The 72089-nt window shown below is 38.4% G+C and overlaps 1 protein-coding gene across 1 annotated transcript; it reads right to left on the bottom strand.

The window, feature by feature from the left end:
- Positions 1-29332: 29332 nt before the first annotated feature.
- Positions 29333-54332, bottom strand: EPYC (epiphycan). Its single transcript, XM_005242656.3, has 7 exons — positions 54209-54332; positions 52206-52386; positions 37590-37743; positions 34723-34881; positions 33159-33361; positions 31498-31593; positions 29333-29826 (listed from the first exon to the last, which is right to left on the bottom strand). Exons 2-7 carry the CDS (start codon positions 52371-52373, stop codon positions 29656-29658), a joined length of 951 nt encoding a protein of 316 aa, XP_005242713.2. The 5' UTR covers positions 52374-52386; positions 54209-54332; the 3' UTR covers positions 29333-29655.
- Positions 54333-72089: the final 17757 nt, after the last annotated feature.

The following is a 72089-nucleotide window of genomic DNA, read 5'->3' as shown; positions in this document are numbered from 1 at the left end:
CAAACCGTCAAGTCTTTATGTGGGATATACCTCTTCTATAGCATTGATTTCTTTTATGGCAGCATTATAGAATTTCTCTCTTTAAATAAGCTCATTTGAACCTTACTGCAGAAAAAGAGCTATTTAGATGGATGCTTTTACAGTCATTTCATTGTTCATTGTGTCTTCTTAGCAGACACATGCTTTATTTGATATTTTGCCAGAATTTGAAAGCATCTTGCCAAAAAAACCCTGGGTATTTTTCTGTCATAATATATGTACAGTCCAAGTCACAGTCCTTGCTGTTGTTTTGGTTGATGTTTCAAGCTGCACTGGGTCAAGTTCCAGTGGTTGTTGATATTTTATTCTTTAATGTAGGCAGGTGCAGTAAGAAAAAACTATGGCACAGTATCACATCAATTATCTGTAAAGATACAGATGTCTTTGAAGACATAGCAGAACTAATGAGCAACTAATATTCACTGTTTTTCTAAGGCATGTGTTTAAAGCCATATCTATCTCATGGATCAATACTTTAGAGAAACAAGAAAAAAGAGGAAAGTATTTTAATTATGAGACCAAAAATCAATTTTTTTTTCTGTCAGGCTTGATCTGTATCAGGAAGATCGATTGAGATGCTCCAAAATGTTGACAGAATATCTTTGGATATTGAATTTGGGTATGAATCAAAGCCACAATAAAACACTGAAGTAACTATTTTGAAATGGGAAGATGACAAAGTTGTTACTGATTGCCATATTGAGGAAGGACCTCTGTGCTTAGCTTTGTTTATATTTGAGATTTCATTCATAGATACATGTTTCAGTGGGTGCTCAGTAAATAAAAATGGTTATATCTCCATACTATCAAAGGAACAAACCCCCTAAATTAGTTGTAGAATACAGTTTGGATTTGTAGTGATATAGGAAGAGATGAGATCCAATTTGTAGACTGTCACCTAATGAAGAATCTTTAGGTAGACTTTCAGGCCTACATTGAGCAGGGTGTGTAGGCTGTCATTGCTCTGGAGACATCTATATTATGCTGAGAGCTTAGACAGCAGTGTGTGAGCACAAAAGTTAGGTGTCATTTCAGCTAGTTACTAGCCATGCCGGTTTACTTAGGTTATTAACCTTGAAGCTGAAAACTGATTGTTTGAGACATTCATGCAAAACACTTCTGGTTCATTTAAGGAGGTGTAAATAAAAGGTTGCATAAAATCCTTGTGTTGATCTGTGTGAGCCTGAACTTAATAATTTTTGGCTATCATGATCTACCTACTTCAGGAGGCTTTTGTGACCAAAAAAAGAGAAAAGCAATTGACAAAGGGCTTGAATATTGATGGAAAGACTGGCTTTCAGGCTATGTATCAGGCTTTCAGCCTTCAGCTGATTGAAATATGCAGACATTAGTATCCATCTATATTAAAAAGTTGTATGGAGAATGATCCCAAATACGTTCTACTAAATTCTTTTACCTTGTAAGCAGCTTATCCTTGTAACTGCCTAATGAGAACTGTAGTCAGCCCATGCTAACCTCTGACTAGCACCCAGGAGGTGTTTGGGGCAGTGCTAGTTGACTTGGGCCAAATCGCCACAGGACTTATTATAACATTTTAGCTTTATAAACTGGTTGCTTCAGGGCCTGGGAATATCTCTTTGTACTCTTTAGTTTATTACTATTTATTTTATTTATTCCATTTTATTCAGGTGCTGGTTGACAGCTGGCTGAACACGAGCCAGCAGTGTGCCCAGTTGGCCAAGAAAGCCAACATCATCCTGGCTTGTATCCAAAACAGTGTGGCCAGCAGGACAGGGGAAGTGATTGTCCCCCTGTACTTGGCACTGGTGAGGCTGCGCCTTGATCATGGTGTTCAGTTTTGGGCCCCTTACTACAAGAGGGACGTAGAGGTGCTGGAGGCTGTCCAGAGATAGGCAATGAAACTGGTGAAGGGTCTGGAGCACAAGTGTTATGAGAGGCTGAGGGAAGTCGGGTTGTTTAGTCTGGAGAAGAGGAGGTTCAGGGGGGACCTTACTGCTCCCTACAACTACCTGAAAGGAGGTTGTAGTGAGGTGGAGGTACATCTCCTCTCAGGTAAGTGACAGGACAAGAGGAAACTGCCTCAAGCTATGCCAGGGGATGTTTAGATTGGATATCAAGAAAAAAATCTTCACTGAAAGGGTTGCCAGCCATTGGAACAGGCTGCCCAGGGAGGCAGTGGAATTGCCATCCCTGGAGGTGTTTAAAAAGCACATAGATGTGCTTAGGAACATGGCTCAGTGGTGGACTTGGCAGTCCTGGATTAACAGTTGGACTTGACGATCTCAAAGTTTTTTTCCAACGCAAATGATTCTGAGATTCTACTATAGATAAAGCATATATGTTCCTCTAGCAACATATTTATAGTAATGCGTAAAATCCTGAGTGTTCCTATGCTATGGTTGAAGATATGTATTTGGATACAACAAAACAAGCACACGAATAAATCTTTCAGATACTCTTTAAAGAAAAAAGCAAGATTGAGAACCACCCTAGATGTACAAGATTACTGTAGAAGAATGCTGTAGCTGAGGATCAAAGCTATAGAGAAACCAGTACAGTCAAGAGAGTAGCAGGAAAAGTAGTGATCAGAGTTTTGAAGGAAAGATCTTGGAAAATACCCAATGTCCAGTTACTTCAGCAAAGTCAGGATCCAGTTTTCTCCACAGTCCTAAAATGATAACAAATAGAAGATGCCTAAGATGTGGGTAACTTTGAACTGATTTTTCCTTTTAAAATACCTAGTAATTTCAATAATTTAGTTTGTAATACTTTATTTTCCAAGCTGCAATTAGTTGGAAGGACAAAATACTTATCAATGCCTATTTCTGTTTTCCTGAACTAAAGTAACTAAAACTTGCTGCACCTTCAGTTTGTATGTGTTGAGTAGATATCTGTCAACATTACCTACCTGGATTTTATTTCCCTCTCCTGCGTACTTCAAGTGTGTTTATTTCTCTTATTTGACCTCTGCAGGAATTTAGCAAGGTCTGAATGCTAAGGGGAAGGAATGTCTTTCACAGAATCAGGGTAACAGAATGGTTGAGGTGGAAAGGGACCTCTAGATGTCATTCGTCTATGCCCCTTGCTCAAGCAAGGCTACCTAAAGCCAGTTGCCCAGGACCATGTCTATATTGCTTTTAAATACCTCCAAGGTGGGAGACACTACAATCTCATTGAGCAATCTGTGCCAGTGCTCTGTCACCTTCACAGTAAAAAAAGTGTTTCCTGATGTTCAGAGGGAGCCTGCCTCTGGTCCTGTCACTGGGCACCACTGAAAAGAGCCTGGCTGCATCCTCTTTGCACCTGCCCTTCAGTTTTTTATATACATTGAAAAGATTCCCCTCTGAGCCTTCTCTTCTCCAGGCTGAACAGTCAGTTTTTTATATACATTGAAAAGATTCCCCTCTGAGCCTTCTCTTCTCCAGGCTGAACAGTCAGTTTTTTATATACATTGAAAAGATTCCCCCCTGAGCCTTCTCTTCTCCAGGCTGAACAATCTCAGCTCTCTCAGCCTTTCATCATATGTCGGGTACTCCAGTCTCTTCATCATACTGATGGACCTTATTGAACTCTCTCCAGTATGCCCATGTCTGCCTTGTACTGAGGCTCCCAGAACTGGACACAGTACTCCAGGGATGACCTCACAGCACTGAATAAAGTGGAAAGATCCCCTCCCTTGACCTGCTGGCAATACTTTGTCTAACACAGCTGGGGACACCATTTGCCGCCTTTGCCAGAAGGGCAGACTGCTGGCTCATGTTCAATTTAGTGTTGACCAGGACCAGGAGCTTTTCTACCAAGCTGCTTTCCTGCTGCGTGGCCCCTGGCACATATCGGTGCATGGGGTGGTTCTTCCCTCGGTGCAGAGCTTTGCACTTCCCTTCGTTGAACATCATGATGTTGCTGGCAACCCATTTCTCTGACGTTTCGAGGTCCCTCTGGATGGCAGCACAACCTTTTAGTGTATCAGGCACTCCTCTCAATTTGGTGCTGTCTGCAAACTTGCTGAGAGTATCCTCTGCCCCATCATCCAGTTCATTAATGAAGATGTTAAACAGGACTGGATCCAGTACTGATCCTTGGGATATACTACCAGTCATTGTCCCCCAACTAGATTTTTCACTACTGTTCAAAAACATCTAGGGCCAGCCATTCAGCCAGTTTTCAATCCATTTCACTGTCTTCTCCTCCATCCATGACTTCCCGTTGGTGAAGCCCTACTGACTACTTCTGATTATTTTCTTATTTTTAATGTGCCTGGAAACAGTTCCTAGAATTACCTTCCCAGGGATCAAGGTGATGCTGACCAGTCTTTAGTTCCCTGAGTCCTACTTCTTGCCCTTCTTGAAAATGGGGGTGATACTTGTTTTTCTCCGGTCTTCAGCTATTTCTCTTGAAACAGAGCAAGGTCTTAAAGGATTAGTCAGGACGGGTTTGGTAACATGCTCTGGGTGATGCTCTGTTTATGTTGAGATATAACAGAGATGGCACAGCCTGTTCTGTTCCACTGACAGTACAAAAGTCAGAGATAGGAGGAATGTACTCTGAGCAATCTATCAGTCATAATAAAGATAAGGTGGGTATTTGAAGGAGATGAGAAGGCCATGAGTCAGGAGGTTTTGCAAGCTCTGGAAACAAGTTCAAGCAAGGAAGAAGATTAATGGAACGACCACCCCAAAAGTCTCCCCAAAGACGATTCTAGAAGATTCCACCTCAAGCTCCACCTAAACCCCACCTACTATGAACATGATGATTAGATGTCAAAATTGCATTAATATGTATGTAAAGATGTTGTAACCTCTCACGAAAACTGTAAAAATTACCTGACTTTCCACTGAAAACTTTGGAGCTAGTTTCTCTGGCACGAACCAGCTAGCCTCCCCAACGTTGCACAAAATAAATACCTTTGCTGCTTAAAGACAAAATTCGTCTCTGAGCAGCTACTCTGTGCTGTTTTGGCATCACTCTCAGCCAACATGATCAATAAAAACTATTGACAGTAGCCTCACAGTCATCAGCCACCTGCCTCAGTACTTGTGGGTGCATCCCACAGACTCATGTATTCCCAGTTTACTTAAATATTCCCTGACCTGATGTTTTTTTCTACCATGGTTACAGCTTTCTTGCTCTAACGTTTTCCACCTGGTCTTTGGAACCTGGGATTCCTGAAGGCCAGTCATGCTAGTAAAGACAGAGGCAAAGGCAGCATTCAGTACTTCCATCTTTTCCATGTCCTGAGTCCTCTGTAACCAGGCCCTCACCTCATTGAGCAATGAGCCTACATTTCTCCTAGTCCTCCTTTTCCCTCCTATGAGTTCTGGGTTTCTTAATTCTGAATGCCAAATGCTCCATTTATAGGGTCATGTGTGCTATCATAACTTTCATCTTAGGAAAGGGTTAGTGAGAATGTAGCTGGAGATAGTGCTGTTGACAGCCGCCTCTGAATACAAAGCCTCAACAGGTAGCAAAATGCCAGCTATAGCACAACCCTGGAGTCTTTTCTCTTGCTTTGTGACTGAAAGTACCAGATCCTGCTACATCGGGGTTATGATATCCTGTATAAGGAGAGATTGTGGTGCTGCAGATGGTTACATGTCTTGTTGTCTGAGTGCCAGAGCAACCTGACAGATCTGTGGAAGCTGTGGGAGTTCTTCAGGCAGTGGTAAATGGTCTCACTTCAACATGCATAGGTCCCAGTCTGACCCTCCTTATACTGCTCTAATGTGAGACTCGGGACCATCATGGGTAGTGGCAGGCTTAGTGGATGACCAGACCAGCAGGCTTGCTGGGCAGGTCCATAGGTGGTGGGTGGCAGGTCCTGGACGTCTGTCACAGAGATGCTTCCTTGCCTACCCTAGCTTAAGGAAGGCTGTGGCTGGGGTCAGACAAGACATGTAGTTGGGAGGGATTGCCCACAGCCTATTGCCTGTCCTCAGTATCTCCTGTATTATAAATACAGTGGTCGATGAGCAGTGCAGGCTTGAAAAGAACAGCAGGAGAGGAGCAGAAAACGGCATGTTTCAAAGCGTTTTGATTTGGCAAGCCCAGCATGCCCTGAGGCTGGTGATGTCAGTACATGGATTCCCATCAACTTGTATTTGACAAGAATGTATTTTATTTATGTTCATGACAAAAAAGCAGACAAAAAAAAGACATCATGATTGTGGTAGTTCTGGTCAGTGCTAGTTTTCATGTTTGGTTGGTTTTTTTTCAGTGAGCTTGGTTTGGTAGTTAAAGAAATAGCAGTCTGTTAAAACTCTAGTAGCTAATCAGTGTATTTGGTGTGACACTGGTTAATAATAACTTGAAAGCAGAAACCTCTGTGAAATCCAGGTTCTCAGATGAAATAAATAGTTCTGGTGACACTGACTTGATTTGATATGACAGTTTGTATTAGCTAAGGATATCCCTGACACACGTATTGGTAGTGTATATGGCACCTCTTACAAAAATAATTCGCTATGGCAAGGTGTTATTTTTCATATAATGTATAACACAGTTTTCTTGTTAAAGTAATGAAAAAGTAAATTAAACTCCATGGAGTGGAATGGAATACAGGCTTTAAATTAGCAAGAAAATAATTCTTAATAGCTTTGTCAATTCAAACAGTAGTTCCAGTTCACAAAATCTCTATCATGTTAATGCTACCCATTAATTTGACTAAGGCTTAAAAGGCAAACAAAAGTTGACATATGGCCCCATATGTTCTTTATTTTTGTCTTCATATAAAACCAAAAATTAATACGTTTAACCATATGTTCCAACTTTTACAAGTAATGGTATTTATTAGAAGGCAATTGCCTGCTTCATTTTGAAGACCTTGAGTATCATTAAGATAGGGATGATGCAGACACATTCAGGAACTACTATTTTTGTTTCTTGTAAAATATATTATTTATTAATTATGTCATCTTAAAATTTATAGTCAGATAATTTTATGACTTTTTATTTTCTGACACTATTTATTGAAAAGCAAGTTAGAAGTAAAAAATAAGTGTCAGATTGCTTCCTTACAGATGTATAGAAGGCATCTTGTTTGTTTGTTTGTTTTGAATATTTCCCAAAGAAAACAGAAAAAGTGGCTAGGAATTTTCTTTAGTGCTTTTCACTGTTTCTTACCACTTGTCTCCAGAGGCTGATTTAAGAAAAAAAAGTATTACTTGGTTCAGCTACCATCTCTGGAAAAAAATACTGATTTTTCATGAAATTTTGTTTTTAGTGGTGGAACTTGAAAAAAAATCCTGTTTTTAGGAGTATTGTGTACTCAGACATTCATTAGAGTGTGAGAACATGTTTCAGGAGTTTCGTATCAAAAAATGATTTAATATTCCACCTCCAAATCCTCCTGCTCTTAGTTCCTTAGGATTATAGAGTTTATATCCTCTTCTGCTTGTAAAGCAGTAGTGAAAAAATATTGTAAAAAGAGTTGGAACGACTGCAAAAAACTGTTAAATTATGTGTCTCTAAAAACTGAACTTGAAGTTAATGCTATTTGTAAGTTTAAAGAGTTTTATGAACTGATTTTTAAAAGTAAAGTTATTAGTATTAAAATTAACTACTGACTTGCAGGTCATGCTAACTGGATTGTCTGAGAACTATATTTGTTTTCCTTGAAGGAAGAGTATATAATGTGACGACGAAAATGCCTAAAACTTACCATTGCCCCTAAATTAAGCTTAATTTCTCCTTATTTCCATGATGCAGTCCTCAGCCTTTCTGCCATAACACCCCAAAATTTACATTCTGTTATCATGTCCTGCTCTGATGCAATGTCGTCTCAATGGAAAAAGGATGAACAAAACTGATTTTGGAAAAAAAAGTACCTCGTAAGACAAGCAGATAGAAATCCCTACTTCTACGAAGTTTTGCTCTTTAAAACTTGACTGAACAAAATGGGCTTTATTTCTTTTTCTGTATTTTTTCTTTTTTTTTTTTTCTTTTTTTTTTTATCCCCCGAAATAGTAATTGTTTAAATGTTACACACAAGGTGAAGATTTCTTTCAGGTTTCAAAAAAACAAAGCCAAGTTTGACCATTAGGATCTCTGCCTGAAATCTCTGGGGTAGTAACTTAGATTTCTCAACAGAAAATCCTTCTTTTCCACATTAATTATATCTTACCAGTTTTGTGAACAAAGGACAAGTTACATGCTAAGTTTTATCCACCATTGCAGAGAAATGTACACAACAAGGAAATTTTTCTAGAGTTTTTGTTAGTGTTTGTTTGCTTGGTTTCTTTTCTAACAAAGAAACATTCTCGTTAAGACTAAAAGCACCTTTTGAGAACACCTAATACTTTGGCACAGTTTCAACATTTGCCTCTCATGCAGAATGGTTTGTGAGGCATACTTTAGAAATACAGAGGTGTGGGTACAAAAATACCTGGCACATCTACACAGCAGTCTCAGCTTTACTACACGAAAGGCAGCACATTTACAAGGACCATACGGCTGGGCCCCAGCATATATTGGCCAGACCTCTAATCATCTGCCCTCAGAGTGATATCGCCAGATTTGTGCCCAACAAGAAGTTTGCAGGGCTGAAATCAGGTGGTGTATGCCTTAGGCTCTTTTCAAAGGACAATTAGGATGTTGGAACTTCCTAACTTCAACAGCAAAGAACAATGACATCAGTATGGATGTGAGGGGCTATGTTTGGGAGTGTACCGGGTTTTGGTCTGCCTCTAGCTCACCTAAGGACATTATTGATATTGCCTTAATTTCTGGTAGCCCGGCACATCTTTGAGTTTTAGCTTGAAGGCAAATGCTGTTTTCAGAACTTTTTTTAGAGGTAGGAGTACAGACGACAAACTTGCCATATGTAGATTTGTGTTTACTTCACAAAAACCTTGGTCTGCAGAAAATGCTATATATCTCTATAGTAAATACTCTTAGACTCGCAACAAATATTTTGATTTTTATTTTAAATGCACATTTGAATCATGGCCTGCTGCCTTAACATATTAAGAACAAAATTTTTGTGTCATAGCACTCCACTAACCTGTCTCTGAAACATAATGTGCTGATTTTCACGTTCTCCACAAAAATCTGTCAAAACAGAAATTTCAGCAGTGTTCCAGAAAGTCATCTTTCATCCTAGAACAAGCACATATAAACACCTGCTCTTCCATGTTGGAAAAGTCTCAGAGGCAAGAAAAGAGGCTCTCATGTGAATCCAAGGATTACTCAGCAATGCCTGCTGCTGTCTTGAGCAAACACATTAGTCTGTTGCTTAAAACAGATGCAGGTCACGTTCTCTGGGCCAACAAGCACAGACAAGACTGTTGAATTGCCATCTGTGCTTAATCTGTCACTAAAGAGCAAACAAGGGTGTTCCTGCCTTTCAAAGGAAATGCTGACTGGTAGGAACATGTGCCGCATTAGAAGGGCCTCCATTCACGGGGCTTTCTTCAGTCTGCCTTCTGTTTGATTGCTTTCTTAATTAATTATTTGGCCACGATAGCTATCTTAATCAGTACAGGCATTTATTTAAAAGATTAAATGCTAAAAACAGAAAAAAAAGTTCCCCTTGAAGGCTTTGGGTTATTTTTTTCCCCAGTATATTACAGCAGCTATGTAAGTTCTAGACAAGTCTGTTCTAATTAGTCATCTTCTTCTTCAAGAAGTTTTTTAAAGCAAAATTTAACAAAGTACATGCTTAGGAATGTAAAAATGTACAAGAAGTACTTTCAAGCTACTTTATTTTAATATATTATCTGAGGGTTTCTTTACAGACAATTCACACGGGAGTGCGTTTTCAGGAGAAATGTTCTGCCAAAACCACGAGTTTGCCAGTGGGGTTTTTAGTCCTGTTTTCTACACTAGAGATACTTCTGCGGATTAAAAGTAGACTTCACCAAACTCCTTCTCTTCTCTGAATCTCTCCTACATATACAGCAATTCATGCAGCTCCCTCTATCTTATTGCCCATCACCAAAGGAAGGATGTAATTTCGCAAACCATGTATTATGACTCAGCTACTGTAGCAACTAGAAAAACTTATTAAATTGCTTTCTCTCTAGAGGCAAGGCATCCCTTTGATAATTAGGCAAGGCAGCAGAGAAAGTTGATGAAATCAAGATCAAGAGAAATCTCCCTGGATTTTAAATAATATGGATGAGATGTATATCTTGTATGACAAGATAGAGTTCCACCGATTTAAATGACATCCTTATTAATACAGCCTGAGAATTAAGCTTGGTGTGTTTTGGGTTATTGTAATTTATCTAACAAACCACTTAGCTATCTGGTGTCATGGGCGGGGCAGTGGGGGCAGGGAGAGAAGGTAAAATATAAATAGCCAGGCAGTTTAGTTCTGCAGGCAGGCAGAGGGCCTCCCAGTGGGGCCACTGAAATAGCAGGAGAATAATTCTGTTGCACCCTTCATTCTGCTGAAAATCTACAGCAAACTGGACAATGTGCTAGCCTTTAATAGCCTGCATGAGCCTGATTACCTACAAAAGAAGCAAAATGATGAAGAGAAAGGCTTCTGAGGAGAATAGATGGGGGTTTGGGTTTTTTTTGTTTACTCTGCCAGTGCACGAAGTCCTCATGAATCTTTCATAACCTCAGAAGTTTTCTGGCCAAGCACAGCCTTTTTCTGAAACTTACTGTTATATTTCAATATGCCTCTGCATATTAAATTGATTATATGTAGGTTTTCTTCTCCATTTAAGAACAGAGACATCCCTAGCCTGTATTTTGCTAGCCTAAAAGGGAGAAGTTTCAGCCCTAGAATGGTAACACTTTTTTTTTTTTTGGTGTACAGATTTGCCAAACTCAGTGGTATATTGCATCAACTATAGGTGCATCTATAAAGAAATCTCTACCTTTTTTTTTTTTAGCCTATGGACATAAAATTACTGTACTTCATATTCAGGATAGCTTTGTGACCTCAAGCCCTATTCTATAGAGGCAATAACCTTAAAAAAAATCCATGTGTGGCTTTTTTTCCCCCAAGTCCCTAAAACATCTCTGAAATATTTTTTATGCAATTTTTGTGGTATATCCAAAAAACATGGCAGTGGGATATAATGGTCATTTTGAGCAGTCTTTTGGGGTGTATGATGTAACTTGATCCTGCTCTTACCATGTATGGATAATCCAGTTTCCCCAAACTCATGCTAACAGGAATGAAAAATTATTTGGAAACAAACCCAAAGTATGTTCCATTTTGCTTTTAGCAGAATCTCCCCTCTGTCACCATTGTTATTTTTTAAACGACAGTTCATCAGAGTGACCCTGAGCTGTGTTTCAGTTTTGGCAAACTGTGTTTTCAAGCAGGAAAACGGTCTGTTGGACTTGGACTAGCTCTTCTGCTAGAGCTGAGCAGATGGAAAGCTACTTCTACTACGCCCACCAGCAACGAGATTCAGGGGGTTGATGCTTTTCACTTCCCAGGAATTTTTACTGGCTTAAAATTTTTCTTCTCCCACTCCCAACCCTCAATCCTCTTTGGGGCTGAAACCAGCTTTTTCTTCTGTTTTTCAGTTCTTGCTTCTTAGTAACAGTTAAAAATACTCCCCGCCCCATGTAAGTACTGGGATGACCCCGGGATACACAAACACCTGTATTTCTCTTGCAATGTGCATCCAGAGCCTTCTGAACAGTTTACAAATGCATCAAACACACAGACATATCTAGCAACATCAAGTAAAAGATCACTATTTTACCTGTAGAAAATTCAAAGTGGTTTGGCAACTCCCTTCTCATTCTTCAGCACGCCAGGACTGGAGTGGAGGTGAACACTCGGGTATTACATGGCTGTGGGCACGTTATTCACACTTTCCTGAAATATTTTGTCTCTTAAGCATCAAACTATTCAGGCTATTAAACTATTTAGAACTTGTTCTAAGAGGACTGCCCCTTCAACGCCTGGATAATGCAGTGCCTTAGTACCCAGGTGTCATTTGTTAGGGAAACTGAAAGGATGTCTCGAAGTTGAATCGGGTCTTTTCAGGCACCGTCACTGGTGCAAGAAGCTCGGCTGGCCGGGTGCCGGTGCCTGTGCGCGGCGCGAAGGCACGCTGGGCCCCGGCGGAAAGCGCAGTCCCCGTAACGCCTGCTGCACCGGCCACGCCGAAGCGCCTCCGCTCCCCTGTTTCGCAGCTCGTCGAATGCACCGGAATTGCGCGGCTGCTGGGAAAGACCCGAGGCCGGCAGCGGTCCCGCTGCGCAGGCTGGGAGCAGCGGCAGCCGCAACCCGCAACCCGCAACCCGCAACCGCCTCCGCAGCGCCGCCCGCGGCCCCCGCCCGCCCGGGAGCGCCCCGAGCCGCCGCCCGCCGCCCGCCGCCCGCCGCCCGCCGCCCGCCGCCCGCCGCCCGCCGCCCGCCGCCCGCCGCCCGCCGCCCGCCGCCCGCCGCCCGCCGCCGGGGAATCGGTCACGGTGCTTTCTGCAATGCAGCGGCAGCACTGGGGCGCTGGAAAGGAGAATGTTTGCTCATATACGGAGAAAGAAACACCAATATAAATATAAACTGGGGGAAGAAGAAGAAAGGTGGGGACATCCGGCGTTATGGCGTTTGTCTTCCCGAGTAACCTTAAACGTGTGCTGCAGCCCTGCTTCCCTGGGGATGGCTGAACCCCTGCCTGCCCATGGGAAGCGGTGAATGAATTCCTTGTTTTGCTTTGTTTGTGTGCACGGCTTTTGCTTTACCTATTAAATTGTTCTTGTATCAACCCTTGAGTTTTACATTCCTTTCCGATTCTCCTCCCCATCCCTCTGAGTGAGGGGGAGTGAGCAACTGGCTGCATGCGTTTAACTGGGGTTAAACCACAACAGTCCACAACGACCAAACCAGACCCAAACCACCAAACTGCGCCACATTTAATTTTGGTGATGCACCCTCCTCTTTTGTGTCATCATGCTGGCTCCATAACTGCTTAAGGATTTCCAATCAGATTTTTCACATTCAAAAGGATTGAAAAAGATAAGTAGATAATCCAAGCTGCAGTTTTGACAAGTGGTGCAGTACTGGGATCTAAAATTTGTCACAGCTAAGGATCACAACCTCACCAGTCCTCTGACTGAAAACGTTGCAACTCTGGGTGTGTACAGGTTGTTCTTACCCACATGAGGGAAATTTTCCATGGGCCTCTTCAGCAGTGGATACATCACTGATGTATCCTGCTAGTATCTCCCTAATGCATGCATTAGTCTGCCAAAATTTGCATGGATTTGAACTGCGTAATGCCTCAGAAATCACCTGTTGCTCTTGCGGCTAAAACTAGCCATGCTGTGGATGAGGCATGGAGCTGAGCTCAGTGTGACCTACAGAACATACCTTGCACTTGCAGGGCTGAAGCTCGTTTTTCTTTTCTTTTCTGTCTGCATCTTGTTCCAAAGCCCTGTAGGGGGCAACTGGCACTGTAGATATGTCAAGTTGGGTCGTATGATTTCCATCGCAGGTTTACATATGAAAACTTTGGCACAGACCAAAGTTGTCTGTTCTGACTGGTATACTGTCATTTTCTTCAGAATATGTTTTTATTCACATGCAATTTCATCAGGGAGAGATTATTTCACGTCTGCAGTTTTTCTTTGTAGTTCACTAGTTGTAATTTTAAGCACTGCCTATTATCATTGGTAATTCTCACTGTAATACCATGTCTCCAGGTGTTGGTAACTGATTGACCATGGGACTGAAATTTTCTCTGTTGGATATCTTCTTCAGGTTTACCTTTTTGGGAAACTTATAGTTAAATTTATTTTATCTGTTTCTGAGAACAAGACTATGAAAAGGTGTCATGTCCTTGTTAAAAGTCTGTATGGTCCTTTTTTTTCAACCTCCTGTACTTTGAGCAGGAACTCGATGTTGAACTGAAGAATGGCTTTTGATTTAGGGCATAGCCCTTCTGTTGTGAAGAATAATTTAAAAAAAAAAAATCACACATTTTTCTTCCATTTATGAATCTTTAAAGAAAGTGCAGTTTAGTTATGACTGTGGGAGACTTGTGAGTGTTTTGCAGTTTGACTGTCTGAGGATTCCGCTTGCTCTGAGCATGCCCATGCAATCCATGTGGGCACATATACAAGCCCATATTCCAGGGCAGGGTTGGAAGGCGTTGAAACGGATTTGGGCAGCTTTGATCTATTGCAAGCTGAGCTGGGGATGGGGCCTAAACTTGGAGTAAGAAGCTTGCTACTGTTCTGTGTGACCTCGTACTTCTACCAAGGAGAAAATACTTAATTTGAGCTTAGAGAAAAGATGGATCAAACAAGGAAAGGAAGGATATACAGATTGGAACAAAGATGCTGAAGCTGTATTTATATTAATAGATAAAATGGGCCGCTTTGGCCTTGAGGCTGACTGACCCAGCATAGCTTATTTCTGTGTAACTCAGATCCCTTCCCACCCAAAATAGGATGGCCACATCCAAACTGCTGGCTTTGGGTGGTCTCTAGTCCATGCTAACTCCAGGTATTGCCTGAGCACTAGTTCATTCAGGCCAAAATGATGCCAAGGCTCCATGTTAATGGTGTGGAGAGCTGCACAACAGTGCCGTTTAGTTTTCTAGTGTAGATGAAGGCTTATGGTGGGAGTGAGATGGGAAAAAGGAAAATATTCTGCTGCTCAGTCTGGGAATATTAGAGGAGAAGACAGAGGAAGGGGTCTAAATAGGAAACGGGAGACTGAGAGAAAGCTGGCTTTAGAGGAAGCGCTTACTATGAATAGGGAAGGCTGCGATCAGAAGGTAATTTAATTGCAGTCTTTGTAAACAAGTATATAATTTTCCAATACTGTATACTTATCTTCTAAACATCTGTCAAAGTAAGGTGCCCAAACCTCTGTGCTGGTGTAGCAATAACAGCAGTCAGCACAGAGTTATAATCAGTCTAATGTCTTGCAGTCCCAGGTTAGACTTCATGGATTTTGAAAGATGCTACATTTTTGCATTTTTATAAAGATGTCAATACATAATAGAATGTGTAAATCATGTGGATGCCTTATTTGCAAAATAAATAAATAAACAAATAAACAAATAAATAATTAAGCTTACTTAACCTTGAGATTTCTTAAATTTATGTGGCCTAATTTGGAAATAATTACAAGTACTGTTTAATGTTTACATTTCAGATATATATTCGAAGTCACACCTCCCAGTTAAGCAATAGTTCCTGCAGGAATTTTATTGCTTTTCATAAGGTTCATTCATGATCACCAGGAAGGTAAATGCAAAGAAGCATTATTACTTAATCATTAATTGTGTGGGGCTGTGTTTTTAGTAGAATCACAGGTTTATTGGAGTAGTGATTAACAACTACTTTGTGTTGCCAAAGGAGACAAATGCAGCCCAGATTAAGTGCTTACAGAATCACACAGTGGCTAGAGGCTGGGAGGTCCCTTTGGAGACTGCAGGGTCAAACCCTCCTGCTCAGAACAAGGTCTGCTAGAGCAGGTTACCCAGGACCATGCCCAGTCAGGTACTGAAGATCCAGAGACAGTGACTCCACAGCCTCTCTGGAGTCTGGGCAATCTGTCACAGTGTTTGACCACCCTCACTGAGTGGTCAGTACTTCTCATATTTAAATGGAATTGCTTGCATTTCAATTTGTGCTCATTGCTTCTTGTCTGTTCACTGGGGAACACTGAGAAGAGTCTGAGTGCCTTCTTTAGCGCTCTCATTAGGCATTTATACACATTTATAAGATCCCCCTCAACTTTCTTTTCTCCAAGTTAAGCATCCCTAGCTCTCTCAGACACTCATAATTTTTCAGATGCTCCAATACCTTAATCATCTTCCTGGCCCTTCCCTGGGCTCTGTCCATTATATGCATGTCTCCATAGCTTAGTCTTACTTTCTTTCAATGGCTTTTTTTGTATCAGAGTAACATAAAAGCGGAAGAAGGATGGGGTGCATCCCACTGCTGCTTTTTAAAAGGCTCTCTCAGTAGTCCTGTTCTATTTTCTCTAGCAGTTTTCTCAAAGGACCTGAAGGGTCCTTCAGCTGCCCATCCTTACACCCAGCATAGGGTCATTCACTTGTCACAGCGGGGTTGGTATTCAAAAGATCAAACCAACAGCAGCAAGGAGTCTTCAGGAGTCACTGTGACACCAGAGCTGTGGGATAAATCATCTGTGAAGGAGACATGGTGTTTAGCTGAATTATCCCTGGTGATGTAGTAGCCTTACTCAAGAGTTAGCTAACTATGACTCTGAACCTGTCAATAACCTATGTGGTCATAGCTATTTCATATCAATACATCAGTTACCAACACTGTCCTAGAGGCAGTGTGCACTCAATTTCTGATACGGTTACACTAGAAAGGTTCAAAGAAGAGATTCTCAGTGTCTCTGAAGGTGGGGATGACACTGTTCCCTCACCATTTAATAGCTCAGTAATTTTAATACCTACTTAGGATTGAGGAGACCTGAGTGTCCATTTTTCGGTGTGACCTTAGTCTGGTCTTTTGACTCTATTCAACTTTGTAGTACCATAAATTGCACACTGGAGCACAGATAGAAATCCAGATCTCATCTCTTGAGGTAATTTGCTGAACTAGTGGCTGCAAAGTTGTTCACAGCTTGTTTTTGGTCACTGTTTGCATGTAATACCAAAACCAAAATACTGACCAGTCTGATCTCTTGTATCTGGCACATGAGACCATGGAAAGGAAGAGAGGCCAGCTTGCTGTGCTGCTTGCATTATATACTCCCGGGCAGAAGCAGCAGCAGGTCATAACTAGTTCTGTTAATGTCACAATCAGTAAATAAAGAATAGGACTTTGTTTTCCAGCACCAATGTTAGGAAATAAGAACTACTAAAAATAGCCCTTCTGCTTTACAATAAAGAGATACTGGTAGGTCTGTGGAGTTCCATTAATGGCATTCATAGCAATACCATGTTGGCCTCATTTACCAAATTGAGTATATATTTAATTATGTACAGTAAAAATATTAGTGATTTAGATATTTATGTAATGAGCTTTTAAATCTAAATGTCAACGCCAAGCTGATCTTTATGTGCCTTCAGATGTCATCAGTAATACTTATTCAGACACAGTTCACAATAAATTCATGCTTTAGGAAGCGTGCATTTTGGGAGGCATTAAAAATGTTTTTCTGGGGCCTTAAGAAATGTTATCCTTATACACAAATAATTCATATTCTCATTCTGTTGATGTGCTACCTATTTGAAAGTATTTACGTGCCAGCTTGAAATTATTATACACAGGTTGCCTGGAGACCTTATCTTAAATATAAAATGTATTTTGATAAATAAGATCATTTCAAAATGTTGCTATAGTGTTGCTTTGGCCTCTTACCTGCAAGGGCACTTTAGAGCAAACTATTTTGCTATATCAGCCCACATTATAAAAAAACCCCCACAAACAAACAAACAAACAAACAAACAAACAAACAAACACAAACCCCCCAAAACAAAAAAACCCTACCAAACCACCAAAAAACGGGGGTGGGGAGAAGCTAATATTTTCTGTATCAATCGTTCTGGTTTTCAATGAGTTCCCTATGCCTGGCTCATACCCTCTTGGGACACCATTATAGATAATCCCTTTAGCAGAACTTGCCCAGGCTTTTTATTTTACTGTTGTAAGAACATCTTCCACTTGTTAATGTTTTTTCTTCCTCCCATCCACATGAATTAAAATCCAAAATTTTCCACGTGATTTTCCTCCCATTCACATGAATTAAACCCCAAAATTGCTCTTGTGACACTGCAGTTCTTGTTAACCTTCTAACCTTATAGTATATTTGCAGTTGGAAGGGGCCTACAATGATCATCTAATCCAACTGCCTGACCAGTTCAGGACTGACCAATAGTTACAGCATGTTGTTAAGGGCATTGTCCAAATGCCTTTTAAACACTGACAGGCTTGGGACATCAACCATCTCTCTAGGAAGCCTGTTGCAGTATTTCACCACCTTCTCTGTAAAGAAATACTTCCTAATATCCAGTCTGAGCTTCCTTGGTACAGATTTGAATCATTTCCACAAGTCCTATCACTGGATACCAGGGCGAACAGATCAGCAATCCCCTCCACTTCCTCTCCTCAGGAGGCTGCAGAGAGCAGTGAGGTCACCCCTCTGCCTCCTTTTCCCCAAGCTAGACAAGCCCAAAGTCCTTAGCTGCTCCTCAGAGGACATTCCTTCCAGCCCTTTCCCCAGCTTTGTTGCCCTCTTCTGGACACATTCAAGGACTTTCACGTTCCTCTGAAACTGTGCCCCCAGAAGTGCACACGGTACTGCAGGTGAGGTCACACCAGTGCTGGGCACAGTGGGACAATCACCCCTTTTGGCCGGCTGGTCACGCTGTGGTTGATGCACCCCACGAGGCGGTTTGCGCTGTGGGCTGCCAGGGCGCGCTGGTGGCTCATGCCGAGTGTGCTGTCAACCAGCACCCCCAGAACCCTTTCTGCAGGGCTGCTCTCCAGCCTCTCCTCTCCCAATTTATGTTAGTGCCTGGCATTAACTGTCCTAGGTACAGAATCTGGCATTTGGACTTGTTAAATTTCATTCCATTAATGATTGCCCAATGCTCCAGTCTATCTAGGTCCTTTTGATAAGCTTAAAAGGTTTCTCAATCTTTTATTGCCTTTCAAAGCAGAAATATACCAAAAGGGGATACTATAATGAGGCTATAAACCTTACACATAATTTTTTCTTCATGATTAGCAAAGTTTCAAATCATTTTTACAGGCACTAAAAAGACTGAAAATTACACTGATTTAGGAATAAATTTAGTAATGTGGTTTTCAATTAAGTAAGGGCTTGAGAAGTCTAATATGAGGTAGCAGTTTCTGCTAGTTAGTTTATGGCATATCAAACCTTTCCTTCTTGCTTTACTGTCTCTTTCTCTACACCACCCTATCCCATTACAGTCCATGATATCATCTCATGAGCTAAGTCAAGATACGGGAGCTAAAAATGAGGATTTCTGTCGAATAAGAGATTTGCATTATGCATAATGTTCAAGTTCTAATGTTTTAAGAAGGTTTCTGTTAACTAGCAGTGACAGAGTGTGAAGAAGGAAAAGCATGATGAGATTTAAAGGTAAACTTCAGTAAGAGCATCTGGGATTTTTAAACAATTAGTTTTAGAAAAGATCCCAAAGGGGAAAAATAGATCTATAAATCTGCATGGCTATTTAATTCTACATAAGGTATTCAAGAGATTTAAATACTTATATTTATATATACAACTATATGCTTATACATAATTGTTTTACACAGAAAGCAGATTGACATCTATAGCAAAATTGTAATTAGTATTTATTTTGTTTCTGTTCTTGTTTTTCAGTGGGTTGTTTCATTAGAAACATGAAAAATGGAATACTTTAACTAGCTGAATTTTAGACCTTGGCTCAACTTAGACCAAATTTAGAAAAGGCTTATGTCACCTCATTTTACCTTTGTCTGTCCACAAATCTAAAGGTCAGGAACACAGCCTTTCCCACTAACTCCATTTTTCTTTCTGCCCTTTTTAAATCCATAGCTCACATCAGCATCATTCTCTCCTAAGCAACCTCTTAAGCCAGGGATTTTTAGTGACTGCTTTTCTTTTATGATGGCTAGTAGACATATATGATTTTTTCATCTTTACATGGAAATACTAGTATATTTGTGATAGTTCCTATGGCTACAGTTTCAGTCACCTTAAAAACTGAAGCTAGGGCATATCACCAAGCCTCTCTCTCTTCTTGATCTTTGGTAAAAGGAAAATGATATGACTTTAATGACAGGTCAAGGTGCATGGTCTGTGACTGGGCTGTTGTGCCCCAAATGTTCTTTTTCTCCTATATTTGAGCTGCATTTCTTTTGCTTATGTGTACATATGCAAATACACACTTTAGCCATGGATAAGCAGGTTGTAGTGTCTGTCTATATCAAAAAGTATATTTATCTAACAAGTACTCCTTATTTCTAATGTCCAAAAAAAAGCTTCCCTTCTTATGTGTGCTGAGATGTATGTTGGGATTGTTTGGGGGTTTTTTGTTTGTTTGTTTGTTTGTTTTAATCACCTAGTCGGGCCTGTTTTCATTATAGTATAGTAATGTACTTAAAAGCCTTCCTGAATGGGATGCATACCTGAGGGGAACCCAGGGCCTCAAGATAAATCTCTGTGGTAGTGTTTTTGACCACTTTGGCATATGCAAAGCTAACCTTTTTGTTTTTCTGGTTCTTATACTGCCAGCCAGCCCTATCTCACGGTATGTGAATCACTAGGCAGTAGGCAGCAGGATTAGAAGCACAGATATATATTTATTTGGGGAGCTGAATGTCAAGAGCTTGCCTGCTCTTAATAGCTGATGATCTTACAAGTCAGATGCTTTCCTTGTGCTGTCACTCCGTTTCACAGTAGGTATCATCTTGGCACTTCTAGTCTTGGTGGGCAGGCTGTGTGCTTTCCTCCTCTTCCTCTTCTGTTGATGTGCTTTCATCCTCAGCTGTGGAAGGGAGAGGGACCATGAAAGGCAAGTCCTCATCCACAGTGTTGTAGTCATGGCTTCCTTCAGACATTGTCACTGCCATTTCTTCATCATTCCATGTGTACTCGTGCTGGTCCATGATGTACTGGCTGGTGTTGTAGGGCGTGCACATCCCTGGCAGGCAGTACCCTGCCATGCACATGGGACGGAGGTGCTTTCCTGCCTCTCGCAGCATGGCTGCTGGCACATGGACGGTCCTAACCAAGCAGTGCTTCTTCACATTCCAGAGCAGCTTCTCCTCATGACCACCACCGCTCTGCCCACCTGCCTGGTCTTGGTGGAGGGGCTCAGTGTGCTGTTGTTGCTGATCTCTCCTCCAGACGTGGCCCTGGCAGTGTGCCTCCCCAGGCTGCTCACACTGTGGTCCACGCACAGGAGGCCCGTGCTGGCCACCCTGCCTCCTGCAGCCATTTGAGGAAGATGCACAGGGGTTCTGCTCCATAAGGTCTTTCTCTCTTCCCCATTGCTTTCCCCTTTGCTGCCATTGCTGATGTTGTGTTCTGCCACAGCCATACCTGTTGTATCCCTGGACCGAGTGGAACACGTTGCCAACCTGCACCTGCTGCTGCTGCCCTTGCCTGTTGCCACTGCTTTCACCTTGCCATGCCTCCTCACGCTGCATGGGACTGACCACAGCTAGTTGTGTGGCATGGCTGGGTAGGCTGCGCCAGTGGTGGTCTTCTCTGCTGCTGAGGTCTGGTTCTGTAGTGAGGGCAGGATCCCTGTCCTCGTGAGGCATGTTTAGCTGGGAGGGAGACCTGTAAATTGCCTGCTCCATGCTGACACCCTGCTCATCGATGGTCTTCGCCTGAGGTGAGGTGGGTGCAGACTGACAGACTGCCCTGCCACCCCACTTGCTGGAACCAGCAGGGCGTTTGTGACAGGGGGGTGATGGCTGTGACAAAGGTGCCAGCCTTTGTGACCTCACCTTCCGTCAGCTGGGGCAACAGGGTGCATCTGTGCCTCCCTCCCACATAAGCCCAGGCCTCAGACTAGGCCTAGCCTTTATGTTAGTCAGTCCTAATTTTTGCTTACCTCAAACCACCTTGTAAAAATGAGTGAATGTGATGGAGAAAGGTGCAGAGGGACTAAGTAACTTTCACAAGCTCATGCAGAAATTCAGCACCACCAAAGAGCCTTTCTTGCTTTCCTTACTCAAAATACTTGCATCTAGTCCTTTACATGACCAGTTGACATTAACTCCTGTCCTTTTATTGTGAACAGTAGCAGGATGGATAGCAGGCCTGCCTTAAGATTCATTTTTTAGACATGCTATATTCACATCACAGCAGGTGCTATTTGTAGCATCCCTTTTTTTGGATTCCTGGGGTACAGAATAAATAAATAAATATTGTCTGCTATGGTGAGAGGAAAAGCTTATAAAAGACAGCTAGGTTGAAGATGTGTTATACAACGCACACTGGAAAACAGGTGGTGTGTCCTCATTCTCGCCATGCAAAGATAAGGGTGAGGTTCTTTGTGGTTGTGTTTGTCTACGTGGAAGTTCACAAGGCTTGTGTAGCTCAGAAGAAGTGGGGATTTATTGTTTTAGCCCCACTCTCCATCCACTAATACTGTCAGATCAGGCTTATGGTTTTATAGTAACTGATGCAGATCCACATTTAGATCAGAATCTGTGTCCATCTTTTGCTGAGATATGTCATCAAGAACTCTGAATTTTCGTACTTAATAGTTAGAGCATCTGTATAGTATTATGCTCTGAGACATAAGTTGTTCTGATGGCATTTCTAGTCTTTTCATTTAAATAAAAAATAAGGAAAAGATTAGAATATTTTTAACATACAAAATATTTGTTTGCAATATTCTATACAAAAAGGAAATTTTTCCCCTTTTTTATTTTCTAGGCTGATAAAAAAAAAACAAACCAAAAACCAAAGCAAACAAAAAAATCCCCACAATGTTCCTTTGTTTTTCTCTTGAAAGACTTTCCCATTCCTTTAGATTTCATTAAAGGTGAAAGGAAAAATATGTGCATAGGATTAAGTTTACCAAACATAAACACAAGTCACATCTACCCGTGAAGTTAGGCTTTGGTATAATATCAGGTGTCACTATTTATCAACACACGATGGCAGTAGCAGTCCATTCAATGATTAACTGAGGCTGCACACTGGTGAAACAAAATCTCTCTTACGCGTTCTTTTCTAGAGATAGCTGCAGATTTTCCTTACGAATCTTGACGATTACCGAGCTCAGCTCCATAGAGGAAAGGAAAAAAAAGGAAGAAAAAAAAAAAAAGAAAAAAGAGGAAATTTAATAGTCTTTGTTTAATCAAGGCAGCCCTAACTTATTCCAGATACAGTTTGTGATCTCAAATTTGATGTATAAAGGGGTAGTCTGGTGATGTCATTAACCATGGTGACTTTTTGGAAAGCTCTCTCTGGCTTATCATGTTAACTCTAGTAGGTTCTGTAGTCATTCTTTACTTCCTCGTCAGATAGCAGCGCTTCAGGGACCTTCCCAAATCAGAAGAAAGATTTCTGTAACAGCCCATTCAGCTACTAATGCTCTTCTACCTGTGATCAGTTTTGAGTGAGGTATCAAAGGTGCTTGCTGGAAGAGACATATTGACTAAGAAAATACAACTTTTTCCAAACTGCATTGTCACTTCATCTTCAATATGTCAAGAAAAAGTCTTTTACACACATAAAAATAGCTTAATACTCATAATGATCAGTTTAATTTAATTTGATGCCATTACTTCTCTCCTTGTTGAACACTGACAGCTTCAGCCTTTTTGCAGAATGTCTGCGTGGATTTCCTTCCAGATGAGATCTTTAATAGAAACTAGACATTTAACACCAACTTCCTGTAACTTAAGGTAATTATACACTGTTGAACAGTTGAGATTCTCATGGGTTTCCCAAGCTGAGTCAGGTTGTTGGTCCTGTGGCTGAAGGAACATATGTACCAATCAATGGACTGTGCTGTGGAGACAGCCCGTACCCTCCCAGCTGCAGAACCTAGCAGCAGAAATAGCTACATCACTGCAAAAAGCCTAGATTAACAGGATTTACTGAGAATGGCGCAAGGGTAACATAGCTCAACTCCTTCAGACAGCTGATGTCCTCCCAGCACAGTTCAGTCCACCAAACCAAGAAATTATTTCCAAATTATTTGTTCCTTTTGCAACAGTTCTAGCAGATGTTCTCAAATGATGTCAAACACACAACTGCTGCACTGAACTGTCTACAAAATGTAACAGCAATCTTTCCCTCAAAACCAGCACTGGTTTTACTTTTGTGGTTCACTAACAGAGCTTTTGTAAGAACACTGACTTCCTAGCAAAGAGGAACTGGTAAAAATTACCCCTGAAGAGACTGGGCTCTGTCCACTTTCAGGGCTTTGCTACATGTCCAGACAGGAGTCCTGGAAAAAAGCAGCAAATTGGTCCGTACATGACTCAAGGACGTAACCTTGGCATTATTAGTGCTAACCTCTGAACTATTTTCTGAAGTGGGAAGCATATCAACTGTATTACCCCTGATAACACCCTCAAGCTGTAAGGGTGGTATAAGGCTTGGTCAATTAAGGAACTCAGGGCAGAACATAGGTTTTCAGACTGTGGATTCAGAATGAGTGGAAATATCATCCAACCCAGCAAACAGGATGAGGCAGGTCTGAAGACTTGATGACATACTCACTATGTCATAGTAACCAGCTGGAGTGAGCTGCAGCTGTTTTGGTTATGTTCCATGGCACTAAGAACCTGCAGCATGGAAGGCATCAGACACCTCACTTGGTGTCCCACTCTGGAGCCACTAAATCAAACAATGCAGGTGTTCTCTGCAGGTGGCCAAATCTGTGTTATAAGAGTAGAATAGTGCACAAATTATTAAGGGACAGAGTTAAGGAAATTATTCCAATGAAGCACAGGCAATTTCCTCAGATAGGGCTTGGCTACAGAAAAGATGGGAATCACTATTTGTTTGGTTTGGTTTGTTAAATTAGTTTATATTTTTATTTATTTCTTTATTCCTAATGGACTTTCCAGGTTCTTTCCCCAATAGTAAGTATTTGGCAAAGAAGGAGAACTTTTGCAAATCTGACACCTTTCATTTGTCACTCAAGTACTTAGGCTCTGCATACAAAGGACATATATGCTTTTCATTCAGGGGGGCAGTACAGCTATCTTCCTGTATTTAAAATGTACCCCTTTGTAGCACGTTAATTAAAGTTTCAATCAATTATTTGATGTTAGGGTGGTCTAGGTCTGGATTTGCTCCTAAAAATTTTGCCTGATTCAGTTGCTGAGAGAAGTGCTTGAATTTTCTCCTTCAGAGAAGTAAGATTCTCTCCCTCCTGGCTTCCTTTCTTTTTCAAATCCTGGGCACATACCCTTTTACCACCTATGATTTTTCTATTTTAGTGCCTGAATTTTGGGTTAGCTTCCCTTTTTAATAAATGAGAATGCCAAATCTCATATACATTGCTCTTGAAATAATTACAGAAACTCATACAAACATAATTTTTAAATTCAACCAGATAAGAGTGAAGAAACTGTTCTCGCAGACATAATTAATATGAATTGTGAAAGGTAGTAGACTCAGTGGCAGAGAACAGATTATTATTTTTGCATTAACAACCACTCATGGTATAAAGGGATCACAACTGATATTCTATATGTATAATGAATAAAATTGAGATTGTGGTGAGCATGCTTGGCCTTGTGAACTTGCACCAGAATATTGTCCTTACTAATGGGGTTGGTTGTTTGTTTGTTAGTTTTCCCTAGGAAACAGAGACTTACAGTATGGGCATAGGACTAGGCACAGTCTGTGATGCTTAGTTTTTTTTCCATTACAGAGTTTTTTCAAGGCTCTTAGTTGTTCTGGTGTTAGCTATCTTTTGCTAAAATCAAAGTCAATGCACATTCACTTCTTGAAAATCAGTTTCTTTTCCCTAACACAGGCATATGCTTGGCAGCTACTTGGATGGCAAAGTTGCAAGACTGCTTGAAAGACGAGCAGAGGCTTAGACTGTATGTTTGGCAGTTCTGTTGCGTGATACTGAACTGCAGAGGAAGAGAAGTTAAGGCTCAGGCAGAGAAAAGTAGAAGAGCAGGTAGCACAGGCACTCTGCAGGCTGAGCACCTCTTCCAAACCTCTAAAGAATGGAATTTGGCAACAAGCTTCAGGAGGTCTATTCGCATGAAGCAGGTCTGCACCTGAGCATCACAGCGAGTTCCATGAGACTCAGTCTGATTAGTATCGTGGAACAAGGACTAAAGTTCAGAGAAACTGCACACACACAAAAAAATACATACACAGAAACTGTGAACTCCCCTGGCTAGATTCCCACAGCTGGGTAAGGTCTGCATTAAATTAGTACAGCTGACCACTATACAAGGGGTGGAGCTCTGGTCTGTGGTTTTGGAGGTTTCTTCCAAGGCAGGGTTTAGAGGCATTATATTCCATTCAGTATTTCTTGACTTCTGGAGTATGATAGTAGATTTTTATCTACCACAGAAATTTCTGTCTTGTTTTTGGCAACATACCCTTTCCTCACTGTCCTTGATCTGAGAGTAGCTTGCAAAACAGTCTTCAAATTGCAGGTACACACCATAGAGTATGCTTGGGGGTCAGATAGCTGAACACTCACATTCCTTTGTATAATTTGGGGTGCACCATACCCATCACAATTAGCAAGGGTTGCCCTCTCTCACTGATACGTGTCTTCCCTGAAACGGGTGTGGTATGGCCAGCAAATCCATCACCATGGCATGGTGCTTGACATCTGCACAGGAGCTCAGAGGTTGATTCAGCCTACTGCAACAACTGTGAAAGAGTTTTACTGCTGTCCCCCACTCTCTTTCACTTCCCCCTCAACCCGTGAATACTTTATTTTCCCCAGAGCACATGTACTTTACTGGGAGCATGAAGATCTGGTGTTGGCATGAGGGGTGAGGTGTGAATGGAAAAAAAGGCTAGAATATCTTGAGCATAAAAATAAATGCAGCTGGAGTCTAAGACTTCTGAGGTTTTGCTGCTCTCCCTCTGCTTTTCAGTGAGACAGGAGAGAACAAGAATAACCTCTCTCTGCTCTCAGCCCTACTTTCTTCCTCTCTTTCTTCACCGTGTCTCTCCATATCCTGTACCTGCCTCACCTCACCTCCATCTTCCCAGCTCCATCCCCTGCTCAGTTCCCAGAAGTTCTTTGGCAGCATAGTTCCTTCCATTGCATTATATTCTGTGACCCTTTGAAAGCTCTTTATCTATTTTCTGCCCTTGGTAGGCAAGTCACTCATTCAAACCTAGGGATTGTTTGCTTACCCCTCCATTTGCTGGAGAGGAAGGAAATTCACAATCAGGGTATGAAGTAACCAGTGGAGGCTGACATTCATACATACATTTTATAGGTAATTAAACACATCTGTGTATGAAAATGACCCTGTTCTGTAGGAACCTAATATGTTAATTAGAATACCATAAAACATTGCAATAGACTGTTTTTCGGGGTTTTGTGTGTGGTTTTTTTTTATTATTTTTTATTTGGGTTTTTTTAAATGGTTTCTCAAGATCAATTCTTTACTGTTTCCTTAATATGTGTAATACCGTTGGGTTAACTGCACGGTTACAGCCAGTTCAGAGAACTTCTGCTTACCTGCTTCACACTGGGAAAATACTTTACTTGAACTGGAATGAGGCATTACCCACACCTATGTTAGCCATGTGAACTTGACTAGCTAGTTCTTTTTGGAAGTGTATGGAGATAAATTTACACTGCAATATTAGGACTCTTAGGAATAAGCTTGTCTGCATGGCACTGGCCGTATCTGTGAGAGCTCCACAAAGGTGTGTTGACATTGCAGGCTAAATGGCTGTAGATTAGGCAATGTTCAACCTCTCTGTATATCAGGGACACAAGTGTGTCGACATTTAAACCCAACACAAAATCACGATCATTTTTTGAAGTGTGCCCCTAAAGCTTCTGCCTCAACACAGGCATATGACCAAGCAATGCAGATGCATGTAAAGCAATGGTGGGTGCACGCTCTGGCTGGTATTTAGAAAGCAATGCATATGTACCCTAAGAGATCATAAACTTCTAGAGGCAGTTTCTGCTATCAGCGCAACATATTGACAGAGACAGAGATTTCAAAGAAAATGTCAGCCAGATAGAACAAGTAATGTTTTTCCTCCTCAATATTAATTTTCATTTCATTGACAAAACAATATAAAGCTGGTTATTTACACATGGATTGACAGAACAGCGAGATTGAGTCCCAAAGGTAAGACAAAATGGCTACAGAATAAAGCACTGCAGATTCTGTGTATTTAAGGACGTATTGCACATCGTTCCTTTGACCAATAAACACAGTCCCGCTGGTTGAGATTTTAGACCTGAAATGAAGTCTGTAGCTCAGAAGGTGTTTTTAAAACCATTGACCTTTCAGTTCCTATTAGAAAGAACTGGAGAGTGGAAGAAAAATATTTTCTCAGCTGTAAAAGCATGCATCTAAGAGCAACTCATGTCTTCAGAAGGAAATGCTAAAATGAAGATAGCTGTTTTTTTACAGTCTGTTCTGTGTAAGTGTCTGAAAACAAAAATTATTTTAAGCAGAAGCTAAGAGTCAGGCTGTTATGCTTGATTTGGTTTTTTTTTCACCTATCTAGATTTTAAGTAAGACTGGCAATTTGGTAAAGGTACAGTCATAAAAACACAGTCTTTGTAGCCTTCTGTACTTCATCAACTTTGATTTTAGCCTGTCTGAGATTGTGGCGTAAAAATCTGCTGTTCTTTTTCCCCATGTGTTGTCTTCTGGAAAGTGGCAGTGAGGGTGAAGAATGTGTTCTCTGTGAACAGTTTCCATTGCCTGGCCCAACATAAATTTAGCAAGTAAGATGCATTTACATTTTAAATGAACATGTATGTTCAGTTAGATAAAAGGGAACTTTGATATTCAAGAAATACCAGGTTGTGTAAGTGGAAGGTTTTGTTGTGTTTGACGGGGATCTTTTTAGCTGAAGTCTTTCACCAAACCTTTTACACTGAAGATGTGCAAGTGGTATTTGCTGCTTGTCACTGTAGAATAGAATGAGCAACTACCTGTGTTATGTCTAGTGGATCTTTCCTGGCGGCTTTTTCTCTAGAAAAATGAATTAAAGATCCAACCCACCCCACGCCCCCCCCACCCCCCCCCCACCCCCCCACCCCCGCAAAAGGAAAAGAGTTCAAATGATCCAGAGGGAGGTAATCTCCTAATCGTTAACTGGTCAGGCTTTTAAACAATAAAGCAGAAAAACTCAGCACAATTGCTTCAAATAATTGGAAACTGAGCCATGGCTCCACAACATATGTGAGTTGGGTATCTGGATTCTGGTCCTCAGTATATTGAACTATAATATTTTGTATGACTGTAAATATGTCAAGGGGAGTTTTTTTCCACTTCCTGTGCAGAATAAGGTTCAATATTTTTAAAATAGGGTATTTTAGATGGGATTTTTATTAGCTAGATAATCTAGCAGGCAAGGTTCTCAAAGATACAGGAAACAGATTTGGGTCTCATCAGCATTAGAAAGACCAATTATTACTGCAAAGATATAAACAAATAGTTTATGTACTTTTAGGGGGTAATCTGATACAAGTTTAAGCTCTATATTTCATTATTAATTCAAGGAAATATTCTGTTTTCTAAAAAAACCCATGTTTTTGGAACATTGCTTTGGAACATTTCGCCAGATGAAGAGACCTTTAAGGAAAGAATTAGAAAAATGGATGTGTCTCTAAGAGAAAAATATATTAATTAAATGAAAAGGGGATAAATATTAAATTTGACACACATTTTATTTTTATTTCTTTATTTATTATACTATAGTTAGATTTTAACATATAAAATCATTGAACTTTAGAATTCATACTTTTGATCTGAATAATTTCGTAGAAAATTTTGCATTTACATTGAACTTATGGCTTTCAATACAGTGTTTATAGTAAAATATTTTTCTTGATATTGCTATACAACTTACAGTTGGGTAGATAATGGAGCTGTCTTTTAGCATTTCATATTATTCTTTATATCTCAATAATTGATTTCATTATAATAGAAATATTTCCAAAATTAATGAGATTTGAAAAAAATGCATCTTGCTTAGTGTAGCAGCAAGTTAATATTTTGTCTTTCAGGATTCTCACAGCGTAGGACAGTATTGGCTTCTGTCAAAGCTTAGATGAGGTTACCAACTGGCAAACGGGGTAGACACATGTATGCATAAGGTGTTTTGCTCAGGTTGATGGGATTACCATCCAGTCTGATGTCTTCAAGAGCCCTACGTACGTAAGTAAAATCTTTCATTTTGCAGAATGTGTCTTCATGCATCTCTCGAATGTTATTGTTCTAAGAAAGAAAGGGGGGAAAAAAAAGTACTATCAAAATAGTTGCCTGAAAGTAATTTTTTACCCTTTAAAGAACAATTTATGGATGTATTTTCAGTGCCTAGAGAGATACTTGCTTGAACCCAAGGGACCAGATTGTTGCTGCATGTCATCAACAAAGAAATCTTCCAAGCAGGGAAAATATTTCTTGACCAGTGCAGAGCTGCAAAACTAAGTAGCTCAAACCATGTAGCACAGACAGGCTTTGCAAGAGGGGCCTAGCAGAAGTATAGAGCATTTTCATTTCTGGGATCATAATGAAAAGCCTTATTAACGCAAATTGGAACCAGTATAGGCCAGTCCAAAAATCATAGAACCATAATTATCATCCTGACAGCTTGATATGCCTCAACCTACAAAGGAACAAATCTACAGCTTGATCTGTGATAAATTTCTTTCCCCCAGGCCCTCTCACATTAGTTTAACCCACATCTGTACATATACAGGGAAAATCAAATGCTTTAGGTTTTATTTCTTTGATTTAAATTCCTCTTATATACCTTATCTTCACTGAGCTTATCTTCTTGAAGTGAAGCATTTTCAACAATGAGTTGCTAGAATACAATATTGTCTGGAAATTGAGACTAAAAAGGTCATCTCCTGAAATGAGAGCTAGCTGTCTGAAAGTTTTTCCCTTCTCCATTCCTTTGCTAGTCAGAAATTGATGTGGAAAAAAGCCCAGCTTGCTAGCTTTGGTCTGTAGCACATAGCACTGCATATTTAATTTAAAGGCATGGTCAGGTGAAAAAAATAGTCTGCTAGTGGGCAGAGCATTTCTATAGATTTATTTATGGAAAGATAGCTTTGATCTGTAGCACATAGCACTGAATATTTAATTTAAAGGCATGGTCAGGTAAAAAAATAGTCTGCTAGCAGGCAGAACATTTCTATAGATTTATTTATGGAAAGATAGACGTCAAAATATATATGGTACATCAGGTTATTTATTCAAAGGCTTTTTGCTGTATTGTGTAATAAATAACATCTTCTGATAATCAAAACTGGGCATTGGAACTAGAGGAGATAAAGGGAAAGAAGCAGAGTCGGAAAAGGTTAAAAGGAAGAATTCAGAAACAAAGGTTTAGGTAAAAGCAAACAAAAACAAAAAGAAAGGATTACAGAAAGATAATGGATGGGATGTTCCAATGTAGTCAAATGGAAAAGTCTGGCTGAAAAAATACTAGCAACTGGGAATAACCTTTATTGAAAGAACGAAGTGCACTGGGTATAAATGCAACCAATATGTAAAGCAACTCTCTTTGTGTATCTAAAATTATTCCTTTTAGAAGATTTGTATGAGCAATGTGAGGGATTTCTGCCTCTGAAGTCTGTAAGACTAATTTTGTTCTTGACAGCTGTGAACATAGCTTTAATCTGTACTAACATTAAATCTAGGGTTTTATGTTTGAAAAATATTGTACTACAAATTCTAATAACTAATGTTTAGCTGAGCTAGATTTTACTTTGCTCAAATACTGCATTCACTAGTTAATTGTGTGTTTACAATAGTCTGTTTAGTCAAGTAAGTACACTTTTGGATAAGCAGAAGAAACAAAACAAGACAATAGTTACCCTGTCCAGTTTTACTTACTATGTGAACATGACACATAAAACCATTACTTTTGTAGCCTACCTGAAGATGAAGAGCTTGCAGACTTTCAGGGAGTGGCAATGGAATGTGATCCAAGTTATTGTCAGTGATGTAAAGATGCTGCAGTTCATGCAGATCCTAAAGGATGAATGGGAAAGGCAGGGAAAATGATAGACATTTCTGAAATTCTCTAGCAAGTAAGTCTGTAATCTATCACTGCAATGAGCACTGATGAATACTAGCACATTTTATTTCAGCATGATATGGTTGAAAAGGCAGAAATTCAAAGACACTCATGAACTTTTATTTGCATAGGCTGAGAACAGTTGCTGTTAAAAATTAGGTGTTTACTTTAAAAAGAAAGGAAAGAAAATGCCAAGTCTAGAGACTTAATAATTTATATAATTTGTTCTGTGAAATTACATCTTTTACAAAAATGGAAAATACTGGCTTTCCCAGTCATTATGCACAAAGGCTTCCTATTCTGTCTGTTTCTTTGCTTTTTTGACAGACTTACTCAATTTTGCAGAATTGTCTTGGTACTGAAGCAAATTATAAATGCATAAGAAAAGCCTGAGCTAAAAATAAATTCAGCATTTCATTTGAAAAGGTAAATGTTTTTTTTTTTCCTTGACTCAGTGGAAGAAGGAGCTTCATCTGATCATTATAACAATAGCAGGATATACACTTGACTAGGTCAATAAGGCTCAGCAGAATACTTTAAATTTTGTCCCCTTTTCACACACACAAGTTATCATAGAATCTAAATACTTTGCATTCAGTGTTCTAGTTTAATTCCCACTGACAGAACTCTGAGATATCAGAGTGAAGGTTCTTGGCAAATATGGAAAATAAAGGCTGAGAGTCCTTCATGGCTAAAATCAGAAGAGTGCTGAAGAAAAGAGTGCTAGGTCAGAGTCTCAATCTGGGGGACTGAGTTTTGCTTATCATTCCCATTCCCAACACCTGCCTTAGGTTGAAAGGTGAAAGAATGGGAAAAAATATCTGATTCAGTTACTGCTGTTGCTTGCTTCCTTAAGAACCTGTCTTCCTAAGGGGGAATTTGGAGATGGCTGGTTACAACTATCTTCTTAGATGCAATTTAAAAGTCAATCTGAGCCAGGTCTAACATATGAAGCTAGCTGTATCCTATATCCCATAATGACTTCAAATTTCACATGCAGTTAGGAGGAGTACATGGCTACCTCTCTCCACCAAAATTCTCACGGGAGGACTTTTGGAAACTCAGAGGTTCCAATTTTCCTGCTTTTCAAGGTGGAAAGGAAGTGTATACATTTAGTGAATACTCTAGCAAATTCCCATGTAGATATATGGTAGAGTAAGTCTGAAGCAGCATCATCCATAGCTTTGGCCTTCCCTCTTCCCTTCTTGTTTTAAGGGAACATCAAGCTGCTTTCTGGAGCCCTGCTAGGCACGTGGATGGTTGGATCATAGATACAAACATAGTGTGCCATCGCATCTTTTGTGTGGATCTTTGTCAAGAAGAATAAAAAGGGTTCTCAAATCCAGTAGGTAGGACTCATACGTCTTGCTCCATCTTTACATATTACCAAGTAGCCAGCACAGTCATGGTGCCTATAGTCTTAAAAGTTTTACTACTGTAGAGGGACACTAAGGCTGCTCTTCTGAGTGCATCCTTTGGAGACAGGAAGAAAAGATTTTCCCATCACGCCCAGACTTACTTTAAATGCCTCATTACGTATTCCTTTACGACCAAGCCTGTTCTTACTGACATCGATGAATGTTAAGGTAGATGGTAACTCAGGGAGTTTCCTTATCCTATTGTCACGGAGGACCAGCTCCTTAAGTTGAGGCAATCTCTGGAAGGCATCATCATGGATCTCTGATATAAAGTTTGCAGTCAAATCAATCCTCCTTAAATCGTCTGGCAGAGAAATAAGAACAAGCATGTAAGAATGCATTTCCTGAAAGTTTTGAAAAAGAAAAAGGTAAATGGGTTATCTACATTTACAAGTGAACTTTTTTTGAAGTTAATAGTTTTTAAATGTCTGTGTGTTCTGGGAATCCTTTAAATGGTTTATCTTTTGGAAACATAACATTCAAAGGGAAATAAACATATTCTCTACCACCTTGTTCCACATATCTATTTTCAACTTTTTCTTAATGAATGAAGTTTGATATATTTTTTTTTCTAAAATACACTGAAACACTTTTTCCAATTAAAAAAAGAAAGAAAATGAAATTTGCTTTTGTCAAAAGAGAATGATGTCTAAATATCAGTGCATTAACGTGCATTAATTTTAAATGTATTATTCTGCAGCCAACTTCTATTTTCCACCCAGAATGTTGTTAATGATTATTTTCTTTTATGATTATTTTATTTTTATTCTAACAGTATATTTTGGCCTAATACATTTTCTCTGTTCTTATTGTTTATTCCCCCTTTTTATATATACCAATTGTGTTCCTTCCAAACCTTCATGTTGGTTTGGGCAAGCCAAACCCTTATAGTTTTCTTTCATGAAAGGATCTTTGCATTCCCCTGAATTACTGTAGTAGCCTTTTTTGGCACTGATTTCACACATCTCATAATGAAATCAGCAAACATTAGTTACGCAAAGTTAGGTCTAAAAAAAACAAAAAAAAATTTGGCTTGATATTCCAAGTGGTAAGTGTATAACAAACCCTATCCCTAAACAGGGTAGGCTTAGTACTTCCTGAAAAATCACATATCTTTAAGACTTTTAAGTAGGAAATGTGAAAATATAAATTCCCCAGGTCACCAATTTTGGCCAGCTTTAGGCCACAAATGGTTTTGGAGTAGCAGTTTTCATTTACTGAAGCTTTTCCTAGGTAATTCTGGAGTAAACCAATGAACATATACTTTAAAGGTAAAGTTTACAGGTAAAATTTAAAGGTAAAATTATTTTCACATAGATACTTTGCAAATATTTGAAAGCATGTCTACCTTTGAAACGGTCTTGTTTAGGAAAACAGTACTTTCTAATACACTACAAATGTTCTATGAGGTTTCGGGTTTTTCTACCTTTATAAAACTGATTATAAGGAACAGCAGAAAGACAGATGAACTTTGTAATAGAGAATATGCATTTGAAGTACTGACCTTTATGTTCAAAAGCAGCAAACCACTTTTCCATATGTGCATTTATGTGTATAACCCTACCATCATCAAGCATTATATAAAAAGAATCAATATGTCTTAGATTACTGTGAGCCAGAAATAATAGAAATTAAAGCTAATTGTAACAACACTGCTATCCATACTTAAGTTAGCAAAGTCATCTCTCTTGATCTTCCTGATTCTGTTGTAGCGTGAGTAGAAATACGTTGTTCTTTTAGGCAACGGTGGAACAGCATCAAGCTCATGGTCATCACAGTAGACTGTGGTCCCTAGGCATGTACACAAAAGGCAAGTGGGAAGACCTATCAAAGAATTTAAAAGAAAATAGTTTGTTCTAAAAAAAAAGTCAATTACTACAATGAAATGCTCACCTAAGCACATAATTATAAGATTTTATCGATGATAAAGTTCACCCCCATTCTTTTTTGATCAACACATCGTATAATTGCAGCAAGTGATTAAATTCTGCTTAAAAGTAATTTTTTTTTTCCTGCCTGTGCCAGATAAAAGGCCATTTAAGTTGTTCTAATACAGTGTTTCTCGGTCTATAACAATAGAATATTAGGTGACAGCAGCCAACAAAAGATCAATTTCCCCTAAGCTGTCAAGTGTGCACTTTCATCTCGATGGAGAAATAACAGCTGATGACTGAAACTTGTATTAGTTCCCAAGTTCAGTTTTGTAGATAGTACTTCTGAATAATTTAAAAGGAAATTGATATTTTCCCACAGAGCTATGGCAAAGAACCCCAATTTCTTTTGCACGTTGTTTAATTATGTTTTCTGATTCAGAAATTCAGCATCCTGAAAAATTTCTCTATCAGTCTGAGTTAAGGTAACTTGGAGACCATGTTAACAAAACATTTGGTTACCACCAGAAGTTCATTAAAATGAAAAATCAGGCCATTTCATCTCAGTCATAGAACAGCATGAATACCATGCATGCAAAAGTTTATTTTGATGGTACTGTTCAAATTTGGTGAGAATTGTGACACTGACTGTTTTTTCTGAATGTAATTTTCAGTACGAAAAGTTGTTAGTTGCTATGTGTATTGAATTTTTGATAAAACTTTTCTTCGATTAGGGATATAAATCAGCATATCTGTTTCTCAGTTTTTAATCTTATAGAAATACTTTTCCGTTTCATGTTTTCCTCCTCATTGTAACAGATGTCTGGTCATTTGTTCTGGTTACTTTATAGAATAGTAGCATAAATAATGAGTATGAAAATGTTTTTCTTGCAGATTAATTTTTTCTACAGGTAAGTTATGGCTACATGGAAGATTTGCCTTCTCAGTCTTGTGTCAAATACCAACAGGCAGCATTATCTAACTGAAGGGCAGGCTATACAGGTCGTGTATTCTGAGGCAAGATTAAAGAATCAGTGACTAGACTACTCTATTTGAGAATCTCTACTTAGACATCCAGGAAAAACACTTCTGGAGAGGTAAGACTCTTTTAATACTTTCCCTAAGTTCCTTCACAGAACAGTTTAAATTAGCTACAGGGAGCAAGCCTGAGACAGGGAAAAAATAAATTGTCACATCTTGTACCATTCCAGGAAACCTAGACCTAAAGGAACGTAGAGGTTAGGGTGGCTGATGTTTTTTTGAACTATTACAACATAGTACAGGAAGAGAGTTTCCCCTTCTGTCTTATTTTTTGACCTTGGAGGAGTGGTATTTGTCACCTATGGCTGGTGTAGACTGAAAAAGGGCAGATGTATGGGGAAGGATTCAAAAGATATCAACAAGAAAAATGAACTCGGCTTGATGTTCCTGAGCCTTGTAGTCTTCTATCCAGTACCAAGCCAAGAACAGCAGCAACATCTGGCAGGAAAATATGTTGCTAAAAAGAAATAAAGACACAAAAAAGATCTGGCTTGATATGTTACCACCTTGACCCTCCCATGCATTCTTTAGTTGATGCACAAGTTGATTTGCATTCAGTGCTCAAAAACGTTGACAGATACAGGATTCATGATATGTAATATTTATGTGAAATGTTTTGTAATATCCTGCAGCTTTCAAAAATGAAGAAAATTGTATTTTTTTTTCATAATGCTCCTGGGAAATTCTAATTTCCATTTTACTTTTTTTGTCTTGACGGGTGTATATTTTTTTGCTTGGTCAAGGCTGACTAGTAATATGTATAAAAACAAGACTAGGAATGATTAACTTCACTAAACACACAATTTTGGAAGCATGAACTCTTCCCCCCTCTCCCCGCTCATTTCATTTGTCTTCTGTGACACTCATTATAGTGTTAGGCATAGTAAAGAGTAGGATTTTCCTGTTGTTGTACGTTGTTCACCATAAAACACTAAGGCCCATCACAGCAGTGGATAACTCTAATGAACTTCAATTGCAAGTTTAGAGTAGCTACTGACAAATGCCAGTTATTAGCATCACAATGTTTGTATGGGAGAGGGACAGATTGTGTTTTACAATCTTAAATCCCTTGTGAGATGCAGAAAGCTCTTATTTCACTATAGCTAGTCAGAAGGATAGAAAATCAGCTTTGCCTAAAATTTCTAAATAGCCCATTTCCTAAGTTTCACAGTTTCTAATTTTCACGGTCAAAAATTCTTCAACAATTAAATTATATTTTGTATGAACACATTTATAAAAACCATGTAACAAATCATTATAATATAAAGTTATTTGGTGATGATATTGAAATTGAAGTCAATAAAAAAGTACTGGTGGCATTTGCCAACCATTAGCAAATTTTTAAGTTGTAAGTGTCTTAAGTGTTAAATAAAATTTTATTTCAAAAAAATCTTCATTGGCACAGTTATTTTCATAGTGAAATAGTGTGGAAATGTTTTAACTAGGTACCTATCTGACTTCAGAGCTTTCAAGATAGGTATACTACACCTCTTTTCAGTAAGAGAGGTACAGAAATACACCTCCTCTTCAGTAATAGAGGTAGACATTCATAAGCAAATAAAGTGGGTTCACTCAAAAGCAAAGCTACACATGCAAAACTCATTTCTCTTTCCTACTAACCGTCTTGAGTTTGGGGCCCAAGAACCCCAGACCCCTGTGCTGAAAACCCATCAATTAATTTTGGCGTTGATGCTTCCTCCTCAAGTTCTTCTGTCAATGGTGCAGAAGAATAACTCTCTTGAATTATAGAAGGTAGTGCTGTCCAAATCTCTGTCTAGGGAAAATTAAGATGGAACAGGAAATGTTACTGTTTACTTCCACTGGCAGCTGTTCATCTTCCAGTTACTCATATTCTCCCACTAGAGGTCACGTATGTTCTAAGGTTTATTGCTTGAGCTGCATTTTATCCGGCAGCTATAATGAATTCTGATGATGTGTCAACAATTCATAGAACTCCAACATACTTACTCATTTTTTGTCTCCATGTTTTAAATGTATGCACTTATGCATATACTTCATTAGCAAGAACATGTACTAACAAAATGAGTTTTCCACATTTATTTAAAGCTAAATTAGTTTTGTAATAAGAAATGATATATTTGGTGTTACTTATCTAAAGCTAAATTAGTTTTGAGATAAAAAATTTATATATTTGGTGTTACAAAGGAAAATTTGCTGTGAAGCATCAGAAAGGTATAAGTCATATTACCATAAAATTGTAAATTGTGCCAGTATAAATCCAAATCAAATATAGCTATGCAGGCTTTGTTTTGAGAACAGTAACATGCCTTAAAAATCTTATTACCTAAGAATTCTGAACTCTAAGTTCATATACTACTTGCTAATATATAGACAGTGTTTTTGTCATTTTTTTTTTTTCTGAATCTGAATATCAGAAGCCTCTGGTTAGCTTCAGTCATCAGCAGCTGCATTATGTAGTAAGAAAATTAAGAATATAAATAAAACATTTTAGATTAAATCTTTATATACAAAAATCATATAAAATTTGGCAGACCTTTTCATGGAAATAGAAACCTCATTTTTTTTTCTCCACTCAACATAATTAGTCAAACCCGTAAATTTCATTGTGTTAACTTTAATTCTAAAGATGCATTCTGTTGATTTTACTGTATAAGAACTTCAGGATAAAAATGAAGATGTAGCAATTTTCTTGCATTATATCACCCCTCCTAGAAAGAGTATTGCAGATTTGTGAGGCTTGTTGCAGAGGAGCCTATGTTTGCAAAGAGGCAGAGTGGTTTACTGTTATCACCCAGATACTGAGAATCCATTCTTGAGTGACCTTTGCAAGTTACTTTACCACTGTATCTTGATTTCCCCATGTGTAATAATATTGTTTGACCACACCAAGGCTTCCTTTGAAAATGCACTTTTTGTTTTTTAAGTCACAGACAATGAATTAGTGTCCTTATAGGACTTTGCACATCCGAGGTACTGTTTAAAAATTAGGTAATACACCCACCCCATGGGTGCTGCACCCCTGTGCTGCAGTTAACACTCCTTAGCCTGTATCTAAGGCATGAACAAAAATAGGAACTTTGGCACTTTATCCCAAGTGCAAAGGTACTGAAGCCTAAAATTATGCTTTAATAAAGATTTGCCTCCACTGCAGCCTCCTAGCACATCACCACCATAAAACTATGAAATCCTGAGTTTTGTACTTGACCAGTTAAGTCTCTTATTTGAGATCATCCCCCAGCTACTGCTGGTTTTGCTGTCTCCATGGAGAACTTGTTGTCAAAATCACTCACACTCGTGCTCATAATTTCTAGTTGTAAAAGACTGGTAAAAGTAGACGGCGTTCAGACCAAACAGGTGGTTAGGATTTTTTGAATTAGGTTTTCTATGTCGACTATACAAGTTAAAGGAACTAACACATCTGAGGTCAGCATGCCAAGCACGAGCAAAATTTTTGCTATATTCTGATCCCTGTTTGAATCTCTTAGCTTAACTGTATAATATTCAGCAAGTAGAGTTATTTTTGTCTTTTTATTCCCAGATAGAATAGATTTTAAATATTTTTGTGTGAAATACCTATATAATTTCATATGTGTCTATATATTTACCACAATTGTGGAAGAAAACACTTTACATTTCATAGTAGACTCACTGGATCTTTCAGTGTAACTATATAACATTACTAGGAGTATTAAATGTTATGATCCTGGGTTGCCTAAGAACATCTAAATAACCGTCTAAAATCTACTTTTTGCAGAGAAAAAGTTTGGTTTAAGATATATAAAGGCCATAGATTCAAACATTTTGTGTCAATTAGTTTTACTAAAGACAGAGAATATGGAAACAATGAGAAACCAGGAAACACTCTGAATCTCACAGACTCAGATTTTGACTGAGCACACTTCAGGTTCTTTGTATATTCTTTAGTTGTAAGTCATAGATAGTATTGCTAAGTAGGGTTTATGGATAAAAATTCCCTGATACAGTTGCTAAGATCATAACTTTGCAAAATGCAGGGTGATCAGATGAGCAAAATGAACTTCAGCTGAACTGTGACTGAGTAACCTGTTGGTGTAAGGAAGGGTAAGGATGTACCTTGTTGCTTTGTGCAAATACACAATGTTCCCATCTGCAGCACTGACAGTAAGACAGCTTAACCAGGAATGGACTTGGGGACAAATCAAAAGAAGGCTTTGGGAACAAAGGAAATGGGACAGATGTTCTCCGAATGGAGGAAGCCTAGAGGGAGAGATGCATTCCAGGCTTTTATTGACCCAGGGTAGTCCTGCACTAAAGTGCTTGCACATGCTCTCTACTTCTTCACCACTTTTGTGGAAATCAGATAAGAGTCCCTGTCCTGAAGTTTGGAACAAAATCTAGAGGTTCTGAGACCTATTAACAGCTTTATATGCATATTTTCTGGCAGTTCTACTGAAAATAATGTTCTGGAGAAAGGCATTTTCAAGGTACAGTTTGTAAACAGGCTTCAGACCTAAGATAATGTTCTTTTCACTTCCCATGGGATTTGGGTCATCTACCCTGACTGCCACTTCTCTGAATATTTGAAGGCATACTTTATGGAACTTGTTAGCTTGGAATTTCTGATTTCCTTTATGCTTTCTCAGTTCTTAACTGATGAATCACTGTAGATGTTTGGTATCAAAGCAGAGGTATTAACTTATGATAATTCTGTTTCTAGACTGTTATCTCTCTCTTTTTATAGGAGGTTATCTACTTTTGGAGGTGCACAGTTGAAAGCCTCCCCATAATTTCCTTGCCAATGTGCTAAATCTGGGTTCTAGAGTAACAGGTCCAAGGAGTTAGCATTGTCTCCTTGGATTCAGTCTCCTGCATATGACTATCATAAAAAATATGGATTATTACACTGAATTTAATGATGTTGCCATTTTTACACTGGTACAGGAGTAGGAGTTCACTGATATATGTGTATTACATACCAGACCCAGAGCATGAGCAATATTTGCTTGCTGTATGTAGGTTGGACTTGAACCAGTAACCTAAAGGTAAAAGTCTGTTTCTCATTATTGGTCATCCGATCCATGCAGCTTTCTGTCAATCTGATAAATCATGCAAGATTGTAACAAGACAAAGATGTTTCTTGGACTATGTACTGTACAGAATGATCCTTCATCTTCCAGAGGTTTGTTTATTTTTGGCAACATGTACTTTACTAAAAAAATTGAAACATAAATGATTCTATATCACTTCATGGTATTATTTTCCATAGTTTTTTAGGGGGGCTGGGGGTGGGATTGTATTTCCTTTGCTGCTCTAAGTAATATTCTTTATGAAAAATCTTAAAGCAGGAAGAATATTGTAGAGAAATATAATAAAGCATGTTTATTTTTGCCAATAGTTGCAAATCTTCAAATCATAATCAGCCTTGCAAGACAGATTTAATACATGGCATAAGAAAACACTGAAATGGAATCGTATCACCTACCTCTAGCCATCTAACTGTGTGGATAATAGTTACCCTATTCTGTCTTTGGAAATAATCAAGAAATTTGGAGAATACCAGTGCAGAATATTAGCCACAGAACATGCCAAAGGAGAGCAGTATCTTTCCTAAGATTGCAGATCATCTATTTTTTCCCCATCCTATATTTATTCAATGTGACTACATTTACAAATGAAAATGCTTAATGTAGATAGCCAATTATGGGCACTTTCAGACCAGGGAGCACAGGAATCTGAACGTATCAATAAGCAATAAAATGCAGTTGGTAAAAGTTAACTCATAACTTCTGTCATTCATAGGCTAGACATTTAGTCTATGCTAGCATCCTTTCACAGTCAGCAGGTGGAAGTTCGGAAAAGCAGTTCCAGCTACTGACCACAGAGGCTTCTTTTAGGATGGGATCTTTAGGTATCTATCTCTCATCATTGGCTGAAAAGGAGGTGAAACAATTAAAAAGTTTTTAAGGTTAGAAACAGCTCAGGAGCCCAAGCTGTGAAAAGAAAAAGAAAGGTGAAAGAGTATCTGTGGGTAGGAGTCAGTAGGGATGGAACAGAATAGAAATGTACGAGTAACCTATATGAGAATTATGGACCCACATAATTTGTGCAAAGTAATAAAATACAGAAAATAAATAGATTTAAAGAGGTGAACGGCAAGGCTGGAAACCATTAGTTGCCACATTGATTTTCTGAGGTGGTGTAATTCCATTGGCAGATGTTTTGTCTATTGTTTTACATCTACATCGTTTAGGATAAAAGTTGATATATTACATGTAATAAGTTTAAATGCACAAGATAATATGAAGTGTGTCCTGTTTCAGTGTTTCTTTTACTGCAAAAAATATACTTAACAACACAATCAAATTTCAGAACTTAAAAGGAGATATTTTAAACTTGAAGGGACAGTTGTACCGCACACTGACCCATCAAAAGGAACTACTTTCCCCCACAGCTGTTCTGAAACTACAAAAGACTTACAAGAAAATGTCTAATTATGGTAGAGGTTTTTGGTTTGTTTTCCTTTCCAAAAGTGGCTCATGCTTGTTTCTTCTTGAATTTTGAATTTAAGGTCTTCTTTCCTCCTATTGTTTTATCTTGAAGATAAATAGATCTGTGAGCCATTGCATGTTAATGCAATAACTACTTAGATTGCCAATTATGCACCTCAGATAAGTTGTCATATGCTACATACATAAGTTCTGTGGAGAAAATAGTATAATAAAACTCAGTGACATCTTGGGGAAGGAGAAGGTGATACTTGTTTACAACATTTCTAAGTAAACTGATTTTACCTACTCACATTCATTCTCTCAGATTTTAATAATTTGCACATGTCTACCCACATACTTCAACATACCTAAAAGTGTATGTGCAAGTGGTCTGGCCAGGATCACCTGTGTCCAACACAGAACACAAGGGACAGAAGCTACTGAGTCATTTTAGTGACTTGGGTTCTTCTTGACAAGCATTGAAAACTAAGCTTTGGACAGGTTTTTATCTCCTTTAAGATTCACCGGCTCTTATGGGGCAGTCTTTTTTGCAGTCTTGGATACTACAATATCCGTTAGTCATACACCAGGTTGCTGCCCATTGCCTCTTTTTCCTCATTGAGAATGTGATTTAATGATGACTAACATGGAAATGAATGGTATGTATTGTATTCCACAACGGTGTTTGCTGTCTGCTGGTGGTAGGGTGAAGAGTCTTCACTGAGAAGTCATCTGTGCTGTGATATTACCGGGGTGCAGGACCTTTGATTTTGGCATAAAGAACACATTCCTCAGTTTTGCTGCTGGGAACAGTGTTCTGGAAGTGATGCAGTTGGGTGCAGTGTCCTTCATTATCAATGCAGGCCATTCTTTTAATCCTTTAAGCCTTCTAAAATTTTTAAGTTATTTTGTTGTTTCTGCCAGGTCTTACACACACATACACGCATAACTTTCCATTCATACTTCAGTCAGACCAACCTTAACATTAAGTTAGAGAGCTCTAGAGTTCTAACCCAGTTTTCTAGAAATTGTGGCTTCTGCCTTGGAAAATACAGGTAGGCCCTGAGGTTCTTTTAATAAGTCTTAGAAAAAGGAGTAGTCTTTTTACCACCTTGACCACAGAATATCCTAAATCTTCTTGTCCAAAAGCAGATCTATCTATGTCGCATCTGATTTTAACTGAGTAAAAACATTTATGCTGCACAGCATAGCTACAGAGATTTTACTTACTAATGTTGTCTGAGAATGAAGAAATTCAATGTAAATGGAGCTAATCTGGATTTGCATGAGTACAAATGAAGTCAAAGTCTCATTCCAGTGCTGTATCTGAAATTACAGATTTTATTTCTAACACTCTGCTTTGAGGGCTATGTGATATCTAACTTAGCCTACAGCAGATGCTTTTCTTTGAAACAGTGCTGAAGTTTTGCAGGACATAAGATTTCAAAGAGAAATATGCCAGTTTTAGAAACCAGAATAGGGCTTTTTGCACTGTTATAAAGCACAGAAGGACTGAAAACTTGTCCCAGCTGTTTAATGGAGATTTCCACAGGAGCTGCTGCTGATCCAAGCCACAAAGTAGACATACACAGCCAGGCAAAGCTGGAGATCACCCAGCTGACCAGAGTGTCTACGAAACATTGCCAACCCTCAGACCTGTACTGAGGAGCTGCCTCAGCTGCAATTCCAGTGCTCACTGTAAAGGGAGGGTTCAGGGTTCCAAGCGTATTTCCTCATGCAGTCCAGGCAGACCAGGCACCCCTGGAGCTGAACATGATTTTGCCCAGTTCACCAGCCTGGCTTTTCCTAAATACACTGCGATTGCTTTGAATCTGAAGTACAACCAAACAGTGTTAGAAACATGAACAAAAAGGACAGGATTCACTATGTCATTGAATTTGAGGTCCTGTTTAGTCATTTAGTCTCCTTACACTCCTTGTGCAGACAGTGGAGAAAGAATCACCTCCTGAGGGAAGTTCAGCACACATACGTTGAGATTCAGCTCACTGAGGTGCCTGTCCATCTTCCTTTGGCTGTAAAGGAGGCAATATAGACCAAAAAACCCATATTTTTTACCAGACATCAGGGCCAAATCCTGGTGTCAGATCTGCTCGTCCTCTCATTTCTACAGCTTGCAATGGAAAGACATGTCATCTGATTTGATCCAATCCAGAACAAGTGTATTGTCTGCAGTGATACTGATGTAGTGCTTGCAAGCTGCTGTATCTCACAACTAGAGAAATTTCTGATAGTTTAAGTTTTTCTTCATAGTGCAGACTGTTATGCTATATAGAAATGTCCTGTCAGTGTAAGATCGATTAGCAATCATTTAGTGAGAGGTCCAGGACATGAATCTGGTGCAAAGAAGAAAGTGCTGAGGACAGGGGCACAGGTAGTCCTGCCACCAGGAGTGACATTCTGCATCATAACAAGAAGCATTGCTACACGGCTCTAAAAATAAGGAACACCAATATCATAAAAGGAACAATTACAATAATGGAAGGGGTTTTTTTGCACATTATTTTTTTTTGTCCTTCCTACTTCTTCTTGAATTTGTGGTCTGAATTTTATGTCCAGGATCAATAGCTGCAGCTATTTTATCCATGCTACTATTTACCTTTATATTAAGAAAGAGCTAAGTTGGGCGTGGAAGTTAAAAAAGTAGAAATTGAAAGTTGGTTCAAGCTTAGGCCTCCTGTAAAGAAAGCCAGAGCCAAAACCACTTGAGAAATAACATTCAAAGTAAATTTTCAATCCCCAGATGTCTCTGATATCACAATAGGGATTATGCTGCTATGAAATAGATACAATTACTGCAGTACCATTTCTTATACTATTTTTTTCTTTAAAAAAACACACCAAAAAGTGTTACAAATCATTAAAAACAATAGCTATGTTGATACTGGTTGACAGTCCATCAAGTCTTTAAACATTTAACAAGATATTAGGTTGCACTGAGGAATCCAGGGAAAGAAGCTTAGTGACAGTTTACTTAGCAAATTCAGGTGTCTGAGACATATTGTATGGCTAAGGATTCAGGCAGGAATTTCATACGGGCTTTACAGGTGTGCATGTTCTGAAGAATTTATTGAACTGTCTGTCTCACACTGAAGGTTATTTGTGTAGGGAATGAGGCATTCCTGCACCTAAGTAATTCAAAGAACCAATCTGCTAAATTTGCACCACTGTTTTACTCCATTTCAGTACACATTAACACAAAGTTGCTGGTTCTCCACTCATCCAAGCAAGACAGATGAGGCATAAGTTGCTAGTCTGAGGAGGCTGGTACCCCCCAAATTTCTGTTCCAGAAGAGATGTTAATCATCAAATGGGTGCCGAAGGAGAGTTTGGGTGAGATGCTGAAACAAAGCCAGAATACATCCAAAGAAGCAAAACTCATGGCAGGAGGAGAACAAGCCAAAGTAAACATGATTATGTAGCCTAATATGAAAGTAACTGAGACCTAGGATCTTTTTCAAAGGTTTATTAATGTCCCATGCATTAGATAATCACTAAACATGAGCAAAGATAGAAATGACTCAGAGCAGAGCCACAACACTCCCCCATCTGAGCTGTGTACCAAACCATGCTCTGGATTCTGCTTTGATTGGCTCTGAAATTATTCTTATCTTAAAAGATTTTTCAATGGGATAGAAATGCATGTGTTATTTAACTTGACAGTTTTCAGAGAAAAAAAAATATAGCCATGGGTACAATTTAGCAATTTGGGGTAATTTTCTAAAAAAATCTGTATCAGTGTTTCATACCCCATGTCAATAGGGATGATGTGTATTTCCAAAAGAAGCCACAAAACTGGAAGTCTGAGGGGGAAAAAAAAAAAGAAAAGTTTAAGTGACCAGGGAAATTGAGATAGCAAGCATCTACTGTAAAAGGTCTATGTAATCTCACTGTGGCATCAGGTGTCACCTATCACAGGAATTTTGAACATTGTGATAGTTACTCTTAAGCAATGAGCCCTAGATGGACCAATTTAGGTGTTTTCAGACCAGAACAACTACTTAAAGAATCTAACTCAGTCTGAGGCAAGAGGAAGGATGTAGCCACTCTGTTCAGCTAAGGTAGTGGTAACTAATGGCATGTCTGGTATCAGAGTTTTAGGTGCTTAAGATTGCCTTAGCCAGTATAGTCTTTATAACATTTCAGATAGCTAACTGGGTGAGACAAGCTCTTCTTGGCCTGTTGTACAAGAACTTGGGGTTTTCAAATCCTTCCTTTTCATTGCCTGGTATTTGCTGCTGCTATATGGCAGACAGTTGAAACATCACTCAGGCATTTCATGACTACTTTTTAATCTGCAGAAATGTTCACCTTCTGTGAAGATGTCTGTGCAGAAGCATATGAAATCAGTTATGGACAGCCAAGTGAATGAAAGAACTGTAATGAAAGCCTTTCTGAAAATGTAGAAAATTGCCTATTTGGGGATAAAGCTTTAAATGGTAAATTTAGTTCTCTTATCAACTATGTAGTTATCTGACTTCTACATTACTTGTACCAATTTATAAGTTTGTTAAACATGTATATGACATGTCCTGAAAAGTCATTATGTATCCATTTTGAAAGGTTTTATTTAATCAGATACCTGCCAGAGAGAAACAGCAGTGTAAGCCTCTCTCAAGTCTGCAGAATGGCAAGAGGGAGTTCTTGCACAAGACCCATCTTCATATCTTCATGTGTGTTATGGCAACAGCAGAGATGCTTTGTGTGGATGCACACATACATATATGTGAATGTGCGTGTATGACTCAGGTTCTGAACTTTGTGAAGTCACCTGAATATCCTGTTATCAGTATGATTCAAATTCAACAAGCTAATGCAGAATCAAATATTAGGCTTTCACAGTGCTTGTTTCTGATTATTTTGTGGACTGTAATTTCCAGCTTACCTCTTCTGCCTAGACAGACTCAGAACAATCTGTATTCAACTCCCTTGTTTTGCTGCTTATTCAGTGCTAGGACAGCTCCTGTGCTTCTCAGCCTAACTGATAGACTATCTTATTGATGAAAATGGTTTTTTGGTGCCCCTATATTTTCACTTCTTATTTTCCTAAATTAGTTTTTCCTACCTGGAAATGCTTTTTCCTACAAGGAAAATAGACTGGTTATGTTTATTAGACACTGTGATCAAAAGTTTGCACTACAGTTTTATTACACATTAGTAGCTGATGAACGCAGGAATCTCTCTCCACAACTTGTTTTTCTTACACACCATCCAACCAAAGTTTTAGTTTCAAAAAGAGAAAAACTCTGAGCCTTTTGTTTTAACAGCGAGAAGCTTACACAAGAATGCTTTTGACAGTTTGGCTTGATTGGATTGATTTTGAAGAAGGAAATTTGTCTTTGTATATGTTTGCAGAATACATGGGACAATGAAGACCTAGAGCTTCACTGGGGCATCTGGACCCCCATGATATAAATATTCATTTAAAATGGTAATGAAACTTACTGTGAAGAAAAGGGGCAATACAGCAGCCCATGTTCACACTATTTTAACTATCAGTTTCAAAAGAGAAATCCAACACAGAACTTGTACACTACCCTACACTGACATTCCTTTGCAGTCTCTTTCTCCTTTAGGACCTTGGAATTTCTTCCTCAGTAATAGGTTTTTCTTTTACATTGCCTTTTTTTTTTGCCATTATCTGTGAAAGACTTTATATTGTTCTCTCTAAAGACTCTATAAACATTGCATTTTTGAGTGATATATTACTTAACGTCTTTTTTCCGTAAGAATTTCCTTTTGGATGCAAAGCTTTAGCTTGGTCTTCTATGTCTCAATAACCTGGGAACTTGGAAACCACAGATTTTATAGCCCAGATTTGACCCATTAATACATGACAATGCATAGCTTTGACTGAGGATTCAGTACGATTCTCCCAAGTAATTCACAGCTAAAAGTATTTTCCCCATGCAAAATTTTTGCCTTAAAAAATATGTTCCATGTACACATATTGAATACAATGAAAAGAATGCAAGAAATGAAACAGATCTGCTCATATTAGCAGGCAATGCTAGATAACATTTGATTTCCATTGTTAAGTAACTTTTCCAGACCTTAAAGTTATTCTAAAATCTACAACAAAAATAGATTTCAAGTGGAAAAATATGAACAGCTGTTATCAAGATAAAATATTCTCAGAAAAATGTTTGCAAGCCAATTAAGTGTGGGTGTATATGCATGCATACACTTTATTTTTGGCATAGACACTTCACGAGGAAAAATATTTCCAAAGTATAAGAAACTGAAAAGAAATCATGAACTGGGACTCAGTCACTCTTGATTAACTTTATTAAGCTAAAATGTTGGTACTAAGCCTGAGATAGGTGCCTAAGGTCCATCTAAGGTTATTTGAGGAAGACAGGTGTATTGGGTCTGGCTGAAGTGTAGTTAATTTTCCTCATAGCAGCCCCCGTAGTGCTGTACTTTGTGTTTGTAGCTAGAATGATGTTTATAACACACCAGTGTTTTGGCTGCTGCTGAGCAGTGCTTGCACAGCATCAGGACTGTCTCTCTAACACCCCCTTCCCACCCCAAGGCTGGTGGGCTGGGGTGGGCAAGAGTTTGGGAGGGCATATAGCTATGATAACTGACCAAACTGATGAAAGGGATATTCCATACCATATGACATCATGCTTAGCAACAAAAGCTAAGAGAAATGAGACTGGGGGTAGGGGAGTGGGGGGTGGGCTTTGTTAGGCATTTGTCATCCAAAACAACCACTACGTGTACTAGGGCCCTACTTCCCGGGATAGTGTTTTTCACATTGCCTGCTGATGGGAAGTAGAGATTAAAACTTTTTGGTTTGCTTTGCTTGTGTGCACAACCTTTGCTTCTCTTCATTAAATCATCTTTATGTCGACTCATGAGATTTTAAACTTGATTTCTCCCCCTGTCTCTCTGATGAGGGGACAAGGCAGCTTGATGGGCACCTGGCAGCCAGCCAAGGTCAGCCCACCACAATAAGTATCCCAAGAGAATGACTCATATTTATCTGGGGGAATGGTCTTGGGTTGCATTGCCTAATTTTGGCCAGATAGAATGAGTGGGAAGACTCCCTAATTACCTCTAGGTCTTTCCTCATTTTGGTGGTTACACATTGAGTGAGTGATTACAGTACCCAAGGGGTAACATTCTGGAAAGGACATACTAACATAGGTGCTTTAGTTTAGTTCCTTAAGTTACGCAGGTGCCCAATTGTCATTGAGATCCACAGGAGTAACACACTGGACACATCTGAAGCCCTACAACCAGCCAGTCTCCTGGATCTGCTGAAAATCAGTTGGGGACACAGCCCTGGAAAAATTCATTTCTCCAATTGAGTCTAAAAACATGTTAAAAAGAACGATTTCTATTTGCACATAACTGAATACTAAAATCTTAAAATGAAGACAGCAACAACAGAATATACTATTTTGTTTTTTCTCCACTATTTCAGAAAGGATAAAGACAGGATTCAGAGTTCTCTAAAAGGAAATGCAGGCCTTAAATCAGGCCCTAAAGAGTTACTGTACACAGGCTAGAACTAATGAAGGCCTGCTGTTTGTCTGGGTCTCTGTGGTATTGCTCATCATTTAAGCTATGCATAATAAAAACTAACCAGTGACCTTGCATACTTTTACACATAGAGCCGCTTGTGTAGTTTACATCTTTACGATAACAGGAATGTAGGGAGGAAAGTCATAGCCATGAGCCAGAAACCAAATGTATTCTGTTTAAAACTCGAGTGACATCAATAATATTCAGTGTCTAAAGGATAACTTGCAAGTCTGACACGCATGTCTACAAAAGCTGCTTGGTTTCTACAGCCCTGACCACTCTGAGCTCTCCTGGGTTTAGGGGAATTGTGAATGCTTAGGTTTCTTTGGGGTGGCACATGGTAAGAGGAGTGCAAGCAAAAAAAAAGATTTTGGCTAAACATCTAGGAAAAAAGGGTCTCACAGGGAGGTCCATGCATATGCAAAGTAACATTCCTTCCAACTGCTATGATGGACTACCTTCACCAGATGAATTTTAAGAAGGCTGCCTGAAGAGCTCAGTAGTGGTAGACAATCCTGCTGTCAAAAAGAAGTTTGGAAGACATAATGAAAAGACTTTTTGGACTCTGTCTATTCTGTGCTTCCCTAAGGAAAGCAACCTGTTACAGGACCTCTTTTATCTTTTCTTGTTGGGTGCAGTATTGATCATCCTGAATCTCCTTTCAGCTGGAAAACAGCCACAGGATCCTTGCCTTACCTCTATCCTTCACTCAGAAACTTGGAAAGGGGCCACCCCATGCTTCAGTGTCATAGGACCACACAGAGAGAGCACAGCAAAGGAGACCCCTACCTACCATTCAATGTATTACTAAAACATCTATTGTTTGAATGAGGAAATCTCTGTGGTGAGGCACATACAAAATAGCCACTCCCATTTCTGGGAAACCATTTCTATAGGACTGATAAAAGCTTCATTTTTAAGAGCAAAGACAAGAGCTGTGACTTCTTAGTCAATGTGAAATAGAGAGGGCATAAAGTATTCAATGGCTAAAAGTGGGGGTGACATCAGGGAAGAAAGCTCAAGCGATGGGTCTGTAAAGAGCTTTGATTCTGCACGGCACAGGGAAGCAGACCAAAGGCAAAGTGATTTCTTTAGAGCAAAGCTCTTCTCAGTCCTCCTTAGATGAGAAAAATTATTTCTTCAAAACTGTAAGGTTCTGATCTTAGTGCAAACTTTGTGATTATTTTTATCTTTTCAGTTCTGTAGTTTTGGGATATATTTGTTCTTAAATTGTCTCTGTCTTTTGTTTTCAAGGCTGCTATCCTACTCTGATCTCACCTTGATGAAAGACTAATTCCTGTCCCTCCTGCTGCAATCATGAATCACTCAAAGGAACATGTTTTCATGAATTATTTACTGTTATGTAAAAAAAGTACTAAAATATTATGAGCAACAGCAAAACCCCCATATTATTATTTAAATGTTTTATTTTTCACTCAAATTCTATTGCACTCAGTCCTGAATCATACAGTGCACATATCACCTTCAGGAAAGTTGTGCCCGTGTCTAAGCAGCAGAGTGAGATAAGAATTAATGTAGCCTTTTAGTAATGTAGAGAAATACAGTAATGTAGGAGATGAAGGAGACATTTAAGCCAGCAAATGAGTCCCTTGCTCATACCAGCAATACATCTTACTATCTCATACTGTAACAGAATTACAACAGTTTTTCTTCAGTAATCTTTCTTACTTTCCTGTTTTTCAGTTCAAGTGTTTTCCCTTTCTTTTATACTTCCTTCTGCCTGCTTTCCTAACAGAAATAGAAAACACTAGCACATATAGCCTGAAAAGCTTGTATTGATCATATCTATGACTATAAGAAATAACCCCAGGAAACAGCATTTGATAACCTTATTGAATGGGGAATGCTGGATGTCCTGTCTCAGCTGACTCCGTGCATCATCCAGACAGGTGGATGAATCACAAGGAGTATCTCCACCAGAATTTGTGGCAATACAAGGACATCTGAAAGGAGCACAGTACCTTTCACCTGCTCTCAAAGATTACCCCCAGAAAAGGAACAATCAGGAAATATTTCGGACACATTTGATAGATCAGGGAAAATCTGAATGAACTGCAGTGTGTCATTAGCACAGAAAACTGTTGATAAACCAAAGGCAATAGCAACCACGTGAGTAGATTTGTCTGATAAATGTTTTCATGGCCAACAAACACATCAGTAGCCACTGTATTTGCGCACTTTGCAAAGATAAAATACATGAAGTTCTGATTACCTCTAATTGGTCAGACTGCTCATTTTCATCATAGACAAATGGGCGAGGCAGCTCTCCAAGCGATATATCATAGAACTCAGAATCATAAATTACAGTATCAGTGATAGATGCAGCTCCAACAGGCTCAAAGATAAAAAATCCCAGAAAAATATTTACAAAGGTCTGCATTTTGCTTCCTTTTCTGAAAGAGAAGAAAATGGATAAATTGTGGGTAATCTGCTGTTTGCAAGAAATCTATGAAAATTTAATATCAAGTACAGTACATATTGTATGCAACAATATTTCTGATGGATAACTCATATTTTTTAGTGATGATTCAATAGTTTATTCTGTTTTTCTTCATGAAAGTTGCCTGGATCTGAGAGATTCTGTAGACTGCTTTGGCCATGCTAACCTTTAGACAATTTGGGAAAGACCTACTGAGTTTTGCTTTGCCAGAATATAATTTTAAATGATTTAATGCTGTGGCATATTCCTACCATCACTTCCACAAATATCGGGGGGACAAAATAAAAAGTAGTACGTATCCTCCGTAGCCCTGTAAGTGACAATACTCTCTCTGCATGCCTTCATTATTCAATCAACACCATTTTTAAAGTAGTGAGAAATAGTAGCCTTGTACAGTAACCTGTTCTCCTTGGAGAATGGAATTGTAAAATAGAATTATCACCCATCTAAAAGTTCCATATTTCAGTAAAATAGTAGAAAATTCATACTAGGCTTGAATATTAGTGTGTATGCATTCTCTGTTCCTTGTAAGTGATATATTCACTATTATCATATAGGATGCCTGACACAAGGCTCTATTCAGCATTCCTTACTTACACCTTGATTTAACTACAACTCCCACTAGTTTCACCAAAAGTGTATACAGTGATAATAAGCAGTGCATAAGTCTAATAAATTGTACTCCTGATGTGATGCCATAATACACACACTTAAATGTTTTATTTTTAAACTATAGCTACATAAAATAGATGAAGTATAAGAAATGCATGAGACTTTTTTTTTTTTTTGAATGTGAATGCTGAGCAGCAAGCTGAATTTTAGCTTCATGAAAAGAGGTCTTTATGAAGCTGATTTAGGTATGAGGATATGAAATTCCTCTGGGGATGGTCAGCAAAACAAGGCAGTCATTTTTCACTTGTTTGCTTTATTCAATAGGACTTCAGCTGCTGCTAGGAGAAGCTAGAGTCACTTGGGCTTGTGTTTGAGAAGACTTAGTTGAATTGCACCTTTCAGTATTAGCTTCCGATATTACTAAAGGTATTCTGCTTCATTACAAAAAACTGAACTGAAATGAAATAAAATAAGTTAAAAATGCAACGAATTTCTGAAATAAACAACTACCCTGGAGCTTATTTTTCTCTGGTTTTATATTTTCTGCTGCCTATTTTTGACAATATTGGTTTTGGTCTTACTTTTCTTTTGCATGTAATTTACCCCAAATGACTGCTATAAAGGATGTTATCTATTAACCCAAAAATGTAATATTATCATATCTGGTGTAATATCTACTTTGAATGAACAATGCCTAAGCAAAAGATTACTCATTATTCAAAATCATTTTTGTTTCACATTGCCTAGAAATAAAAGGTTTTTAAAGGATATAGGGCTTGATAAGTATTTAATTTTGTACATATATAGACAAACCCAGCAAATATAATGGTAATCTCTGAAAAAAAACCCCACCCTCCTATGACTATAGTATCTGCATGAGCTTGCAGAATTTGCATGTCTCTGTACCTCCCTTATTTGCAATATATTGGAACACACTGTAATGATATTGGCATCTGCAGTAGCTGTAAGATCAAATATTTTGATGAAGATTATGTACTCTTACAGGAAGGAATTAAGACATATCCAGGGAAAAATAAATAGTTTCCTCAATCTGCAGCCTTTGAATCAGTATTATGCACAATAAAATAAAATAAATACTTTAAAAATACTTCCAGCATTAAAAATCCTATTAACTGTTCTAAGAGAGAAGTACCAAAACTTACCTTTTAGCTTCCAGTCTTTCAAATGGGATAGAGTTACTTAGAATGCAGAGCCAGTGGTGTTAGACCCCGACCAATGGCAGTGGCATTCTGGGGCTGTGGGAGGTAGTACAGCTTCTACCCTCAACTGGAGACCTCAGCGTGGGGAGTTTCTCAGACTTCAAACACCTTTATATTTGATTTTGCTGAATCAAATTTTAGCAAGGTCAGACAAAGGTTTGTTGTACATCACAGCTCCCCTTCCCCCAGATTTCTTATTGCTGCTACCAATATACAATATACCGATATAAACATTTTCAGTTGCATTCTGGAAAAAAAACCTTTTGAGTCTCCTGATAATCGAGAAATGCATATTTTCCAATGTCCAAAATCAAGGCTTAAGCAAATTGGATTGCATATGAATATTATTTTTTTATGTGTGACATTTCTATTTGGGGGTTCATTATATATGATAACGTTTATTGAATTTCCATCTGCTGTGGAAATTTTCTGGTATGTGTTTAGAAGTACTTTTTTCCATTTACATTTCTGTAAGTACTTATGGAGGAATGTTCATAGGGACTACTCTTTCTAGTATGTTTTCCTTCTGAAGGGGAAATACCACTTCCTTAATAGATACGAACTACTATAATATGCTGCAAATGACAGATATACACTGTAGTATCATGCGCTTTATTACACTGGAAATATGTTTTACAATGTTAGCAGAAGTCAAGCTACCTCTTCTCCTTATTGATAGCATTTCTTTTTATTATCACTTCCTACTTAATTCTGTACTTACTTTTATATTGCTGGTATTTTGTACAATATATAAGCATTCTTCTGAATTTTTTCATCATTCCTCCAATTCTTCAATAAAATATACCTCCTAATACAGTCAATGTCCTATATTTATAGTTAGGGAAAGGCAGAACCCATTCCTTATATATGGAGGAATATAAGATTCATGTAGAAGATTCCAATGTGCTGATTCCCTTTACTTTATACAATTTCCACACTAAAATTTTTCCAATAAGAAGACCATCCTAGAAGGCCAGATTTGCATGAGGCACTGAAAGCATGTTAAGAATTTTAAGCCAGCTCCCAATAATTTGAATGCCCAACATAAAACTTCTAGTCCTGGCCTAGAGAATCCACAACATGTGAAAGGTTTGTCAGATAGATAGGTCAAAGGGTAGAAGAGAACAGCTCTGTTAGCAGATGGATAGAAGGAAGGATATTGTAGAACATCAAATGACACTAGGGATCACGTGCTATTTTGGCAATTGAGTCAAGTCTGCAGTGTCTTACACACTATGATCACTCCTGGATGACAGACTTCTTTCTAAGGAAGGTTCTGCATGATTTACTTCTATGAAAACAGGGGCCTTGAATCATTAAATCAGATCTTTTTCATTTCCTCATTCACAAGCCCTTCCCATTGTAAAAGCAGCTTCTTCCATGAAGTATCAGGGCAAAAAGTACAGTGGGAGCACCACACAAATATATCCTGTTGCTACCCCTTTTTTTTTTTTTTTTTTTTTTTTTTCCAGGACACTAGCTTTGGACTCAGTTTAAGTTAGTGATCTAGTTGCCTTCAATGCCCATGTACGCTCCTTCCTGGAAACAAAGCAAATAGTTGTATCTTCTGCAACAAAATGCATCATTTCACCTTCTTACTGCTACTGGTAATTTTTATGCTGCTCCACCTGTTGAGGTAATTAACTTTATTTCACTTTTATTTGCCTCTGTGCTTGTTCGTTTAAGATTTACTCTACTAAATCCTCACTCCCAATATTTCTTCTACATTTACAAAACATATTCTCTCTAAACGGGCCCAACGTTCATTGATTTCACTAGTAAAAAAGACCACAATCTTGTATTCTTTATTGAAGGAAAATTCTTATCTATAACAAATTCTTCACATCTGTATTAATGTTTTTTCTTCATTCTTACGCAACTAAGTTGATTTAGACATACTGTGACCTAGGACCTGAAACTGTTGTATCTTTTGCGCAGTAGGGTGCTTTTTCTGTTTGTTTTATTAAGACCAATGAAATTAAAAAACTTTGGATATGGATCTCAAATTAATCTTCTTTTAGTGGTTTATTGTATTCCTATCAGGCTACAATATGCTTTGCTGGTCTTGTTTTCCTGAAACACTAAGCAAGTAAAATTAATTGAAGGCAAATTCAACTTACAAACATTGAAATCGCTTCGATTTTTTGTCAAGATTATGGAAACTTACCTGAAAAGAGAATATATTTTGTACAAAGCATTTTTCAAGCTTATAAGTATGTCTTTCATATGGCACACAAGTTTTGCCAATAAAGGTCAAACAAAGAAAACAGTTTTCTTTGTCACAATTTATGCATTAAAGAACCAGAAATTTGAGAATGAGTGGTGCATCTGTAGGGAACATGGCTTAGTTGATGCTGGAATTAATGTTTGGCACTTTGTTCAAGCTTGAATGCTAAAAGTCCTGATGTTAGCAACCCTAGACTAGCTAGAAACTCAAGAGAACCAATATTTAAGCATTTCAAGAATACTATGTTATTAAAAGCAAAGGAAAAGAAAATTACTTATAGCTCTTGTGGTGTTACTGAGCAGAAAGACAAGCACTTTAAAAAGCTCACAGAAAATCTGTGCTTGAGCTAGGAACTGATTCAGATCACTGCTTTGTGCTTTCTGAATCCTGTTATCACAGAAGATAATGAAATTCCTGAGTCTGACTAAAGGACATTTGGGAGTGAGCTTTTCATGTCCTCTAATTAGTCCCTTCACTGACACTTGGTTTTTTTCCAGATCCTCTGGCCTTGTGCTGTTTAAGTTAGTCTTGTAAACTTCCTCAGTTGTCTCTAAATCTTGCTGTCTCACTTACTAATTTGGGCTTGATTAAAAGCTTACTGAAGTTAGTGGAGAGTTCCATTGCATTCAGTGGTTTTTGGAGCTTGACTCCAGCTGGAAGCATATCCAGCTGTGGCCATTGCCTAACACATTCCTAACTAAAATGCATTCCCATTGTATAATTGCTGGAAGTGCTAAATGAATTAATTTATTCCCTTGTTTTTTGAGAGGGCTTTGTTTCCATTTCAATTCTCCCACTTGGAGGTGCAATGACTCCCAACTGTGTTCTTGAACTCAGTGCCAAAGCCTCAGGGTTGTCTTATTTTTGTTTTTCCAAAACCTTGATTATAAAGTACTGAGCCTTTGATTCAGACTGTCAACATCCAGCTGATATAAATATATATTTTTTTTCTTTGCTTTGTTTTCCTTTGAACTTCACAGATTCATCCCCAGGAACTTGTGATAAGAAAGAATACGTGGGAAAAATACTAACTTAACCATAAAATTAAAAATCCTGCCTGACCCTCGGAAAGAGTTTGTACATGGTACCAAGTTTCCCTCTTTGCACCTTCTCAGTCTGTCAGCCTGAACAAAAGTGCAGGTCTTTAGACTGCTGCATCAACTCTGGAAAGTTGTAGTGCTGATTTTTAACAAGGAGAACAAGGTAATGTCCAGCTTTGGAAGGAGTGACGGGGGACTCCCAAAACAAGTTATTCATTTGGTTGTTTCTATTTACCATCTGGCTAAAAGATGTTCCTGCTCTGAAACTACAGAGTAAGAGCAATAAATTAAGATTTATATGAAATAAACTAATATAAAACAATAGTGATAAAATGGAAGACCAATTTCTTCTGGACCAGGGACAAGTCTACATAAGGGAGAAGAAATACATGAGTATTCCGGTATTGGTGACAGCAAGTTCAGCTACTTGGGCTACACATCTCTTAAAAAGACACACTGAGTTTTCTCTAACTCTTTTCCACACCTTGTGACCAGAAGTGCATCTGCCAGGTGAACAAAATGGGCTCCCTCGCATCATGTGATGGGGACAATTGTGTTTTGGTCATATGTGGGAGGTCCATAAGTATTCATTTCTCAACATACGCTATGTCTCATGACCAAAATGCAGGTAACATTAACACATTAACATCAGCATTAGCTTGTTAGCAATGTTAATATGAGGAAGCAAATCTGGGGCACTTACAAAAGAAGGTGGCGAAAAATAGTCAGGTTGAATGGGTATAAAGCACTGAGTGTGAGCCAAAGACTATAGGGTAGGCTCACCAACAGGAGCAATTGCTATCTATGCCAGATAAAATTGTTATGACAGTGTCACCTCTACGGGTGTAGAAAACATCAGTCTTAAACATTTAAACTGATATTTCTGGCAGATTCCTTATATATTTAAACCTATGCAAAGATCATTTATAGAAAAAGCATGGGTTTGTCCTTTCCCTAAAAGCCCTGCATAATATGCAGTTTATTTTTCATATATTAGAAGAGAATTCATAGTAGAAGTAATAAAATATCGAGTCACTTTGGTTACTGATTTATATATATTATTTAATTTTTTATTTTATATTCTCCTTTTTAAATGACTATAAACTGTCATCCATTTAGGTCAGGTTTCAGATTATTTGGTGGCACACATGTGCCCTTTATTAATAAAATGCCCACAATATATGCTTGCTTTCTCTGACTTTACTGTAGAGACTGAAAAGTAGATGTAACTCCTTCGACAGACATTCTAAATTGTTTGGAAAGACACCTGTTATCGTGAACTGGTAAAAACTTTATTTTAGAATCTAAAATATGATTTTTCAGCCAATACCCTCTAACCTGCATATATGTACCATAACCTAATCCAACAGGATAGTTTTTAATTCTCTAAAGAAAAGTAGCACTTAGCACTTCAAACTATGTCCACTGACTGCTCAATGAAGAACTTAAAGCGCATAGCAAAGAGCTTTTCTGCACCTGAATCCATCTTCTTTGACATCCTGCTTCCCTCAGGCTTTTAATGCTAGGATCCTCCAGCATCTTCATGAATGTTATATACTGTACCAGAGTCTGCTTCATGTCCAAATAAATATTTTTCTCAACTTGTTCTTGGTGTGTGACATTATTCTTTACTTAACATTATTTATTATTTATTTTCCAATTCTAAATATAAATTGAATTTTAAATAAAATATAAATTATAACTAAAAATACTAAATAAAGAGAATTATACTGAACAATGTGAAATTATGTGAAATCCTGGAATCACTGAAGTCAGCTACAATCAATTTCAGGGCTAAAATTCAGGCCAGTATTTTAGTTTTTCTAAACTATTTTATTTTTTTATTATTTCGGTTTTCTTCTGAGATACTGACCACCTTGACTCTTCTTTCTGTTTGTTTGTTTGTCCTAAAAGCATAGTGAGAGGATGGAGAGGTAGGAAGCTGTTTTGATACATCCCTTGCCTGTCTCAGTATCACTCGCATTTCATGAATTGCTGGATTGTGGAACCTTTTTCACCTTAGGACCCTGGTAAAAGGCGTGCATCATATGAACCTCGCTGGGACTAGGGAACAAAGGCTGGAGAACAGAAAAACAAATGCCTCAGAGAGAAGGAGAAAGGAAGGAAATCATGTGTCTGCAGAAGGGATTAGCATTTCCATTTTGCTCATCAAAGTTAAACAAAGTACAAAAGAAGGATTTAGAGTGCTCCAACTGTTCCATCCCTTGTGCAAATCATCATAAACAGGAGGAAAAAGAGAGTTAAACAGAAAATGAGAGCTAGCTACCATTGTTTTTACTACTGAAGTCTTGTTTAGGTTTAATTATTTCTGCACAAACAGTGAATGCAATGAGGAAAAGAAAGCTTTTTAATGAGTCACAGAAATAACTAAAACCCCATTATATATGGATCAAATCAAGTGCCTTATTTCTGTCCTCAGTTTGTCTGATTTTTGGTTCTTGATGGCAAATTCCTTTTCAATGCACATACCCTTAGTAGCTTTATTATTTTCCTTTAGTTACTTTTATTGTCACCTCTTGCTTCTGTGGTTGAGGTAGGCAGATTAAAGTGTCAGATCTTGTAGTATAAGACTAGACTTTTTTCCTGTCATTCAAATATTAATTGTTGCTCTTTTGTCTGTTCAGCAGCTTTTTTTTTTTTTTTTTTTTTTTTTTTTTTTTTACTCTTCCAGGAAAAAAAACAACAAACCATGCCTATTTAAAATTTGTCAGATATATGCTGGGTCTGGTTAATCTTGATTACTAACAGCGAAATTTCAGAATATTTTAATGCAGTCTGGTCTACCAAGCTATGCTTCTTTTCTAAATGAGTACCCAGAATATTGCTTTCTTACATATGTAAAGCCCATATCTACTTAGACTCTGATTCATCATTGCATTCAGTATGCCTGGAATTGCTTAGCGTGCTAAGAATAAAGTATTAGCTTTAACAGGGACCATGCGCATTTAAAGTAAAATCAAACAACAAATCCATAGTTACAGCAACAGGAATGGATGGCTCCCACTTTTCTTTTGGAAAGGATGATTTAGAACCTGCAATATCTGCTTCTGAAATTATTAATCATTGTTGCAAACTATGACCATGATCCAAAATCTATTACATTTAATCATCTTTAGCCAGGCTTGCTGGCATGGCTGTCCTGTAAAATTCAAAGCTTCTCCTTAAATATCTTTCCAGTTTTACCTCTCTAACATTTGTTTGTGTAATCAGCCCACAAGTTAAATCTATCATGGCATGCTATTCACTCTTTCTATATGTTATAAATTTTAGAGCAGATGAAAAGCTTGTCAGATTATTACCATATATTATATATTAATAAACCATATGGTTAGCTTAGAAAAGCACTTAGAAAATCAGAGAACTCTGATTAATCAAACTCTGCTAAAACAGAGGTTAAACAGAAGTAACCTTTATAATAAATTACGAACCTTGCATTTCTTTTTATTGCATTCGAAAGAACCAAGAGAACACACTTGTCTCAGGATATTTATTAATTTTTGTTTGAATGCAATTGTCAGGTAATACTGGAATATAGTTTAAATTGAGGTTGGTGGTTAAGATAACATTTTCCCTTGTTCCATGTAAACATGCATAGCAGAGATGGAGAGATGTATTTTCTGAAGATTTTGCTGGAGAAATCATAACGGGTCAGGTTTTTTCTACCTTGATACTAATCCTTTAATACTTTTGAAATTCATTGGGTGACAACAAATGTGTTTTTTGTGCTTCATTGGTCTATCAGCTATGTGCACACACAGATACATGCAGGTCATTAATGAAGGCAGTCTCAGGAATTCCCACTGAGGCCCAGGACTGGAGTCAGAGCTTCAGTCTCAGATACATGGGTTATATTCTACTCACATTAGACAGACTGCTGTTCTTCTAAAACCAAATTTACAGTTTGCTGTTTAAGAGGTATAATTTGCATCAGTTTTGAGAAGGAGTTGGGAAAGAAGTCTCTGTTCTTTAATCACAGCTGAACATAAGATAGCACTGCTGAGTATGCAAGCATGTGGTGTTACAGAATGGTTTTTATTAACATCCAGAGCTATTGTCTGCTGTTCCAGCCAGCCTGTGGACTGGTGGTGTTAGACCCTTTCAGGAAAATGCAGTTCCTGGCCCCAGAGATGGAAAACTTCAGAGTGTTTTTGCTTAGCTAAACAAGTACAGTTCAGAGCTGGGTTATCATATTTATCGCTAAAAGATGTACAATGTTTTGCTTGGGGTGGAAAAATAAACCAGAAACAACGTTCAATAAGACAAGGATTTGGAATTCACTAGAGCACAGGCTTTGTATTGTATACTGTCTGTTGACATAACCATTTATTCAAAAGAAATGGTGAAGACTATAATACTATACTTATTTCATGGATAGAGCCTGTGAAAGATTTTATGTGGCATCATGAGGGTCATGATGTCCTCACTATCTGAGTAAATTTGGAATTGAGGTAATGAACGAAAGTTGTTTTCCTCATTAACATAAATTTTACCCAGTTTTCTATGAAACTGCATGTGTTTCTTTAGGTTTACATTTTGTAGTGCATATATTACATGTTTTATATGCTATAGATATGTTTCTAAAATGTTCAAAAAATGCTTGTAAAGAGGGTAGCATGGCTGTTTGCATTTGAATGCCTTCAATGTAATTGTACAGTAGTAATATAAAAATGATCTCTGCTTTCACTGAATTCCTTACAAAATGCATGAATACTATTTACCTGTAGTATCTTCACTTTTACATCATGTAATTCTCTCTCACTAGAGTGTATTTCTACTAGCATGTAATTCTCACCTACAGTGATCCAAAGAAATTAAAATTACTCCAACCTGCAAAACAATCTGGTAATTATTAGTGCAGATTATAAACCATTATCATACTTTGCTCAGGCACAAGTGTAACAGGCATGCAGTTGGCATTCATGTTATCATGCATCCTTCAATAGAATTTATGTATTGTTTCCTTTTGATTGTTTCTTCTAGTAGTAGCCAAGTTAAGTGAGTCTGAGGACATTGATCTCAAGGGAAGCTCTACTACATTAACCTACATTGTTCTAGTTTGGCATTTGGGAAATAAATCCATTGTCTCAATTTTTACAGAATAAAGGATTGAATATAAGGGTGTCTTCTGGAAGAAAAAAAACTAAAAAAATACTGTTATAAAGCTGGGATACAAACAGCAAAATACGTCTCTTTTAGCCCCCCCAACTATTTTTACAGATGTTTTCAAACAAACAACAAAAAAAAGGTGTTTCATCTTAAAACTTAACTTTTTTTTTTTTTTTTTTAATTATAGTTATCCTGTTGCAAAAGCCAGGAATAAGATGTATATAGTATTGGAATGTATTTCATAGGATTTTATAAAATATTAAAATTGTAACCCTATGTTTAGGAGTTTCAAAATATGCAGGTCTGCAAAGAGGATTCTTTTTCTAATGAACTTACTTGTAATACAGAGACTGTAAAATAGAGCTGCAGGTGACAGTTGAAACTGATTGTAGCAAAACAGATCCGTCACTATATTCAGAACTGACCTGAACTTCAGCAGGATTGGTACTGCCAGTCCAACTGACTGTCTATAATTTTTCTTCACATTAATAACATGGAAATGATTTTTTGAAATGACTATATTTTAATTTGTTGGGGGCTTTTTTAGCAAAAGGTTTTTCGTTGCTTTATTTATTTTTTATTTTTTTTAAACAGTCTTCATTCTATGGAAATTTTTCTGTTAACTAGCAGTCTAGCAGTTTACGGCTTTGAAATATTTGATAAAAAAAAACCAAAAAAACCAAAAAAAACCAAAACAAAAACAAACCCCAAAACAAACAAAGAAACAAACAAAAAGTGCCACGTTCCAGGCTTGCTCCACAGTGTCCAGTGTCATGAATGGTACCAAGATTTTTAGACAAGCTGTAGATGAGGGAAACAGCTTCACCACCATGACCTGCAGGATGACTCATGGCACCAGGGAGTGGAAGGAAGGGGAAGGGAGAAGGTACACCAGCTTTAGAAGCCCTCTTTAGTGCTCCTCCTAGCAAAAGACAGCATTCACAGGTTAGTTATTGTGACAGAGGGAAGACCATCCTGCTTCACAGATGCATGCAGGTAGATTGAGTAATGCAATGCCTACGCCCACAGCAGCGCCAGGTCTCTGATGGGGCAGCGACTAGGCTAAACCCAAAGACGTATTTCTCAGTAGAGCTTCTGAGAGAGCATGACTCCTGTTAGATGATCCAGCCCCAACTACAACAGAGCATTTCAGGCTCTTTCCAGCTTTTGAATGCCTGGTTCCAGTCGACAGCAACCAGCCAGCTTCAGCTGGCACAGTGGAAAGGCACAGTAGGAACTGGGGCAGGCAGTGGGGAGCGTGGGCAGTGGGTACTCAGTCGGGGAACATAGGGCAGAAGTGACTGAGCCAGTTGCACAGTGAGACAGACATAGCTGGCCTGTGCCATGGCTAACCACAGTCTGACTCCAGGACCTCTGGCACTGCAAATATGAGACACACCACCCTTCAGCCAATATGTCTCTTTATTTGCTTTGAATTTCTGCTTTAAACTGTTTCTTTTCTGAGTAGGCTTGGGAACATGTTCTTTGAGACACTAATGCACAAAGAATGTGAGAATCTAATTTTTTTTTCATAGGCTTTAAGGAAAAATATTAATTTTCTTTAGCTGTTAGAATTATGATGGTGTTTTTTCTATTATCTATAAAGCAATGTGACTGTAAACAGGAATGAAATACAATGTTAGCCAGACCTCTATTTCTATCAGTTAAATATTTAGAAAACATATTTTAAAAAACTATTATCTTGTGGAAAACATTAAACCAGAAAGCAGTTCAGCAAAAGTGCAGATTGCTGTTAGCATGACAGTAAAGGAAGCTATCACTGGTTGAAGAGAGACTTATAAATTTGTCTGCCATTTTACAGGTCAGACATCAATCATATTTTTAAAGGCAAATATCCAAGAAAAATACCTAAATTAATATTTTGTGATTATTTTTGGTTGAACTGAAGTATTAAAACAGCACTTGTCAGTTTCTATTTGAAATGTATGTGGTGTTTTCCCAATGTGTTTTTCTAATTTATGCACACACACACAGAGACAGACAGATCCTGGTAGCTTCACAGAACCTCAAGATAGTGTAATTAAATGACCTTAAAATGTCTGATTTGCAGGATTGCCTTTTAGGGGGGGTTCTTTGTTTTGCTTCATTGCCTGCACAATGTGCCATTAATTCTCACCGCTTAAAATTAAACTGCAATCAGCATTTGCTCAGCTCACCATCTGCAACAAGTTACTATGTGGTCTCTGCTCCGTGAACTCTGTCATCTCTGTGCTGCCATTCACAGAAACAGGATCAGAGTTAGCTGAGGAAAGACTTTCCACCTAGCACAGCCAGTACAGCTTAAATACAGGTCAAATTCTAAGTTGAGTGAAATTTTGCTACTGTATATCAATCAGAAGAGACAAACCAAATCTAAGCAAGAGTTGGGAAAATACACAAGGACTGCATGAGACACAGAAGGGAAAAGGAAAGTTTTTAGGGTTCAAAGTAACGGCAGATGTAGTGTGTCCCAGTGCTATTTCAAGATTGCTAATGTCCTGTTTTCACACAAAGTTGTGCCGATAAACATGTGAGGGAATCACATGTGGCAAAATTTCAGCTTGTGCAAGTTTCCTGAAGTCAGGAAAGCCAGATTAATCCAGATTCATCCAGCTTTAGACTGAGCAAATTACTCCAGCTCTGGTCCAGAGGAAAATTCTCCATCCGAGCACAAAGGAAACAGTGTTAAATTTCATTGTATAAATGGTGCTTTCTTTCTGCTTCTGTCCTTTGATGAGCAATGTGGTGATTATAGTGCTGTTTGCCCAGATGCCCACAGTTATTTTGCTGATTCCTTTTGATAGTGAGTTGGTCCACTGCAAGTGACTGGAAAAACCAACCTCTGCTCGCACCACCGCAAAAGGGCCTACATCAGCCACGTATAAATTCAGGTGGGAGCTTAAAAGTTTTCTAACTGTAAGAGCAATAGATTCTGGAGCAACTGTCCAGTCACAGTGAAAAGCCTTTGGAGGTTTTAGTGTAAAATCACAGAGATATATGAATTGGATTATGTGATAGCAAGTAACTGGGATTTTTGCTCCAAATCAACAAGTCCTACCTGAAGATCAGAAGCTTGAATTTCATCAGCTGGAAAAAGGGAATAAGTGGAAATGTTCAGCTACAGCCTGATGTGGTCAAAATGCTAAGCAAGGAAGATGATTTGAAACTTTATATTTTTAATGTATGAAGTGTATCTGTATGATCACATGTGAGGAAAGAGAAGGAAAAATACAGGAACTGTTGTACCAAAGACTGGAAATAAGAGATTATAATAACTGAGATTTATAAATGTACTGACAAAAGCCACAGATACAAATAATAGGCCAGACACAGCAAAGAGTATAGCATGCAGTGACAAAAGTCAGACCACAGCAAGAAGGAGGGGTCCAAAAGAAGAGTGGGGAAGAAATTAGTAGCAGTAAGGAAGACACATGGAGAGCATTGTGGAGAATTACAGAATAAAAAGAATAAGCTTCATCTTTTCCCATTCCAAATTCTAGTTTCTTTAATATAGCCTTCAGCAGGAGATTGGGGAATCCTCACCACAGAGGTTAAAGATCAAGTAGTATGAATAAATTTACTTGTCTAAGGAAAATGAGCAACAGGAGACCAGCAGAGCATGGAAGAGAGTGAGGGAAGGACTAAGGCCTACTGAGGAATGATCTGAGACATAGGAGGACACCCAGGAACAGATGTTGCTGCTAAATCCATAAATAAGATGCTGAACCACCAATTGCTCACACAATCATTTTCTGGAAGGAAAATAGAAATTTCAGTTTATCTTATATGCAGACCTGTAAGTGTGCAAGTCATTTGTAATCTCTAGTATTCATAGATTATGCCTTCTCCCTAGTAAAGTCTGAGGGACACAGCCTCAGCCGGTGAAAATCATATTTTCACATCAGAGTGCAGATTAAGTGAAAGTTGAGCCCTGAACATTTTGTGGTCGTTTAATGATAGCTAATATGCAAGTATATTATGCCAAAACTAAATAGAAATTAAAGAACAGTGCAGTGTGACTTGTAAAATGCCATTACTGAACCAAAGCCATCTCTGAGGTAAATCATTTGGAGCCCGTGGTGAGCTTAGTCTGCTGGAGAAAGTCCTTGCTTTCATTTGCACCTCTGACACACCATTAACAAAGGCAGATTTTGGCCCACATGCTACTTTAAACAGAACGAGAGCAGTAAAAAAGCCAGACATTTCTATCATTAAAAAGAACCCTGCTGAGAGGACCAGTCTGTTTTGGTTGCTACTGTATAGTGCCAATAGACTGTCACTGTATCAGCTGCTAGAGAGAAGAGTTTGTTCCCATAGGACTTTCTGCGATAGTTTGAAATGGTTTCATTTAAAGAAGTCTGGGTTCTATGTCTGCAACTTTAGATCATTGAATAAAGATAATAAAAGGGAACAGAGGAGTACTCCATAACATATTGTCTAGGAAGTATAACCAACGGCAACAAAACCTTTCCCTTTGGCAGTTTTTTTTTTTTTTTTTTTTTCTCTTCAACTCCATGAAACATGAGAACTTTTATTGTATAAAACTGTGCTTTCTTGTGATTTTTTCCTTTAGGCTTGCCAATAAGAGATGATGATTTAATTCTTTCCAGATATTCAGTTGATTTAATATAATTTCTTTCATGTGGAACAGAATGGGATAAATGGGCACAGGTCCTAGAATATCTATTCTTTTTCACAAATCCTTAAGGGTACATTTCATGGAATCACAACATATTTTTGGCATTCAATTCTTGCACTAATTACATGGTGTTTGATTATAAGGTTGTTTACTGAAGATCATATGCTGTTTAGCACTGGATTTTTTCTTTGTTTTAATGGACAGAGATGTATGCTTGAATTGAAAATACTATTTAAAACAGACATATTTGAATAAGAAGCATCATTGTCCAGGTTCTCTAGACACAGCTGTTACTATTGCAAACCCAGAAGCTTTCATGTACCTCATTCTCATTTCATTTCCCTTGGATTATTTCCGGAATAGCTTGAAGCACTGATTATGGCTAAAATCTTTTTTTTTTTTTCTTTCTAATTAAAACCAGTTTCATGAAAGTCTCCATTTAATAATATCTTTTATTCACTCTTGTGCCTCTTCCTCTACCTTATGTCTTACGTGTACACAGTACATTTCGTTTGCGTCCTACGCATATATTTAATTGGAAAGCAACATACTGAAACGAGCATACATATCACTCAATCATGTGCTATTGACACAAAGAACAAGCCTAGCACTGTGGGATTCTGGCAAGCAGACATGTAGATGTGGAGAGGGAATGCATGATCCAGAATATTTTTTTTTCCTTAACTAGATTATGTATTGAAATAAAAATGTCGTGTTAAGGTTGAGCCCTAAAGTAATACTTTGGGTAAAGGGCTTTGATATGAGAGCAATTGAGTCCTTTCTTCTCAGCTTTCCCTCCTGTTTGTCACTGAAATTCAGCCCTTAAAGTTAACCTCTCTTTACAGTGTTCTCAATAATGTTAAAGTAGGGAATAGGGAAGTTCACACAATTTGCCTTTTACCCCTTTCTTTCCCCTTTTACCCCTTTCTTTTCTCTTCGTTTTTTAATAGGAGCCCATAAGGTCACCCTCACTGTCTGGGAACGGCTCCTTCAGTGACTTCTTAGTCCAGGGTGAGGGAACAGCTGAATTTTGTTGCTATTGCTGTCATGGCTGTTTTGAAACAGTGCTGCTGTTTTCACTGTCGATTTGTTGACCAGAATCCGTTTGGGACCAAAGTAACCCAATCTATCCATTTAATAAGCAATTCCCTCTTAAATTCCTGGAACCTCAAAGCATCAGATGTTTATCTGCTGTTAAGAAAGAATGAAAAAAGAAAGCCTGAACAATATTTATCTGGAAACATAACTTCTTGTCCAGTGAAAAAATTGCTGCAACTTGGATTTCTGATATTCTGCAATCTGAATTGTCTGTATTAATAAAGATTAAGTATCCAATTGTCTATGGGTCATGAATAAGATGAATTTACAAAGCCATCCCATTCACAAGAGCAGTGATGTCAAAGATTTTATGATTAACCTGTGTTGGGACTGTACTTAGAACTTCTTTAAACATTTTTGCTGTAACCACCCAATGCTGACTTTTCTCCTTCAGCATGGACACTCTTTTTCCTGGTATTCCTAGAGAAAATGAGAGGTTTTTTCATTGTATGATATTAAGTGGAGGCTAGCAAGAAACACAACTTTACTTTTGTGCTTGTAGTACATCTGAGCCATGATTCAGCACCTGAAAGTATTTAAGGGGCCATAGGACTTCTGAAAAACCCAATAAGTTAGCATGCCACTGAAAATTAGTAGACCATGGATCTTGTATCAGCCAGTGTCTGAAACATTAGCTGATAAAACTAAGCACATGGAGAAGCATATGGTTTACAAGATAAAAGTTAAGCCTGAGAACACTGCAGAGCTGATTTGCCAGCTGACAATGCCTCTTCATGTGGTTTCCAACAAATCTTTAACAAAATTCATGGTTGTGGCATATTATGATATTCCTTCTGGAATTCATTCTAAAAGGCAACTCTACATCATCATGAAACAGTGCACAGAATACAGTAATGCATGATCTGAAGAAAGCTCATGGGTGTTATTTTCACATCAGCACTGTTTCTTTGTGTTTGGATAGGGCTCAAATGTTGGATTACATATTAATCACAGTGCTTTAGACAGCATTACAAATATTAAACACTTTATATTAGCTGTTGGTGTCCTGCCAGATCCCAAAAGAGGTAACGCTAGACTAGGCTGAGACGTTATAAGTCTCAGGTTTTAAGAACGACCACTGCTACAAAAGGCATTGCAGATCAGTAGTTTCCAAGTTCCAGGTTTTCAGTTTTTCTCCCAAAAAGTATCTGAGCTCATTGTATCTCCTTCCCCCTCCTTTTCCTCTCATGCAAAGGAATGCCCAAACAGGCATCTCTCAAGCTTCCTTCTTTTCCGAATTGTCTTATTTTCCTTCTTTATCTTTTATCCTCCATCCCAAATTCCTGATATTCTTTTCCCTCCGTGGTCTTCTTTTTCACATCTCTCATCTTTTTCTAGTATTTGATTTCCTCTGTCTCCTTCCTTATCATCAAATTGTGGTTATATTGGTGACATGACAAATGATGAGTTGTTTTATTACTTGGCCAGAGGTAGGCTGCAACAAAAACCTTTTCATATATCTGGAAATACTGTGTAAAATTTATACCAACTACAGCTGAAGGTCTTGCACAGATTTCTGAGATCTCTAAGAACTGTCCCTAAGCAGGCAGTTTTTCCACAACTACAATACTGTAAAAGAGGATTTTTTTCAAGTGGAAAAGACTATCAATGTGGCAAAAGCTAATATACCTTTCTAAGTAAGAAATACCATTCACAGCCACATTGGCTGTGATTTCCCATTTGTTCATATGACCAGGCTTTATCACATCACTTCCCTTTCCACACTATTTTGTACATCCTCACAGTTAACAACAACTGACAACAAAACTCCATGACCTTGTGATGCAGAAGGGGAAGCACCACCTAATTCTAGTCAAGGGCTGTATGAGCAGTGCTTTCAGCTTTTTTTTTTTTTTTGCTTTTTTTTTTTAAGCTGTAGAAAGGACAGAGCTTCAGCATGTCTCACTCATCTTTAGACAAGTGAAGAGGCTTTGCTCTGAGGTCTTACTCTCTTGAAAGAATAGGAATTTCCATTCCCAGCCAGCAAGCAAGTAGACTGCAGCCACCAGCTCAGGTGATTCCCAGTTCTTCAGGAATTTCGTTGAATTTGAAAAAAATCTTAAAATTAAAATGTGTATCTACACACACAGAGAGCAGGGACAATTTAGAAATGTGTTTTCACTTAATGAGATGCAAATATTCAATATGAAATGTGTCTTCTAACAGATCAATGTGAAAAGATTTATCTAAAACATTTCAAATTGTCTGCTGATGGTAAGATATGCCTGTTCAGAGTTTATTTTCTTTAATTAAGGTTCATGAATTCATCAGAACTGTTACGGAAATGGTTTATAAAATGATGAAAAGGTTAATGAAATCTATTTGAGTATTTGACATATTCTCCCTGAAAAGATTACAACTTTCAAAGGAGAGTTGGTTTTTTTTGGTGTGGGTTGTCTGTTTGTTTGTTTTAACCAAAGGATATGTTTTTTATCAGCTTTCAGCAACACTCCTAACTGCTGAGCTGTGCCTGAACTGCTATGTCTAAACAGTTTCTGGAGACCTAGAAGAGCTGATTGATGACTGTTTAGATCTGATCACAATAGTCTGTATGGAAAAAAAAAATAATGTCACAAACTTGTTTGTGTCACCAACCTACTGTTTACCTCTGAGAAGGTAAACGGGAACAGACAAATCATTACACACTATCAGAAAACTCTGCAAATGTTAACTCAGTCACTGCAATCAAAAGAGCCAGTTTTGGGGGAAAAAGTTTCCATTTCTGCATTCACAGCTTTCAACTGTTTCTTCCTTCTGAAGTCCCTCTGGTTTTATGACTTAGCAACAAACTGCCCAAGCTTCATGCATAGGTTTCCAAAGATCTCTCTTCCATTTGCACTAATGACTTGAGCTAGCATGACTCGGAAGGAAGCTACAGGAGATCATTACATAGGCTCAGTGAGAAATGGCACCGAGCCAGGTGAGGCTGAGGTAGTGGCAATGTGAAAATTCTGTTCCTCAAGTCACTGATTACAGAGAATTTCAGCTTTGGTTAAAAGTCAGTGAAATTTTTAGTTCTGTTGCACATGGATAAAGTACAGTTTTACGAACCCTGTGAAAGCTTAAAACCCAAAAGTTAATTAAGAAGAATCCCCTGTTTTAAGGTTGCCCCGCCCCCAACATTGTTTAGACATACCAATCCAAGAAGCCTGGTTCATGTCTCCAGTCACCAGGGGCTGCCATGAAAATTTCCCCAGCCAAACCAGGATCCTTCCTTCCCTTGCTCCTCATTCAGCCTCCAGACTCCCTTGTGGAAATGGAAGTGCAAGAACTGGGGTGTCTTTTCTGCAGGTAGTTCATGGACATTCAGGCAGTTCAGTCTGTGTGGATGACTGCTTGAAGGAAACGTGGAAAGGAACAAGGCAATGACTGTAGAAGTGTTTTTGCCCTCCAGAGTGCATGCAGCTCTCACCTAAAGGGGACTGTTTGCTGACACTGATATAGATGAGGCTGTGGAAATGTCTCCAGATTACTTCTTGACACATTGAAGGTTAAGGTCTGCCTGTGAAAGAAAATGTATTTCACCGAGCAGTTCTGTATGTCTGCTAACAGAAAGCATGGCAGATATACCGAAGATTTAGGTCGGGTTTTTTCCTAAATTTTATAGGATTGTTATAGGGCCAAATATGCCAGGCAGAATGCATCAGGTGGGCTTTTGGATTTCCATCAGAATTGGGATCCTCCAAGTCTGAA

The sequence above is a fragment of the Falco peregrinus genome, chromosome 6 (assembly GCF_023634155.1).
Source record: "Falco peregrinus isolate bFalPer1 chromosome 6, bFalPer1.pri, whole genome shotgun sequence".
NCBI classification, from domain to species: domain Eukaryota; kingdom Metazoa; phylum Chordata; class Aves; order Falconiformes; family Falconidae; genus Falco; species Falco peregrinus.
The sequence above is the reverse complement of the archived record's forward strand: the minus strand, read 5'-3'. Positions and strand labels throughout refer to the sequence as shown.

Excerpts from the sequence above, each read along its gene's own strand:
- EPYC (XM_005242656.3), bottom strand. The coding sequence starts at position 52,373 with ATGCAGACCTTTGTAAATATTTTTCTGGGATTTTTTATCTTTGAGCCT. Across the intron at positions 37,744-52,205 it reads AGCAGTCTGACCAATTAGAG|ACAGAGATTTGGACAGCACT; the intron begins GTAATCAGAACT and ends AATTTTCCCTAG. Across the intron at positions 31,594-33,158 it reads TACGTAATGAGGCATTTAAA|GATCTGCATGAACTGCAGCA; the intron begins GTAAGTCTGGGC and ends TTCATCCTTTAG.